At 32.1% G+C, this 72,089-nt stretch overlaps 2 protein-coding genes across 2 annotated transcripts; one reads left to right on the top strand and one right to left on the bottom strand.

Annotated features, from left to right (window-relative positions):
* Positions 1-18,657: 18,657 nt before the first annotated feature.
* Positions 18,658-25,888, bottom strand: LOC127737948 (uncharacterized). Its single transcript, XM_052248918.1, has 3 exons — positions 25,803-25,888; positions 21,296-21,998; positions 18,658-19,744 (listed from the first exon to the last, which is right to left on the bottom strand). The coding sequence occupies exons 2-3, from the start codon at positions 21,960-21,962 to the stop codon at positions 19,416-19,418; spliced, it is 996 nt and encodes a 331-aa protein (XP_052104878.1). The 5' UTR covers positions 21,963-21,998; positions 25,803-25,888; the 3' UTR covers positions 18,658-19,415.
* Positions 25,889-37,659: 11,771 nt separating this feature from the next.
* On the top strand, positions 37,660-68,724 carry LOC127736909 (short stature homeobox protein-like). The gene is made up of 4 exons (XM_052247474.1): positions 37,660-37,876; positions 44,426-44,610; positions 58,409-58,466; positions 68,156-68,724. The coding sequence occupies exons 1-4, from the start codon at positions 37,660-37,662 to the stop codon at positions 68,467-68,469; spliced, it is 774 nt and encodes a 257-aa protein (XP_052103434.1). The 3' UTR covers positions 68,470-68,724.
* Positions 68,725-72,089: the final 3,365 nt, after the last annotated feature.

Raw genomic sequence — 72,089 nt, 5'->3', positions numbered from 1 at the left:
CTTAGATGTGGGATAATTTTTTCGCCAGTTTTCCCCAGTGATGAATAAAACCTTGACTTATATAAGTTGATGAAATAATTGCGTCAATGAAACATCATACATGTACTTCACCTGGATATGGATAGAAATCATCTTATCAAATATCACGACACAAGTTACAGAGTACTGCTGATGTAAAAGAGGGATTGCACAAGCTGTATACAGTCAGACACACGGTACTTATATTTTCCTTTTTTATGAACTTATAACAAAGTTGTTCATAGACCTGTCTGGTTCTTATTAATTTTACTGAGTCTAATTTGTCCCTTTTCCTGGCAGAACATATAAGAGTAAATTTAAGTTGTGCTTACAGCGGTTTTTCTTTATCACAGATCCTCAGTCAAAGCTTGCCATCATAATCATGATCAGAAACCCCATAGTCTGGTACGCATGTACACAATCTATTGCCTTTTCTTTGTCACAGATCCTCAGTCAAAGCTTGCCATCATAATCAGGATCAGAAACCCCATAGTCTGGTACGCATATACACAATCTTTTGCCTTTTCTTTGTCACAGATCCTCAGTCAAAGCTTGCCATCATAATCATGATCAGAAACCCCATATCCTGGTACGCATATACATAATCTATTGCCTTTTCTTTGTCACAGATCCTCAGTCAAAGCTTGCCATCATAATCATGATCAGAAACCCCATAATCTGGTACGCATGTACACAATCTATTGCCTTTTCTTTGTCACAGATCCTCAGTCAAAGCTTGCCATCATAATCATGATCAGAAACCCCATGTCCTGGTACGCATGTACACAATCTATTGCCTTTTCTTTGTCACAGATCCTCAGACAAAGCTTGCCATCATAATCATGATCAGAAACCCCATATCCTGGTACACATGTACACAATCTATTGCCTTTTCTTTGTCACAGATCCTCAGCCAAAGCTAGCCATCATAATCATGATCAGAAACCCCATATTCTGGTACCCATGTACACAATATATTGCCTTTTCTTTGAGATCCTGGTTAACGCTAATGACAGAATGACTGATGACAATGTGATTTACCACCGGACTCCAAAACTCAGTATTCCTACCATTGTGAGGGTAGCTGTAGCGGATCTTTATGTTTCGACACTCCGGCACAGAATGGGTTGTAGCCCCCACAGTATTAAATCTTCTATTTTGATAATTTTTAGCTGTCTCATCATCGTGTACTTCTAAAAATATTTTTTTTTAGTTTAGTTTTGAACGTCTTTTTTTCAGGTAAAAATCTTATACATGTATTTATTCTTTATGGTCAAATAAATTTTCTAGATTTTTAAATTAAGATAAAAAAAAAGATAATATAAACATACATTTTTGGGATGAAACAGTGCACAAAATTAGAAAATACAAAAAGTATAATTAACTTTCAATTATTTATTCCTTTGAATTACATCTGAGCTGGATCATTAAAAAGAATGTACATACGAACATGAATTAAGAATACTCGCGATTTGTCTTATTGCCACACTTGGTCAATCTTACTATGTTCTGTATTTAAAACGTACAATTTATACGTAGTGCTTAAAAGTAGTTAGTAAATCATAATTTAAGATATCTGAACAATATATATATATATTTGATTTATGGACATTTAAACATTATGTTGGTTAAATCAGTATGGAGGTTGGGACTTTTCAAAAGGAAAATAAATAGAAAATATATATTTATAAATAGTTTTGTTCATTTTGCAATCCAATGTTAATATTTCGAAAACATTACGAAATAGACGGCCTATTTAGGCCAATGCTATGTGATTTTTAAATGGTGAACTATAATAGAATCATGTGAACTAATAGAATCATGTGAACAATTTGTATATGTTGGTGTCTTGTTCAGATATAATGTTAGTTTTGTTCACACTATATAGATATGTTAGCAAATCAAGCAAAAGGGCAGTTTTTAGTCATATGTTTTAAATGGGAAACATTACTTTCATTATTTGCCATATATATCTAGTATCATAAACTAAGTTTTGGGACACTATACAAATCAGATGATATTGAGACGGTTCATTTGAGCTTCTTAACGCATATTCTCAAAGTAAAGAATTCAACCGTTAACTTTATGGTTTATTGTGAATATAAAGGAATCCCTATAATTGTCAATAGGTAGTATAGAATGTTGAAATACTTGTTTAGTATGATGTTTGTATTTCAAATGAAAATAACACTTGTCTTCATATATTTCGTGCGTCCGATACTTTTTTTTTCTGGATTTACATTCATCAGGATCACTCAAACCTTAGCATTTGAAACATAGATATATAAATACGTAGAAATGTTAGGAGCTGTATGATCAAAAGGAATAACCAAATTCATATAAGGTCAACTTTGCCTGAGGAAGTTGGAACCTTACTTTCTTAATCATTTCTTTATTCATCAACAGGGAATTTTAGAATAAAGGTATGTTATGAATTATATCAGTATCGAAGTACCGACTTCTCAGCTGATGATACTTGGTGGGACCGACAGTCCATCAGCAGTGGTATTGACCATGGAAGTGCTACTAAATGGAAATACTCTATACATTTCGTGCGTCAGACGGGGTTTTCTGGATTTACCTTCGACAGTAACGATCCAATCTAAACATTTGAAAGCCAGAGCTGTTTAAATACGTACACACGTTTGGAGAAAAATTACCAAAAGAAATGTAAAAAAGAATAACCAAATTCATCTTAGTTCAACTTTGCCTAAGGGAGTTGGAACTTTAGCTTCTTAATCATTTCTTTTCGAATTTATCAACGGGGAATTTTCAAATTAAAGAATGTTATAAAATCATGTTAGGAGCAATGAACTGACCACTGAGCTGATGACCCGGGGACTAACAGTCCGCCAGCAGTTCAATGATAGACCCAGTGCCAGTAAATGAAAATAACTCTTAATAAATTTCGTGTCCGAAAGTGTTGTCATGAAGAAATGTTTGAAAGGTCTATTGTTAAGTATAATGACGAAAGTGTTGTCATGAAGAAATGTTTGAAAGGTCTATTGTTAAGTATAATGACGAAAGTGTTGTCATGAAGAAATGTTTGAAAGGTCTATATTGTTAAGTATAATGACGAAAGTGTTGTCATGAAGAAATGTTTGAAAGGTCTATTGTTAAGTATAATGCCGAAAGTGTTGTCATGAAGAAATGTTTGAAAGGTCTATTGTTAAGTATAATGACAAGTAAAACTGGGCATGTGAAAGTAGAGATATTTTAAACCGATACGGATATTATAATGTATGGTACAACCAAGGTGGTTATTACACTGAATGATTGTTTCTACTTGAGTTCAAAGAAAGAGTGAAGAATGATTTTTTGATCGAAATTAATGCCTTTTTTGAAAAACCATCGAACGTTAGTTTTATAAATATATTTATGATCCATATCGGTTGGAATTTTATTTAGATCGTAGTATGAATATATATTTACAAATTGTTCATTTACCAATACAGTTTTTCTTCTCACCGCTTAACTGTAGAAACCGGTAAATATTACAATATTGAAGATTTCGCTATTTTCTGCTTTATCAAGCGGCATAAACCTAGAATCACAAAAGTGAAATCGACCAATTTGAACTGAATCTTTGTTTAGTATTCTTCAATATCACTTCTAAATTGCGATTGGTTTTGGTGGAGGCTTACTCATGCTATTGTCCGGAAACTATTGGCTAATACCCACTTTATCAAGGAACACAACCTTAGAATCGGTCAAATTCTAACTGGTATGTGATTACTGGTCGTGGAATTTTATCATATTTTGAATATCAATGATTTGATAAAGACTTACTCAAGTTAGCTCAGGAACAGGAAATTAAATAAAATGAAGTAAAGCATGAAAAAGCTTTAACAAGGAAATAAAATGAAGTAAAGCATGAGAAAGCTTTTACAAGGAAAGCCCTTTTATCCAGTAATGTATGTACCAAAAAAAAGAGACAAACGAAAATAGCGAAAAAATAATACATAAAAAACAAAATTGGATGATAATACTTTTCTAAAACTTAATCATCATCAAATCTATTATTTATCATATTCATATTAGAAAAGTTTTATATTTTATGAGGTCGTCATCTCGGTAGAAATAATAACCGCTAATATCAATTTTCGTATTAACCTCCTGAGTATGTCAAGTCATAAACTTGTTACAAATTTGCACATTTTTCTATTTCGTAAGAAGAAAAAGGGTGAGAAAAGAAACAATCAAGAGCTAAATTAATGTTGGAATGATACATTATAGTTTGTTATTAGGTGTAATTGAGCAATTACATATTTTAATCATTTCAGTCTGAAATGTGATTTGACACCTTCAGATGGCGCTTTTTGAATAGCTTCTTCCCGAAGACCCATTATTTAATTTGATAAAAGAACTGACTAATTTAATGAAGACGGCATCACCGTTTATTGTTACGATTTTATGTCTTTCGTTAATGATGGGAAAAAGTTTTAATAGTTTGAAATTTATCTTTTACTTTTTACATTAGATTTGGATTATTCCCAAATTGCTTTTGAGATTGTGGAACTGATGTAATATCTTTTAAATCAAAATTTAAAAAGATGGAACCCTTAAGACCATGAAGACTATTCATGTCTGAGAAATAAAAATGTATAAATTTTTGTTTGATGTATTTCTTGAAAAAAATATATATTAAGCAATTGATTGGAACAAAAGCGATAAAGTCGAGACAGATTAGGGATAAGAAATTCACAATTTGTTCTGTTTACAAACTCGAATGACCATAGAGAAGAACTAATTTTAGTCCCTTAGTGTAAAAAATTAGGATACACAACGTAATAAAAAGATTCAGTTTGTTTTCAATATTTGATAAGAAACAAATACTACTATGGGAGTACTAGTAACTAAGAGAAGAATAATAGCTTCAAGACGTATTAGTTATTTTATACGAGTCTTTTTCATTGAAATATGCTACTCTTCGGTTTTGTGCGTTTAAGAATGATACTCGTCCTATATTATTCTGTCGGGTTTTTTTATAGGAAAGAAAATCGTACTTTGATAATGACCAAAACGATGTATCAATGGATTTTAACGTTAACGTTTCAAATATGGAAAATGTCGCTCTAAGCGTTTTTATGCAAAATAAATTGATTCGGGTCATTATTCATATGGTTTCAGGACCCGAAAATGTAAACATTTCTGTGGCAATTGCATGTGCTCAATATCTTTTATAAACGAATAATGTGTCAAAATATGCATTTTTTTTCATTTTTGTAGAGAAGGAAGTGAAATTTTATTATCTTTCGAATGTAAAATCTACTTGAGTATTCATGATTTTTTGAAGATCTTGCACATCTCATACAATCATATTTCTAAAGCGCCAGTCTTTTTAAGAGTCAGACAAATTATAAGAATTTCAAAATATGGTCGAAAAAACCCACCATCCTTCTTTGAAGTTACTTTCATCCTGAGTTACAAATGGGACGTCTTCTGTTTCTGCATGTCTAGTAATTCCAGAAATCTCTAGATAAATTTTGGTTAGAATAATAGCAAATTACGGAGTTAGCTCCCCTGAATTATTAATTTCTAGTGCATTTCAACCAAATTATATATCAATATACAAGAACAGGAAAAGGAAACGAATATCATATTAGTGCACCATTATACATTTTGAACTTAAATTAATGTAAACTTGAGCGGGTTTTTGTTTGTCATGTTTTCACCACTGCCTGATTTTTAGACAGATTGGCACTTGAGCCAAAATTACCTTATTTTGTTATGCTTCATTTTCTTTGGCTGAATAGGATCCTTTGCTTTGCGCTCCTCCTTCTTTATATAAAATCGACACATATATACAAGACAAAAAGTAACACGAGATCTAATGAGTTCTTACAACCAACTACAAATGTATATAAAACATGTGCAGATATTCACTCAAGCACTACACAAACTGAAACATAAAGCATGCGGTAACATGATAAAAAGCAATAACATAAGAGCACAAATAATACCATAGACACAATGCAAAATAAATAGCACATCATCCAAATCAAACCACTGTAAATAGCAAATAAAAACAAGGCATTAAATTATTAACAAATAGCTTAAAAAATGCAATTAATAGCCAGAAAAAAATAAAAAAGAAAGCCAGAAAGAAAGCAAACCAAACTATAAACCAATAAACTGTTGACACAGAAATACTTCTCTCCTTTTTGTAATTTGAAATATTTCTCTCCTTTTTGTAATTTGAAATATTTCGCTCCTTTTTGTAATTTTGATAGTATAATGCAAATAATAAATCCAGTGGCAATATTTAAACATGTAAACTATACAAAACATTCAAAGTCAATGAATTAAAAGGTGCAGGACCAAATAATCTCCATGGAAATGAGAAATGTCAATGCTTATAAAACTGCACATCAAATACCATTGACTTATCATAAGTGGTTCCCTAAACACTAACCTAAACACAAACTTTAACTTGTAAACCATGTAATAGTTTCAAAGTCAGTGAACCTTGATAGGGGTGGGGTCAAATAATTTCCATGTAAAAGAAGACTTGCAAATGCTAATACTACCCTAGCTTGACATGTTCCTCTTAAACTTATCTAATCGCAAACTTTAACATGTAAAGTATGCAAAACATTCAAAGTCAATAGATCATTACTGAGGGGGCTGAGCCAAAGGATCTCCATGGAAATGAGATATGACAATACCTATGCATCTTCATACTAAATATCATTGACATACCACTAGTCGTTCCCTTTATAAACTGACATAATCACAAACTAATACATGTTAAATAAGCAACGGTTTCAAAGTCAAAAGACCATGACTGAGGGGTGGGGCCAAATAATCTCCATGAAAATGAAATGTGCCAATACTAATACAACTGCATACCAATTATCATTGACCTACCAATAGTGGTTCCCTTTTTTATGTCGTTGGGTTGATGTCTCATTGACATGTACTCCACATCTCGTTGATTTAAGTTTATAAGTTTGACACCGATTCCAGAGCGCAAGCAATATTAATTTAGGCATCTGAATTAAGCAACTGAATATTAAACACTGAGTTAAAAAGAACAATTCATAAATGTATTTATTCATTGTGTGTTTTTCTTATACTATTTGAACAGATAATTGTACATGTTAAAAAATAGAACGCTTTTAAGCCAAGGTAACATTAAATCAACTAGGTTACCGGAGTGAATTAAAAATGAATAAATCGGAATATGGTTTTTCAATCATTCGCAAGACAGTAATATACAATATAAAGTCAGTTATGAAACTTATATTTGAGCTGCGTCGGATAGAAATCGACCTTATGCAAGTGCACGTATACATGTACATGTATAAGACTTTGATTGATTTTGATCGTGACATTCAAATACGAAATAAAAGATGAATTTAGGTTTGTTTTGTAAGGTTTTTATATTAACTCAAATTTCAAACAGTTACAGACTTTGCATAGAGATTTTTTCAACCCAAAATAGGTTAACAGATGTATTGATATTCATTTGCATAAGGTCGATTTCTATCCGACGCAGCTCAATTTTGATATTTGCGACAGTTTCAGAGAAACAGTAATCATCCAGTTTTGGGTTAAATATTAAGCATACGTTTGCTATTGAATTGTATGCATGTTGATCACTTTTTATTATTACTAATTTCAGTTCATCTATAATGAATGTCTACTTTCGACTTTAGCACAGTTGTATTTGTAGGTAATTTAGTGTTAAATCAGATAGACAATGATTTGACAGTTAACATGTATCCCAACAAGTATAGAAAGGTTGTAGTTACTGTTATGATAAATCATGTCGTAGTTGTTACATTCAAATAAATTGTGTCGATAACTTTTATCTTATTAAACCTTTTACAAATATACTCGAGGATAAGTTGAACACTGTCAATAAAAAGTATGCTTTTATGTCTTTTCATGATCGAATTGCAAAAAATATGGCATAAGCGACAAATTCAATGCCAATTTCAGAAACCAAAAATACCAAAGCTACATGATCAATTATAAAAGAGATATCTTTCCCGTATGTTCTCTTTGAACTCTTCTTGTGGTCTTGCGGCAAAGCGACACACGTGTGATCCACGATAACAGGGCCTGTTGTTGTCAAGTCTCGTTGTTTTTTATCATTGCTTTCGTTTGTTTTTTCTTCATGCTGTCTAAAATAAATTGATATGGATATTATAGCAACGATTGTTGTCAAGGTACTCATTATCAAACGCAGTATTAAAACATTGTAAATGCACTGATTCTATCGGTGGCTGGAAAAGAATCTACAATCACTGTCATGACAACTGCAAACGTAAGGAATAAGGTCACTGCAAAAGATGTTCCTTCCCCAGAGTCCACTGGCAAAACAAATGTGAATATATTTAATACAATCACAAGAATAAGAGGTAGGATAAGACTAAAAATGAGGTGGAGAGGTTTTCTCTGAATCTTGATACTGAATACTACCTTAAACTGTCCTTCATGCATTTGAAGTAACAGCCCGTACATCCCATTCGGAATCTCCTTGGAAATATTCCAATGCATCTTTATACAAATCAAAGTCAGGTTTCGCAAATTCCATATCTTCATATTCAGGGTACAATTCTAGTTGGCAAATATGATCATCTGCTGGGAAATACACGATATCAGCATCGCAAGATGTATCGATAATTTCACTAGCTAGTAGATATGCCGATCCATTATGATGGTATAATACTTTAGCTCTTTGATAATCAAATCTATTATCGAATTGATAAAATGTCCTTTTGCTTACACTATTAGCAACGATTGGTTTTGGTACCCAGACTTCAGATAATGGTACATGGATCTGAGTTGTGTTATCATATTCAGAAACATTCCATGTCAAATGGTCATCGGTCCATTTCATTTCGAACGATCCATACCAAGAATAAACACCGCTACTTCCGTCAAAATTGACAATTTGTTCAATGAGAGGTTGTAGTTGTACGACTACTAATTCCTTTTGATCAAGTTTTGGTCGAATATGCTTTGAGTAGTTTGTAAGAAGTCTATCGAGTAATGTTTTCCTTGTGTAATAAGTATAATCACAATTTAAAGTGGTAAATAGAGCACACAGGATGAAAATTCCATACATAGTACGAATCATCATTTTAACTTTTAAAACTCAACTCCGTATATAGAAATAGAAACTCTCTCTCTCTCTACGGAAAAACATGTATAACTGAAGACAATATATATATATAAATTGAGGTAAATCATATGGCCTTCCAAATACCGTTTCGATTCCTAACATCACTGAAGAGACATTAATTGTCGAAATCCGGATATGGTGTACCAATTTTTGCACCTTATGTTTGCGGTATCCCATCTTTTCCGCAAGTTTATTATTTTCTGTTTGGTATTAAATTAATAATTAAGATCCATTTTGTTACATCTGGTGTTCCGTTTATTTGGCAATCGCCATGGCAGTCAGCAGGGTTTAAGAACATCTGTTGTTCGACCTGCTAGTCAAATGCGTTTTGTTAAAATATACTTTTTCACTTTTTTGGTCTTTTGGAAAATGTTGTTTGTGCTGTATTTAGACCCCTCTACCAAGAAATTTGTTTTGCATGCAAACGTATAAAAATTGCGATTTTTATCCAACGCAATCATAGGTTTGAACGTTGTTTTCAATTTAGACTTGTTTATATATATATAATTCGTCTAAATAACAGCCCAACAATGTTAGATCTGTAAATTTGCTGAAGCAAATTTTTGTTCTTCCCTGGCCGGGATTCGAACTCATGCTACTGAGATATCGTGGCACCAAATCGCCTTGCACTATGACCGGCGCGCTAGACCACTCGACCACCTAGGCTCGATAAAAATAAATTTTCGGTGGCCGGGTGTTACCTTTCCTCGTCAGTTTTTATCTAGCGTCGTAACACAGTACATGATATATAAGGCATGAAGATGGAATATTACAGATCAGCTGAATTATCTATCATAGAGGATCTTACAAATTAATGTAGGATGCAGTCACAGAAATAATTATATTATAAGTACGTCTGAACCAGTGACAACTATACGACCGATTTGATCCATCGGATCACCAGTGATGGTGAAACAAGGTTGAAAATACATTCTGTATATATAATTCGTCTAAAAAACAGCCCAACAATATTAGATCTGTAAATTTGCGGAAGCAAATTTTTGTTCTTCCCTGGCCGGGATTCGAACTCATGCTACTGAGATATCGTGGCACCAAATCGCCTTGCACTATGCCCGGCGCGCTAGACCACTCGACCATCTAGGCTCCATAAAAATCAAGCTTTCGGTGGCCGGGTATTACCTTTCCTCGTCAGTTTTTTATCTAGCTTCGTAACACAGTACATGATATTAAGGCATGAAGATGGAATATTACAGATCAGCTGAACTATCTATCATAGAGGATCTTACAAATTAATGTAGGATACAGTCACAGAAATAATTATAATATAAGTACGTCTGAACCAGTGACAACTATACGACAGATTTTATCCATCGGATCACCAGTGATGGTGATTAATTCGTCTAAATAACAGCCCAACAATGTTAGATCTTTTAATTTGCGGAGGCAAATTTTTGTTCTTCCTGGCCGGGATTCGAACTCATGCTACTGAGATATCGTGGCACCAAATCGCCTTGCACTATGCCCGGCGCGCTAGACCACTCGACCATCTAGGCTCGATAAAAATCAAGCTTTCGGTGGCCGGGTGTTATATAAAGTGCCTAGAAAATCAACCTAACAATGTTAGAGCAGATTTGATTCTTTACTTCCTCCCCGGCCGGGGCTGGAACCTGTACTTTTCACTTCATACTTCTACGACAACACCGCCTAGCATTGCGCAGATGCCTTATCCCCTCCTCTAACTATAGCTGATAAAAAATCAGCTTTCGTTTAGGGAGGTGTTACCTTCTCGTAGGAATTAAACAAGGACATCTAGATATATATATATATATATATTGTCTGTAATAGTTATCCCATGAGGACGCGGTGTGTCAGTGTAAGATCACCCCGATGGCCGGAGGCCAGAGGGTGATCTCACACTGACACACCCAGTCCGAATGGGTTAACTATTTTACTTCCCCGATGTTCTAGGTTAGATAAAAAAACATTTATGCTTCATAAAATCTAGTTTAGAACGCCACACAATCATTATGATATACTTTATATATTACTATATATATAGTATATACCCTTTATGAGCCCCGAACACAATGTTTAAATATATTAAATTAACAGAGAGTTTGTATCCAGTCGTCCTGGTGTAGGGGTATATATGCTGAAGGTCTTGAGTTCGATTCCCAGGATAGACACTGGATTTTAGACACAAATTTTGATAGTTAGTCTTTTCCGTATAAATATTTCTAAGTTTTATTGTGGATTTGACATTCCCCCCAAAATGTTACAGAACAAAGGAAAGCATGCAGAACAAAAAAAACTCAAGCTAGGGTGATCTGGTAGGGGTGATCCGGCTCAGATCACCCCTGGTAGAACAAAGGAGCTGGGATGTAATCAGTTATACATGTTTTTATATATATAGCGTAAGTGATTTCAAATCAAATAATTCATTTATCTATTTAATGAGTAACTAAAATGCTTGTGTAAAGTGCTATAGGCCAATGAAATCACCTAGTTTTGGGCGCATTGCATTTGCGCCAATTTTTACAAAATCCAATCTTTCATTTGCGCCACAATGTTATATTTCATTTGCGCCAAAAAATAGAAACTACATTTACGCCATTTTACAGGTAACATATAACGGAAAAGTTTAAATATTCATTGCTATATAAAACTGAGAGTCACTTAGGTTTAAAACTATATAGTGTTCATATGTTTGAGCTAGGTGTCAAGATGGACATTGTCAATTCTGAGACAAATTAGTTTTCTCAATTGGATTGTTTCATATTTTTCATGTCGGGACTGTTTCGAGCCGACTATACGGTATGGGTTTTTCCTCATTTTTGAAGGCCGTACGGTTGCCTATAATTGCTTTCATCCACTTCATTTGAACTTTGGTGGATAGTTGTCTCATTGGCAATCATACCACATATCCTTATTTTTGTATAGAGGAAATAATAAAAATAAAATTGAGAATGGAAGTCTGTATTTGTATCTGTATTTTTTTATGACCACACATATCGGTTATCCAGTGTGCATGAGTACATCCGAGCCGTTGCTTACAAGTCTTGTGTCAGAACCAACTTTTGGTTTTACTCCAGTGTATAATGCTTTCTCTTAGGTTTTATGATCTCATTGATTTATAACAGAACTGTGTTTTAACATTATTATGAAAAGTCTCTTATTAAGAACGTATCAGTGTATAGTGCTTTCATTATGGTTACGATGATTGATTTCGGAGGAATATGTTTTATTATGCAATCAAAATGTGTTTTAAAGTTATTATTAAAAGTCTCTTTTGAATAAAACTATTTTTATACTATTTATAAATAAGAAGATGTGGTATGAGTGCCAATGTGACCACTCTATTTACCTGTATTATTGGCGCAAATGAAATGTTTTATTTTGGCGCAAATGAAATATGATTTGTGGCGCAAATGAAAGATTATTTTGGCGCAAATGAAATGCCAACTGGCGTAAAAGCAAAGCATCGCTAATTTTATACCAAATAAAAGATTGTTTGCAAATTTAAATGTTTGAAAGCAAGTTAATTAAAGTTTGTAGGTGACTTTCACTGATAGTAGTTGTAAAGTAGTAAACAGACAAAAAAGGGAATTAAATTCAAGGACAGGCGAATCAAATGACTGCGTTAAATCTATTTGGCTTTCAACAATATAATCATTGACTGCATCCAGAAGACTGAAAAAAATAATAATTGAGTTTGAAATCATTCACAAAACAAAAACAAAATTTTGGACATCGAACTATTCAAACAAAAGCACACTGTCAATCTTCTAAAACATATACCCTGACCTTATGGGGGATGAAATACCGGTAGATCATCTTCTAAAACATATACCCCGACCGTATGGAGATGAAATACCGGTAGATCATCTTCTAAAACATATACCCCGACCTTATGGAGGATGAAATACCCGTAGATCATCGTCTAAAACATATACCCCGACCATATGGGGGATGAAATACCGGTAGATCACCGTCTAAAACATAACCCCTACCTTTTAGGGGATGAAATACCGGTAGATCACCGTCTAAAACATATACTCCGACCTTATGGAGGATGAAATACCGGTAGATCATCGTCTAAAACATACCCCGACCATATGGGGGATGAAATCCCGGTAGATCATCGTCTAAAACATATATCCCGACCATATGGGGGATGAAATACCGGTAGATCATCTTTTAAAAACTTATACCCCGACCTTATGGAGGATGAAATACCGGTAGATCATCGTCTAAAACATATACCCCGACCATATGGGGGATGAAATACCGGTAGATCATCGTCTAAAACATATACCCCGACCATATGGGGGATGAAATACCGGTAGATCATCGTCTAAAACATATATCCCGACCTTATAGGGGATGAAATACCGGTAGATCACCGTCTAAAACATATACCCCAACCTTATGGGGGATGAAATACAGGTAGATCATCGTCCAAAAAATATCTTTAAAAATCAAAACAAAAGTGCACGAAACCATTAAAATATAAGAGTCTAGTAATACCACAACTTGAACACAACGAAAAAAAGGGCATGCGAAGTAACACAACCTGTAAAATCCAAGTAAAATATACTGAAAAGAAAGCTTTAATCGACCACTTTAGTGCAACCGAATCAAAGCAACATTGTAAGAATAGTATTGTTGAATTTCATGAAATAAACAATGGATAAATTTAATCGGTATTCCCTTTATTTCTTGCAATAGACATGAATTCAGTCAAAATTTTGTGTGGATATAAAAGCCGATAAAGATTTTGGGACGTCAACAAACGTCATACACTTCTGGCCTTGCTGCCGTAAACATTTCGACTGAGTACGAAGATTGTTCTAAGACTCAAATATCAACCAATCAAATTACTGGATTTGGTGTTTCGAGCATACATTTTGTGCTCCGAGAACTGAGTAAAGTTTTATGACCGGAAGCCCTGGTATATGTCGGGGACGTGCTCGACATATACCATAAGTGTATAAAGTTGGTTGATTCACTTCTTAAAATTTTTACAACTTTAACCGAGGGTAAGCAGATCCTGCTCTTCAAGCGGCTGTCTTTTGGTGAGGTAAATTTGTGGTTTTATTGACGTTTGAAAAACTGATATTCACTGAGACCAAACGGCCGAAGTGAATATCAGTATTTCAAAAGTCAATTAAACTTAATATTTACCGAAACAAAAGACAATAATTGTTTTATTCCGTATTCCGAGAGAGAAAATGTATTTAATGACAATTATTTACCAAAACCAATTGTACTTCAAACGGTTTTACCATAATTATAAACGTAAAAGCACGCGACGTTTTGCGCGGTGAATGTACCTTTTCCTCAGGTGAATATGCTGTTTTATTCAAAATCCAATTCATATAGAAAAACCTACTCAAGTTCTATCAATATGGAATAATACAGAATATACTACAAGATGAGCTTAATCTTTTAATGTAAGCTTGCTATGCGGTAAGGTTTTTGCTCAATGTTGAAGGCCATACGGCGACCTTTAGTTGCTAACATCTACGTCATTTGATTTGATCTCTGTGGTTGTCTCATTGGCAATCATACCACATCTCTTTAATTTTATACCAAAGACATATTGAAAGAATGAGACCACTTTGTTTCATAAACAAATAAAGGCTAATGTAGATATAAATATCTTATTTGAGGAAGGAATATGTCATACTTTGTAACAAACCACTCTGATTTAAATTCTCTTAAACTGGCATCATCACGATATTTCATTTTTTTTTATTGCCAACATGTTTGTTACAAAAGCATCTCATAAAAAATGAAAAGAAGCTAGCATTATCCTTTAACTTCATGTGCACGTTCCACTATATAGATATCCTCTCACTAAATCATTCAAAGTTTGGTGACTATGTTGACCGCATCTACCTCAATCGAACTTGAAGTAAAAGTTATCACAGATATAGTAAGGTCTGCCTCATATAATGACCTACATCAAGAAAATGACAACGAGGATCGGTTGAGAACAAAACTTTACGACAAAGATATGATTTCAGCTTTCTTATTTTAAATTTCCATTTCTATGCAGTAACATTCCAACAGCGCCTGCATATGAAGTATATATTTCCCAGTTGATACGATATTCAAGAGTTTCCTATTATGATTTTTCTTGATAGAGGATTGCTGCTTACAAGGAAGCTATTGAACCAATGATTCCTAGCGGTAATGACACTACTGAGGTAGATTATTTTTCCAGAACTTGTACTTGTCACGAGTTTTCGATGGGTGCAACATGTGGAGCGAGATCTGTTCTTTTCCAGAGCATCTGAAATCTTTCCTGTGTTTTGTGGACGGTTGTTAGTCTTTTCGTTTTTTTTTCATGTGGTATTGCCAGTTTTGCACCGACTTATGATCTTTTGTTGTATTTTGTCACTTTTTTCTACTTAGTATTTCGTTTCAATATGTATGAGAAAGTGGGTTTTTTTTTTATATATTCCAACATAATGTCAGAAATTAACTACTAATCAATCAATATTTGCTGTTTTGACCACTTTTGCTTTTTATGATAAAGCAAAGAACTTTTAATGTCGATATATTGAATTTTTACGTGTTTATGGTAATTTTTAGAAGAAGGAAGAAAATACCAGGAGACAACGAAAATCAAGTCCAGGACAAACAACACCATGGTCAAGTAAAGAAGACGAAAAGACAAAACACTTAGTAGACAAAAACACAATACACAGAAAACTCAAGATTAAGCAATCTACGCATTAAATGAAGCTATATGTTTTGAAAGTCTATACAAATGTGTGAAATAGATTAAAATTTGATAATACAACGTGTCTTTATGTTCGAAAATTATGCAGATGCAAGTAAATTCCGAAAACTTTGTGTGCAGCAAATTAAATCTTTCTTCATCACAATCAGCTAATATAATATATCAATTTATACCTTATAATATTTCTGATATGATCTTTTAATGAAAAACTAACTTTCAATTGATCAAAACCTATATCTGTTGAGTTTTTTTCAAATACCACCTGTCGTGCAACCTAGTCATTTTTTGTAGTGAAAAATAAAAAAACATAACTCGAAACAGACAACTTTACTACCAAAAGGGAATAAAGACGACAAGAAGAACATAAGTACACACAATTTAAACAGAAAAAGATTGAGCATGACGAATCCCAGCAAAAACTTGAGAGGAACTCCTTTGCAGAAGGGTACGCAGTTTCTGCTCCTCTGTTGACACCCATCGTGTGATTCAGGTTAAAATCCAGTGGCAAGGTTTTACATGTTAGCAGATCTGATAATTTTTCTCCTCTTACCCCAAGATATCAAATTTGGAAACGATCGGTATACATGCAAATTCTCTTACACAAAGGCATGATCAAATGTTAACCAAAACATGAAGCAAACACAACGCTAACCCCACCAATTACCTAGTGTATTTTCATATCCTTTTGAAGGGTGGTCAGTTCCTGCACCACTAGTAAATTGTCTTGTAATAACAAGTCATTATCGATGTCATGCACGGATTGTGAATATTTCAAACAATGTATACTCTGTATTGGTCAACCAATTCACGATATCACCAATACGAAGAGACGACTTCAATTTTAGAATTTAGAACCATTGGTTGAGTAAATTTCTTGTAAGCATAACACTTTTTCAATGGAATCCTGATCAAAAACTCAAGCTTTGAAATATACTCACTACTACTCTATATACCAGAAGGTCTTACAAACTTGTGAAACAAAAAGTGATACAATTTCAGAGTAAATTAACTTCACCTCTATCAGGACATTAATTTTAAAATAATATCAATTCAATGCAACACATACATATTTAGACAAGTGATGTACAACTATATGTAACTTCAGTTTGCTTACAATTAAATACATGTGTTTGAATAAATACTGAAAATATGAAATTATAATATCGATACGGTTTAATTCATGGCAAATGGTATTGAATGATACTCAATGGGATGGTAGATATTAAGGGTCCCATTTGTTTTCCCAATTCGATGAAAAATAAATCATATTCTCAAACCCTTATTTGTTGTACTTATAAAAATAAGAAGATGTGGTATGATTGCAAATAAGACAGCCTTCCACCAGAGATCAAATGACATAGAGTTACAACTATAGGTCAATGTACGGCTTTCAACAATGAGCAAAACCCATACCGCATAGACAGCTATAAAAGGTCCCGAAATGACAAATGTAAAACAATTCAAACGAGAAAACTAACGGCCCGATTTATGTACAAAAAAATGAACGAAAAACAAATATTAAATACAGCAACAAACTTATTGATACATGTATATATGAATCGTATTTGTTTTCTTGCTAATAGTTTTCCCTCCAATTTGACAGATCAAGCAAAACAAAGGACAAATTTGGTTATACAAATCCAGATTTGGTAAAAAATTGGTAAACGTGCTCAACCTCTGACCTCGTAACTTTGTTATATGTTTAACTTCTTCTAAACTATACGTTCCGATAAAATGTCTTGGTGGTAAGACGTTGTGCTCTTTTTAAAGCAAAGTTTAATATATTTTGATTTCACTGGTTAGCTGCAGTGGCGGATCCAGAACTTTTCATAAGGGGAGGGGGGAGGTGAGGGGCGCTGACTGAGCTAAGGGGGCCCGCTCCAGTCATGCTTCAGTGATTCCCTATATAATCAACCAAATTTTCCCACGAAAGGGGGGCCCGCCCCCCCCCCCCCCCCCCCCCCTTTTGGATCCGCCTATGAGCTGATAGGTTGTGTTATTTATTATTTAAACAAACTTAATCATTGAGTTGTATCCCTTTGCGATATAGAAGTAGCAAAATCTAAAATATTCTACTGCATGAAGTTAGTAATAAGAAAATAAATTTGTCTCTACACTTTGGTTGTTGTAATTGCAGATATTTGGTAGATACATTTTCGTCTCTTTGAACTTATTCACCTCCCAGAATTAAAACTATTTATAGCTTCGTATATAGCATAGGCATTTTGCTCTAAATGAAGACCGTGTGTTAACGATCTTTTAGGTTTGTGATGTAAGCAATAGGCTGGCGTCAGATTGATTTGTACTCAAACTTTCACCTTCTTAAAAAATATATCATGCCGAGAAGAGGATTTAAGATTTAATTATACATTTACGGTTATTTGTAAAATATATTTGTAAATTACCGCAAGGGGAATAGGAAGAGGTCTAATCAGCACTGTCAAAATGTTACTTCATAAAAGACATTGCATTTACTATAATTAATGATTAATTATCGATCACTTAGGAGAATCCTTCGGTAGGCCATCAAATCCTGGAGGATGATAATTAAAATGAGATATGGCCTAAAATTTTCATTTCATTTGCGCAGTGTCGTATTTGTAAATTCATTCGGTATCACGTTAGTCGGAAGTTGTCCAGTTTTTTCAAACAAATCGTATGTCAATGCTCTCAATGGAACTTAAGATGATTGGTATTAGCTCTGTCCGTTCATTACCAAGTGAGCTTACAAAAACGTGAAGTTTATGAAATTGTATTCTTTCATTCAATAACATTTAAGAAACAACAGGTATTTGATAACAATATGCATACATTAATTTAAAAAGAAGTATATTTGAAGCATTGAATCAGATATACACAATAAAAAACACTTATAAATATATAGTATATAGTTAGAGCTATTTTCCTAATGCATTTAGTTTAAAGGTTTGGTTGGCTTGCTTGCTTTGTTTGTATAAATGTTTGCTCAAGCACTGTAATTAATATTGACATCTGCAATCAATAGATAGGCGGGGCTTCAGCTTGTATACATTATAATCTGCATTATACTGAAAATCCAATAACATTTTTAAAAGTATAATGTATACAAGTTGAAGCATCGCCTATCTATTGATTGCAGATGTCAATCTTAATAACAATGCTTGAGCAAACATTTATACAAACAAAGTAGCAAAGCAAGCCAACAAAACCCTTAAACTACAAGCATTAGAAAAATAGCTCTAATGATTTCTGATAAACTGTATTACTGAAACCGTTGATATGTAATTCAGTTGCTGTAATATACGCATGCGCGACAGATATCAATGTTTTATTGAACATCCGAGTTGCCATCTTTCGGCCTACATTGGCAACGGAAACGTCCACATTTTGTCGGCTATCTTTAGAGTATGTTTTGTCACCTCCGTGCCAACCATCATCATTTCGAGATTAAACAATTATTCTGAGTCTTTTATCGATGTGTTTTCGTTTGGTGTCTTTTCTACTTTTGTATTAATATTGTTCTCGTCATGAGACAATGAAGCAAACGCATAGATGTTTGAAAAAACATATTTAAAAAAAGTCGATAATGTCACTATTTTGTAAACTGTCCTTTCGTGATTCAGTCTGTGTTTCTGTGCTCTGCTTACAGCTACTTTGTAATATAATAGTGTATTCAAAGCATAGAAACACATACACTGCAGTTGATACAATACTTGGAATAATGTCCTGGTGTAGAAAATCATACATGGAATAAACGAGGATTACTCCAGGTCGGATAATGTATATACTTAAAATATATGCAGACAAGATTGACCGGCAGACAAAATTCTGATATTGGCACGATCCACATACGTTGTTTTCGTTGCAGGGTACAAAAAAATACATTTCTTGATGCTTTTCTGAAAAAAAAATATAAATAAATAAATATTACACGGCCTCTGCATGCTAAAGAACTCTTGCAAAAACTCTTTGATGGGGTATGGTGCAAAGCCGAACCTTCATCCAAGTCGACCTACCTTGCACAAACAATCTATTGTATTTAACATACCCCAAAATATGTCCGTCTGTCCGTCCGACCCATGAAATATTCATTACATTTAATTAGGAACTTCAAATTAGAGCTTATTGCAAGTTTATGTGAGCATGCCATACCGTTTGGTGCGTTTTCACTTTAATCGCTCATTAACTTCCTGTTTATACTTATAATGGCCATGCATGAAATTTCGTATATTTTCCCAAGAACTACGAATCGGAGCTTCCTAAAAATTGAGGTTTATGTGAGCATTGCTATGCTGTGTGATATGTTTTCACATGAACTTCCTGCTTATTAAATGCTTATAGCGGGGGTTTCAGTAGTGAGCAATAGTTCACAGTTCAATTTGTTGTTAATTTTTTTCTAGTCCTGAATATGCAAGATAGATTTTCTCAAAGTCGTAAATTTCATAAAAGTGTATAAAAAGATGTACTAAAAATAAATCTATAAAAATTGTCTTTCAAGAGCTAATACAACTAATATAATTCCATTTGTCACTCATTGTGAACTATTCAACAAAAATGCATTAAATCCCCCCTCCCCCAAATAAAAAACCTATTACATCATTACATAGGGTGTCTTAATATCAAAATACCACTTAATTGAAAAAACACCCATCCGATAATAAAAATGTATGCTGATGCGGGAGGGGCGCCTACCTGCTCGGGCCTGGGATATATAAATATGCATTCACGTCCGATCAGATTTGGAGCGATATGTAAAGAGCGTGCCATTTTCTCTAAACTTTCTGGAAACCTTGAAACATCTCTTTTAGGGGTCTGTGATGCCTTCTGCAAGGCAAAATTTCTGTCCCTATTCAGCAAAACCTCTTTTCCAATACCTGTCAAAACTACCCTCCATTTATCCCTGGCGACCCACTTTGCAAAGCCTACCTATTGGATTTATTGTCAATTTGATCTCTTCTGAATCTATCAGGAAATATTGGTCGAAGGACGTGAAGAAAAGAATAAATCAAATATTGAAACTATAAAATGTTGACTACTTTAGTATAATGTTAAGATTCTTTTTTGTTTTGTTTTGTTTTCTTATTTATTTTATAGTTTTTCGTGTTTTTTGTTAGTTTTGTGTGTGTGTTGGTGGGGGGGGGGGGGGGGGGGTGCGGGGGGGGGGGGGCTACGCTCTCAAATGATTTGTGCATTTTTGTGCTATCCAGACTTTTAGTCTCCAGTTTACTGGATGAAGTATAACATTAGATGCACATACCAGTAGTATGGCACTGAAATCCGTTTAAAAATTAAAAATTTCAATTTTTTTTTCTATAGTGATTTCAATTATTATCAAATCCAATATGCTGATGTTTACACGTTTTTTGCTTTTTTCGCATCGTTGGGTTTCTCTATCATTGACATATACCCCGCGTCTCCTTTGATTTATATTCTAAAACTATATTGATTACCTGTAATTGTCTTTCGTGATCGAGAGTACACCATCAACAGTACAACTCCCATAGGAATGTATATCAAAACATATTCACATGCAATAATGAGAAGGTGCTCATTTGGGTTAAGACAACAAGAAATTGGCTGTAGCTGAATGTTTGGTGTCAGTTTAATTCCATTGGGTTGGTGAAGATTTGTCAAACTTTGAAGTGCAATAACACTAAGCGTACAAAGAATTGTGTAAGTGAAAAATACATATTTCAGAATGACAATTTTTGAATTTCTAAAATGCACACCAATAGCGGAACCAACAAGCACAGCTATTGATAAAACATCACAGAACATTGGAATTGAATAGAAGTCGCTGCATTGTATTGAGCCCGGTTTCGGTTTTAAATGAACGTGTTTAGCAACAAATACATTCGCTGCACAGTAGCATATTTGTATGAATCCAAACAAAGTCGTCCACCATAGACTCCAAACGGTTGTTCGACGTCGCCTTTCATAAAGTGGATATAGAAGGAACAAGAATCCAAACAGCAGAGATAGAAAAATGACGGTCGTCTGTACCATTTCAAACATCTGCAATAGATCATAGTCAGCCTTTAGTCTCCGTATTATCTTGATAGTAAGGATGTGGATTTTTGGATCTTCAGCAATAGTTGGAAGCTCTGTCTTATTCATAATCGAAGTGTTGTCTGTTAACTCTGTGTAATTCTCCTACCTAAGATAAAGTGAAAACAAAAATCATGCAATACCATCTGTCGAATTTAATTGTTTCAGTGTTCAATGATTCTTGATGCCTGAAAAGGGAGAAAAAACACAATACAATGCAAATGTCATACAATAAAAATGACATGCTGTATCATATTGTCAAAAAAAATGTTGCACGTCTATTTAATTTTAGTTAGTTTATTTTGTAAAGCACATGTATATGTAAGAGAATGATAATCCCTTTCTTCATGAATAGGGGCCTCGGTGGCCGAGTGGTCTAAGTAGTTACTACTGTAATCACTAGCCAGTCAACACTGAGGTTGTGAGTTCGAACCCCGCTCGTGCGGGTGCACTCGACTCCAATCTTCATTGACTAGGATTGTCAGTTTTCCTATCGAAGGTCGGTGGTTTTCTCCGGGCACTCCGGCTTCCTCCACCAATAAAACTGGCCGCCAAGAAATAGCCCAAAAGCGGTGCTTAAAAGTGGCGTTAAAACACCAAAAATCAAATCAAATCTTCATGAATAAGTATGAGCGTTAGCGAGTACTTATCATGAAGTAAGGGATTATCATTCTCTTACAAACTTAGAATATTGTAAAGTGCTCAAGGCTCAAATGATCTATCAATTAGTTTCATTGTCAGTGCAATGTTTATAATTGATGCATGACTTCCTTTTTCGGCATGTCATTTATGGATGAGTTTTAGTGATGTGAGGACTTTCTTATCATTTGGGAAATATTTTTAAAAAAAAATGAGTTATAGATATTAGGTGACACAACAGTAGAAAGAAAAGGTAGGAATTGTATGTTTCCTGATTGTGAGTATGAATGTAAATCATGTAATACTATAGTGAGGAATTATTCTTTTTTTTTACAGTTTAAATCAATCAATACATTTGAGTTACAACTAAATTTTATTTCAGCCAATAATTTGGTCCGGCTTTTTACATCAAATACTGTTTCATTATGTCAGGGAAATGTTCAAAAATAATGCCCTTAAAAGTTTTTAATATGTTCAAAACTAAATTCCTGTTTTTTTTTATCGGAATACATGTATTGGAAATAACTATTCTCCCCAACCGCTGATCAAGTAATCAAAGTTTTGGAAAGCTAAAGATTTAGTTTATTTTTTATCTGAAAGATTTTTTTCCTTTTTTTTTGCATTGCTTTGGTATTGTTTAATTTTATAGTAATTTGAAATTATTAATATTTTCATAATAACATTCACGGTACCAATTTTACTGCACCAGTAAACTTCAACTTATTTTGAGATTTTTGTTTGTTTCACAATTCAACATTTAGTCAGTTTCAATCACTCTGTGATTAATCCTTTCAATCTGATAAATGTGCTTCGGGGCAGTTGTAACTCATTTATAGAAACTCTTTGTTTTGAACTGTAAATACACCAAAATTATAGGATAATCCATTACTAAGAACATGATTTACATTCATTCTTCCCAATTAAGAGGCATCCAATCCTACAATTTCATTGGTCGAAAGTACTTTGCAATATTCTAAGCAAATAAAAGGGTACATTTATCATACCGGGTGTAAAGCGGAATGGAATATGTAGTTAGTGTGAATATGTAAAGTTAGTGTGAATATGTTAAGTTAGTGTGAATATGTAAAGTTAGTGTGAATGAAAAAAAGTTATTGAAGTTTACGTAAATAAGGCAGCAAAAACAAAAAAACAAACAAAATGACAGAATTGACAACTATCACGCAACATAACGGCCCTCAACAATGTCAACATTAGACAAATATCAACCGCCGGCCAAAATCGTCCGAGGGTACTAGTAGATGATTTGTTTTAGGTGATGATGTAACAACTTAAAATAAAAAATAAAAATACATTATACTTATTGTCCATACAAGCTTTAAGTGATGTCGACATTTTACTAAAATGTATTTTTCGGTATTTTAGATCTTAAATTTAATCAAATATTCAAGATTAATAATCTTTACTTACATAGTAATAACAACTATCAGCATACAACATATAAACTACACATAGTATACATAAATTAGCAGGAGGCAGTGCGAAACATATTACAACATGTCAGATCTTAACTTTTGGACACGAAATATGAAAATGCCCAAATTACTTAGCTCTCTAAGATTATTCGAACTCATTTATTGTATATATTTGTATATAGAAAGTTTTCTCCGATAATAAGGTTAAATAAAATAAGATCTAAGACCTTGATAAGGGGGACATTTAAAATGAAATGTATCTCATCTTCAATGTCATCTTTACAAAAACTACAGAGTCTATTTCTTCTTTAAATTGCAAAGTAAACGTCCACATTCTATAGCTAAATTATGACTACTAAGTCTTATGTTGGTAATACATGACTTATAATTAACTGGTATTGGTTTACATAAGTAATATTGTAAACAAAAAATTTGAACCTTATATCTATAACTTGAATATCTACTAAATTACTAATTGGCTGTCAAAATCTTGCTTCAGACAATCAAACAGGTGCTGTTCAATTCTGAAGTAAAAAGCACTGGAGAGCTTACTATCTATAATATAACCTTGATTATACCAAATATAACCTAAACCTATACTAACAGGCTCATTTTTAATAAAATAATTGGATATTTTTGTAAACCATCATATAAAATACAAAAACAGTTTTTCAAAATACAATAGCCCAGGTATATCCTCTCTACAGCTGGTGCCTTATGAGAACTCCATATTTCGCAGCCATAACATTTATATATATATAGTACACTGTTAATATAAGTGTCAAAAGGTGAAAGTAAAGTTACATAATATCTTTTATATTTGTCCTTAAGGCAAACAAAGCTTTTCTACCGTATTCTGAGAGTTTCTGTTATGTGACAAATTATCTTTGCCATTAAAATTTAACAATATTCCAAGATAACTAAACTTATCTACCACTAGTATCTCCTGGTTATTATAATACCATTTCTCATTGTCATATATGTTTTCACCTTTTCTAAAAGCAATAATTTTGCTATATCAACACTAAGTGACCATTTGGAGGTATACACATACAAAGTATCAAGTTACGTTTGTAAACCAGATACAGTTTCTGAAGAAAAAAAAAACCATATCGTCAGCGTAAATTAGTCATTAAAAATTAAAAGTTCCTTTATCTTTGAATTATCGATTTTTGGTTTGGAAATAATTTTTTTTTCGCATTTTTTTTATAATTCACCTTTTATTCATATAATAATCGTTACTTTCGCCCATAAGGTTTTTAATCTATTGCATATACACGCAATGACAGGTTTCAATCTAACGATCTGTACTTTCTTTTTCTGTGATTGAACTGTGGATACGATGGTTCATTCTTGACTGGAGATTTACAAAAAAATATACTTTCAAATTGACTGATCGAAAACTTCACATAATCGAACAATTTACAAATCGCTTATCGGAATGAACGCATCTCTTAGATTGTCTTCTATTGGATATTGAATATTTAACTTCTTATTCAAGAAACATACTGAAAATTTAAATGTTGCTTCATTGTATTTGTCAATGCATCAAATGGCATTAGAATCAGCATTGTCCGATATAACATAACATTGATGTCTGAAAAAAGGCTAAATATAAGACAAAAAACGATTAAAAAAATCTGTTAAAAATGGTAAATAATTGCTGTGTTAATGAATATGATAAGTACATCTAAAATACATTTGAACGATTGTATTTCATGCAACTAAAAAAAAATAGAAAATAAATAAAAACAAACAAAAATAGATAGAAAACGTTGATTTATGCTTAGTTTACAATCACTATAAAATAAAAAAAATAAATAAATAAACAACATACTTTGTAACGTCTTTTCTTTTACTAAGCCTGTATTTCCTACCTTAATGACAAGTAAAAATCATAAAAGGCAACAAGGTGTATATTTCATCGTACCCGGAAGCAGCTAGAGGCAAACATGATATTACTAATATTAAACATAGAACTTGTTGGCATGGTACTTATTCCCGATTTATATTGATTATCAAAATAAAAGACATGTTTTCAATCAATCTTGTTGATTTTGTTTACTTTTCGGTCTGACTGCAAATAGATTCGATATGGTTAATACTCATCAAATTAATGTAATCCTCTGTTTTTTTTTTTAAATGTTTTCACTGATAAAAAAATATAATGTATCAAAAGAAGTAGTCTCGAATGTCATAATATGAAAATTTTCATTTTTGTTAAACGTCCGACAAAAAGAAAAAAATGATGTTATACAAAGCGGCTTAACCCAAATCTAACTAAATACAGATCCTGTGTTCCTGCTTTACTTAATTTTGATTAAACACAACCATTTTCATTTTTCAGTTCCAACTTTGAAATTTCTCACTTCCAAGATGACATTTCTCAGTTCAAACTTGACATTTCTCCGTTCCAATTTGACAAGCTTCTGGTGGTAATTTCCGGGTTTACTTCTCAGTCATATATGATTTCGACAAATACAACCATGGACTTTAAACAGACGGATAGATACCACTTTCAAGTATCATACTTAGAAAGATGATAAGGTACGCATGAAGGTACTTTTTCTAAAACAGAATAAATAAAAATGGGAGAGAAAATACATGTACAGTAGGGTATTAAAAAACATAAGTTGAAGAAAAACAACAGACAACACCATGGCCAAAACAAAAAAGACGAACAGACAAACCTACAAACAACAGTCCGAGAACATTTACAATGGGAAACTTAAATATCTCACCTGATCTCAACTATCGTTCTCTGCTTTTTACCTGTTGTCAACTCTTGACATCAACTATCGTCCTCTGCTATTTACATGTTGTTAACTCTTGACATCACCTATCGTCCTCTGCTATTTCCCAGCTGTTGTTAACTCTCGACATCAACTATCGTCCTCTGCTATTTACCTGTTGTTAACTCTCGACATCACCTATCGTCCTCTGCTATTTACCTGTTGTTAACTCTCGACATCAACTATCGGCCTCTGCTATTTAACTGTTGTTAACTCTCCACATCACCTATCGTCGTCTGCTATTTACCAACTGTTGCTAACTCTCGACATCCACTATCGACCTCTGCTATTTACCAGCTGTTGTTAACACTCGACATCAACTATCGTCCTCTGCTATTTACCAGCTGTTAACTCTCGACATCAACTATCGTCATCATCTATTTACCAGATGTTGTTAGCTCTCGACATCAACTGTCGTACTCTGCTATTTACCAGCTATTGTTACCTCTCGACATCAACTATCGTCCTCTGCTATTTACCAGCTGTTGTTAACTCTCCACATCACCTATCGTCCTCTGTTATTTACCTGTTGTTAACTCTCCACATCACCTATCGTCCTCTGCTATTTACCAGCTGTTGTTAACTCTCCACATCACCTATCGTCCTCTGTTATTTACCAGATGTTGTTAACTCTCGAAATCAACTATCGTCCTCTGCTATTTACCAGATGTTGTTAACTCTCCACATCACCTATCGTCCTCTGTTATTTACCAGCTGTTGTTAACTCTTCACATCACCTATCGTCCTCTGCTATTTACCAGCTGTTGTTAACTCTCCACACCACCTATCGTCCTCCGTTATTTACCATATGTTGTTAACTCTTCACATCACCTATCGTCCTCTGCTATTTACCAGCTGTTGTTAACTCTCCACATCACCTATCGTCCTCTGTTATTTACCAGATGTTGTTAACTCTCCTCATCACCTATCGTCCTCTGCTATTTAGCAGCTGTTGATTACTCTCGACATCAACTATCGTCCTCTGCTATTTACCAGCTGTTGTTAAGTAAACTCTCGACATCAATAATCTACATAAACTATCGTCCTCTGCTATTATCTGTTGTTATCTCTCGACATCAACTATCGTCCTCTGCTATTTACCAGGTGAAAGTTCACGTAAGAACATTATTGGGGCAACCATAAAAGATACTTTTTTCAAGATACAACCTAGAAAGTTGAACATTGAATTATATTTGGAAATTATGTTTGTCATCTGTAAGAATTTTTTTGTTTATGAGGTCATATAGATAACAATATATCTGCAACCTCTCGTTTATAATTAGATGTGCCTATACCATACTAGTTATCTTCTGATTTATTCGTATATAGTAGTCTTATTAATATTTATATTTGATTAAAATGAGACTTTTGTAAAAAAAAATAATTCAACGACATTATTATAACAGCTGTTAACAATTACATCATTTGTCTGGCTATGTCAGTGACGATTTCTGTTATGTTAGTACCAGAAGTCTTTTTTTTAAAAAGAAAATCAAATGTGCGGTCAATTTTTAATGAAGTCCCTTCTGTGACCTGAGTAAATGGGTAAATATTTTTATATCATTGGTGCGGGAATATTCATTTCTTATTGGCAACTCTACCATATAAACCTATTCAAAAAGCACAAAGACCATCTTAAGAATTTACAAGTGATCAGTTTAAAGGTGTTCAAGTAGTTGATGCTTAACATTTTCCAATACACTAGATATAGTTTAAGTATTTAGAGCGTTACTTCTTCACAGAGCGTAACTAAAATGTATTATAGATGTCCCCAAAGGAAATTGTTAAAATTTCTTTTTTGTAATTCGCCCCGATGCTCTTTCAAGTACTTAACTTATCGTTAAAACTTTGTAAAAAAATTCATATCGTTGTTAAAGATTTGTTTGCTTCTATATTTTCAACGGTTCACTATTTCCCAAAGAGATCACTGTAAAAAAAATACATTATTTCATTACTTGTCCTGTTTTGCATATTTACCTGATCCAGGTTAAACTTTTTTTGGAAAATAAATGTTCAAAAGATGGATTTACGATTAAAATTCGCATTCATATCTGCTATCACTCTGACATTGATTCCAAGAATTACAGCAAACAAGCTCCAAAGGTTTGAATGGACAAGTTTAAAACTTCGATTTAATATGTTTACATCCTTTCCAATAACAGAATTTGATGCTCTCCAAACTGGATATACAAAAGTATCGGAATGTGAAAGCAACCCTAATTTTAGAGGAAAGCAGTTTATGAAGAATGGGGATCCTCAAGTTATTCTTCTTTTTGACATTAGCGGAAATATTGCAGGACTGCAATCTGGAATTCCTTTTGATTTAGATAACGAATATCCACCAGATAATATGCAACCGCCATTTGTCCGTGACGGTGATCTTTATAAACTGACAGCTTATTTTACAGACCCAAGCACTATTTGTAAAAGAGGGAGATCTCGACAGCGAATTCAATTGCACGGAATAGCCGAATACCTACTGATTCAGAATGGTACGGAGCCGGAAGAAGATGTGATAGAAATAGCTTTGGAAGAGTCCAGGACAAAATGGGTAAAAGGTTTATGCTTTCCCGGTATGGGATTTCATTACTTTTACAACACATACCTTGATATGAATTGTTCTGACTTTTTCCCGGTTGCTCTTCTGTATTACCACGGACAACTGAAAGGATTTGTTTGGTCCTATGGAGCCGTGCTGAATTCAACAATTATTCCATATGAATACCCTGAACCATCCTTTTTCACTAAATTGATGGAAGAGGTACCTCTTTGTTTAAGAAACCTAAGAAGATCCACACTTCATATTTATTTTGAAGAAAACCCGAGAGAATATGACTGTGTTAATTTCGAAAAGCGATCGGAATGCAATACGTCCACTGCTGCTATGGTAAAAGTTTCAACGCTCTTATGTATTTTCTGGATAATACGTCCACTGCTGCTATGGTAAAAGTTTCAACGCTCTTATGTATTTTCTGGACAATACGTCCACTGCTGCTATGGTAAAAGTTTCAACGCTCTTATGTATTTTCTGTACAATATGTCCACTGCTGCTATGGTAAAAGTTTCAACGCTCTTATGTATTTTCTGGACATTTGCGTTTACTTTGTTTCTTAAATTTTGAACAAAGCCATAATACCCTTTTAGAACTGCAGATTTCAAAACTGGAAATGAACTAATCATTCTGTCAGGCCAAACAAAAGGTTATTATTGCATACAAAACTGTGACAATAACTAATTTTTACAAAGTGTGATTCCAACCAGGTGATGTTCAGTACTCTTGTCATTCACTCTCATTGCAGCATAGAAAAGAAGGAGACAAACATGTTTTCAATGTTTAACATTTTTTTGGATAAGAAGGAAGGAAGCAAAAGTGTGTTTTTAACTTATAGTACAGTGTTTTGTTTTTAATTACCAACCAAAAGCAATTAAATCAGGTAGTGGGTTTTATTTTCAAATATATATAAATATATACATATGGCGAACATTATGCTTTTCAAAAATCTAAAATACAAGATGATGCAAAAAGCCTTCATGCTGTGCCAGTATGAATGTTATGTTTCTCGTTTATAAATTATTACTATGTAGAAACGAATATTCTAACTCCCACAGGCAGCAATGCTGGCCTTAGATTATTTTAACTGTTCTTTTAAGGTCTAATTTGGTCCTATAGCTCCTAGCGTACCTTTGTATTTTTACAACTGTTTAGGGTGACTGAGCGTTCCTGATAAAGATCAATCCAGAAAAAGTGCTACGTACGCACGATTTTTATACAGTGATATTTTCAATAAAATTCAATTAAATAGTGAATATTGTAAACTTTGGAAACTGTACTTAATAAGGAGAGAATATATAGCATTTTTGTGAGACCCTTGTATGATTTGTTTGATAAGATAGCGAAGTCTCTTATTTTTATCTATTTTATTTATGGGTGTGAAATTTGGGGGTTCATTAGACATTATTGAAATCATGTAAGCTACTACTGTACTTAAAGAAGTCAATTCGAAACTTTATGGTATATGGTGAACTTGGTGTGTATCCCATGTCAATGTACATTTAATTGCGTAAGGTAAAGTATTGATCTAGAATTGTTCACGGCAAAGAAAATAAGTTGACACAAATATTGTCTTAAAATATTCACAGAATAATTATATTTATGACTGGGTCAATTCCATTAAAAAATATTCTTGATACTTCTGGTTATAGAAATATCTGGTTGTACAAACTGTTCCTATGGGCATCAATTGCGACCCTTTAAAAGCAGGCTTGTTCTTGTACTGTTATGAATCACAGTTTATGGTCAAACTCTATAAAGACCTGTCTAAATTCCATTTAATTGATAAATTCAACAACACTCACCGTTATCTTGATGATATATTTTCGTTAAATAATCAAGAATTCTCTAAATAAATTGCCTAAATTAACCCCAAGGGACTTACTTTAAATAGATCAAATATAAACAGCAATAAATATCCTTTCATAGATTAGTTATTTCAGTTTAACACGGGAAAAGGTTAAGACAAAAGAGACGATTTTACGTTCCCTATTGTTAATTTTCCTCTTTAGCTCATCTGGGCCAAAGAACCAGTGTGAGCTTTTTCTATCACTTGGCGTCCGTCGTTGGTAGATTGTTAGTCCCCGAGGGTAAAATAAAATATTCTAAAATTCACCGTTGATAAATCAAGAAACTTGTGTTTCAACACTCTCAGGCAAAGTTGACCTGAGATAAATTTGCCTTTTCAATATAGGTCCTTTTTGGTCATATAGCTCTTAACGCTTCTACGTGTTTATACACCCTTGGTTTTCAAATGTTTAGGTTTAAGCGCTCCTCATGAAGATGAATCCAGAAATGCGCTTCTGACGCGTGAAATTTATTAAGTGTTATTTTATCTAGTGTGTCATCACGCTCTATTGAGATAGAGAGGGGTAGATATCAGGTTATTCCTCGACAAGATAACCATAAGGGCTTGTCTAAGATGTTCCAGTAGTGAAGTTGAAGAGGAGCTGCATTTTTGTATGAATTGTACTTTATTAGATAAAGAGAATAGTCAATTATATATGTAAGTTTATAACAGAGGTTTAAACAAAAAATAGTTAGAAATTAAGGTTCTTACTCCCTGATTTTGCTTATTCTGAATCCTATTTATTTCATATATCAGAATTGTATACTCTGTATTGATTTATTTGAATAAAATATTGTTTATTAAAACTAACTTTCATGATCACAGTATCCATATTGTATCAAAATGCTGCAGCTTATATCTTGAGCTATCCATCAATAAATTTCAAAATTATAACTCCTTAGTGGAATTCTACCTTCAAAGTGAGTTTTAACCTTTTATGGTAAAAATAATTTCTAAAAAATTTAATGAATGTCATGAAAGATACCAAGATTTGATAATTTTCTTCGCCAGATACAGACATTCAATTTTGTAAAATACTTAAAATTATTTTGGATTTTGCAAAATCACTAGCAATTGTAGTAATTTTGTCAAATCCATGAAAATGATAGAATTTTAATAAAATCACTGAAAATATTGCTAGGGATTTTGTATAATCTCTAACTAGGCTGTTTAAGCCATATACATGTCCTGAATATATTATTAAAGGCACATAGTTTCCCGAACAACAGTTTTAAAACATGTTTTGATAAACCTTGTACAACACAAATGGCAGATTGTTATCTGCTTGACAGAAGGATATGAATCATAAAACAACCTAACCCAAGGAATTCATATATTTTTTCACATCCCCACGTTGCACATCTTCATACATGCATTTTTGTACATGTACATTAAACATAAAAAATATATTTTAAGTTACATTGACTTTTGATCTTAGATGCAATTAATTATATAAAATAAAGAAAATTTGTTTTGAAATTTGTACAGTATACATGTATAATATACTCAACATAAAAAAAGAATCGCACCACCTCCATTAATTTCTTTGGAGTAAAATTTCATGTTGCCTTTAAAATGAAAATTTCTCAGTAAACTCTAGCTCTGCATTAATTATAAGGTAATATCTTAATTATACTAAATTTTTACAAATTTGTAGCAAAAACAAGAAATTGTGAAACTACTAAGTATAGTAAGATGTGGTGCCTAATTTGTGTTCTTAAGTATATATCTAATGATCTCCGTGCTTCCATGCAATTTAAAAAAAATTCTGGTAAAACAGTATCAAGGGTATGACTTTAACCAAAGTAAGAGACCACAGGGAGAAAAGGAGTCAAATTGATCTATTTTTGTCTGGGCCTGTCTATTAGAATCCAGGTCACAATATCAAGTATTTGGTCCAGGTCCTTCATCTGTATATTATCATTATACTTTTGTTGAGAGAAAAAGACCACATCTTAGTACTGATATTCAAATTTCTTTATTTTTGAGAGTTCGTGTTAACTTAAATCTTTGGATAGCATTAGCATCCAGTCGCTCGCCTGGATCTATGTGCATCGCCAACTTTGTAGACGACTAGAATATCATTCCTGGCTAAAATCTCTTTTTAGTTGATCATGTCTTGCTGATATTTTTTTACTGATTATAGTTTCTATCTCTACGTTGTTGGCCAAAATACAAAAAGTCGGTGAAAAAATTGTCATTTTAGGACAATAACTCATATAAGGGAACGTCTGTCAATTTGTTCTGTTCACATATTTGTCGATATGAAGAAAATAAATAGGTAAAAGAGAGGCAAAAGATACCAATTGGATATTCAAACTCATAAGTCGAAAATAAACTGACAACGCCATGGCTAAAAAAGAAAAAGACCAACAGACAAGTTAAACAATAGTACACAAAACACAAAATAGAAAACTAAAGACTGAGCAACACGAACCCCACAAAAAACTGGGGTGATCGTCATTTCAGAGCAATTATAATTGCCATCAACAGTTGACTAACAGTTCCAGTTAAAAGTTGTGACATATAATACATTTTTATATAATACGTGTATATTCACTCGTGTTGTTTGACCATGCACTTCGTTTTTGAACATATCTTAGGACTAAGACGTGTTCTTCAATGGTATAAGGACATGTCTTAGTCCTATGTTATGTTTTTGTAAAAGCGTCCTAAGTTAGGATAAATCCGAAAATGTATCGTAAATTTAGAACATCAAAATGCATGTGTTAAGGTGAATCGTTGGTATATATTCCCTCAGATAGAATTTCCTTATACTTTGCCAAAATGTAGATTTTACAATTCTCTTTTCAAAAATATAAGAAAAAGTATGAATCACCGTGCTATTTTTCAAGCTACAAGTCGTGCAAAATTGCTCAATTTTGTATAGATTATTTATGAAAAACACTTTTCTGTGAATAAATAGAAATCTCTGAGATAGAACTTTAAAATAAAATATGAAAAGATATGCTTTTATAAGAAGATAAAAAGAAAAAAATGGTGTCATCGAACTTGTTTTCTTGCTACAAGTAAATAATGAAAATTTCTTTAACATTCCTGTATATTTGTTTTCTATTAAAGTTTTTTCCCCTTAAATGGCTAAGTTGAAAAAAACAAAAACAAATATTTGGAATTTAATTAAACAATCTAAATAATGCAATAAACCACTTTTTTCTATATTCAATTAAACAGTTTTACACATTAATTGCCAATCGGTCTCAAAATTTGCAGATTTAAGCAAAGAACTAGACCAATTCTGTATTGCTATTTTACAATCCAAGATGGCGGTATGCAGATAATCTACCTTAAGATGGTCACACGATAATAAAAAAAATATTACCTTAAGTTTAAATCGGCAAATCATTTGTTTTTCTACACTCAGCCTTTTCATGATAAGACTAGATATTGCAATGAAAATAAGTCCTGTCAGTGGAAACTTATGAAATATGTATTGTCCAATAGATGTATCGTGTTATTTAAAACCTACCTAATTGCCTCCATGTAAGATAAAATGTTAAATACACGTAATTATGTGTTGTTATATATTGCGGACTTTAAAAACGCAACACTAGATTATTCTTTTTAATTCTCATTTTCAAATATGCATTTTTTCGTAAAATAAATATATAAACATAAAGTTAAAAATTCAATTCATTACTTCATTGTCCAAAAAAAATTTGCAGTTCAAAAGTTGAATTGATTACGTCATGTTTAATGTTCAAATCATGTGGGTATGCACTAAAACCCTGGTTTTCCCCTTATCAATGCAATGACTGCCTGTAACCAACGCTTAAATGATTGACAGAAACTCAACCCGTTCTGTTGGGATTGTTTTGAGTTCTGTTTTGTACCTTAATTGTGATTTGGCCTCTTTCCCACCCATTACATTGTTTTTGGCAATTATGCGGTTAAAACTTTAGGGCTTTAAAAGTTTTTTTGGCATTCGATTCTTTGACATTTTAGTATATGGGAAACATTTATTGCGTGTATCTGTCTGCCAAGGCATTTGACGACTTGATTATTAGTTGACGTTGAAACCATAAACATTATTTCGCAAATGAAGTTGCGTAATGGGTGGTCATCAACAAATCCCTTCTGTCTCGGCAATATGGAAATGCAACATTTTTTTACTGATTTAAGTATGGGTATAGATTGAAAGAATTGTTTCACGAAGAAAAAAAAAACCCTAACTGAAAAATCATTCATCGGTTTCAAATTTCGCTTTGATAAATTCGTGCGACTTTAATAATCTAATGTGTCCATAACTTCTGTGTCCATAACTTCAAGTAAGTCAGGTATTGAATTTTTCTAAACAGAAAGAAGTATGGTAAGAACGAACAGTAGTTATATGAGGACCAATCATGATTTGGCAAAAAAAAAAAATCACCAAAATGTGTGTTGCGTTTTTAAAGTCCGTCAGTATACTATTGATTGTCACGAGAAGAGCGCACGGAAGAATTTATTACGCTGAAAATATGGACATGTGCGACATACAAAATTGGTTTGTCCTCTAATTTGCATAAATCCTCAGAACCACAATGCCTTTTAAACATACGTTGTTGCATGCAAGTGTAACACAGAACTTCAAACATCATATAACTATTATTTTATGAATATCTTATATGCTGCAAAAATTTCATTTAATGACATATTCATCATTTATGACCTTTATTTTTCCTCATTTTCTTTGTTATTTATTTCCGTTGTTATCATTATATAAATAGATAATATTCTGTAATCATAGTTTTAAAATAAAAGTAAATCAAATGTATTATTTTAATCTAGATGAAGAAAGAATGCTTTCACACAGAGCGTAAATATAACTTAGGATTATAGTCCCGTAAATATAACTTAGGATAGTCCCGTAAATATAACTTAGGATAGTCCTAAGACGATTAGAACAGCTTTGATTTATAGTCTGAGACTACTCCTAAGATGATCATAGGTCTTGTGATACTTTCAAAAACCAGGCCCTAAATTTTTAATCATTTTTAACTAATATTCTGCAAATTGTATGTCTTTAATCTTTGTTTTGATTTTGTATATCGTGGATACTCTATATATCTATATATTGAATAGAAGGATGAATGTATAGATGAATGGTTGGTTGGACGGATGGATGGACATGTATAGACAGATAGTTGGATAGATACATTTGATAATCTATCGGTCCAACCATCCATCCATTTCTTCATCCATCCAAAACCTAGGATTCTGAAATGGTCAATATAATCAGTTCCCCAAATTTGTTTCACTCACTGGGAGACAAATCTTAGCGGTGATAAGATTCATCGGAATTTGAATAGTTAAAATAATGTATGTAAACAATATTCCAACACATTTACATATAATCCATTCAGTCAAAATGTATTCCGCGCTATGTACATTACTGCTGAAGATAATTTTGATAAATATTGTATCTTAAATTTTGCATTAAAAAATTGCTTAGCCAAAATGCATTAACTTGTAACTGAAAGAAAAACCGTTGCTTTACTTCCGTTAAAACTTATTCTTATTGTTCTCATAATTTGCTAAAAAGTTTCAAAATTGCAGTTTTAAGCAACATTTAAGCATTATAGAATTTCAATACAAGTTCAGAAAATTGTAGTGTTGTTACTAAAACAGATGATGTTATACTGTAAGTTTCATAACAGATTGTCAAACTTTTTGAACTGATCTTGGTGAGAAATTAATTCCTGGAAAATTGGTCATAACTCTTTAATATAATATACTATTAAAGTAAATAGTAAATGACATTTATCGTCTTGCTGTTTAAAAGTTTAGATAATGTATAAGTCAGAACACTTTTGTACGATATATGTTGCCATGAATTACTAACAACACTTTATTCCTTCATTGAAAACAAAAGATAGACGTGAAAAATAGATCATTTATTTGTTTGTGATAGCAAGTATCACATTTTAACACATATTCAATTCATGTTATTACCGACAATAAAGAACTGAGTAAATAAATTCTAAATTGATAATAATAATCATAAAATCCTTTCTCTGTTTTACTTTTTTAGGAATTAATTTGTATTGATGAAACTGACATACTATTACACATTAATGTGTCATAAAGTTCCGCCCATGTCTTGTAATTTCATTGCTATATCGTCCAATTGTCTTTGATTTCCAGGAAAGCCTAGTAATATCGAGTAATCTGAGCATTCATTAGCCAATAAATCTTCAATATCATCGCTCAATTAAGATGTGTCGTCGCGATTAACCGTTTTATCCAATGATGGTATTCAAGATGCAATAAAATAGAAAATCATAGCATTAGACAGAAATGACAATCTTACGATTCATTTGATAAAAATATTTTTGTAAAACTCTCCAATTCAACATTTCGGAAAAAACACCTGAATTTCAGACAACAGTTAGATCTTTGTCAGTGTTAGACAAAAAGTATATTAAATATAAATTTAAAAAAATAATAATTTAGTCGATCTTTTTTTAACTAAAAACTAGATAAATGGATATATAAGAAAATTAAAATGGAAGGATTAGCGGCATTTGTGACAAAATCATTCAATTCGGACTCTAAGGGCAGTTCAGAAAAAGAACTACAAACAGAAATGAAGGAAGAATTACCGATCCCTGATGAACCAACAGATTTAAGTTTGAAATCGAAAGAAGAGCCAGACATTATAACAACACCAGAAGATGTGACGAAAACAGAATACATAGAGACCAATGAATTATCCGATACTGGTATGTATCAGTTTATATGTCTATAGATTGTTGTTTTAGTATAAAAGTATAAGCATATAGCTTAATTACGTATTTTTTAAAAAAGAAATACAATGGTGGATTGTTTCTGTTTCTTGTACACACAAGTTCAAATTATTTGATGATTATAGTGAGAGAAAAAAATCATACTAGTTTCAAATTATTCTAGATAACCTAATTTGCCTAGACTTTAAAAAAAAACTGTTTACACTATATGTAATGTTTTTATTTCTTGCGAAAAATACATTTTTAAATACTTCAATTTGAATACAATTACTATCAACGAAGTAAGTCCGATTTCCCTTAAATTTATCTCGCACTGGATCCATATTAGAAAAGTTTTCAAACTTTACGGAAGTTCTCAGTACATCTTCATGTGTGTACTTTTAGTCTCCTACTAATATTATAACGTATTTCTCTAAAATTGACCAAATAATATATATAAATGTCTCTAAACTTCAATTTTGAGTGTTTATCTACGTATGTAGTTAATTCATTATAAATGAAATGTCCTTGGATGCAAAAATTTTCAAAAACATTTAACATTTGCAAGATTGTACTAAATTTGTCTACAACAGCGCTGAATAATATTGGTATTCTATGCATAGAAATATGTAAAATTCTTGTAAAATGTTTGAAATAAATTGTGCAGAATATTAAAGTTCCTTTAAGTTTAAGCTACATTCTGATGTTGGCCCAGTGAATGATGTAAATACAAAATTGACCTACTCCTTTGTTCAAAATATTTATATACTCTGCATTAAGTTATAAACAAAACTTTTTAAAAAAAGTTATAAATTTCCCAATTTAAAACTTTTTGTAATGTTTAGATTGATCCATTTTTATAATATTTGTTGTTATTGACATTATTGGGTGTAATAATTAATCCCAAAAAAATCTACAATTGAAAAACATCAGGGGGCCATGTTTTTTTCCAAATTATTCAGAAACCAACTACTTTTTCAACAACATACATTAACAAGATTTTCGTATAATCACTGTTTTTTTTTCAATTTTATTTTTTTTTGATAGAAACAAACTATATATTTTCACTTCCCTTCTGATACAATTGGTTATTCAAAAACTTTAAAATCAATGAGAACAATTTCTTTCCAAAAACATGCCCACCACAAAAAGATAAATTGTCGGTACCTAAAGCAACATTGTTCTTATTATCTAGCAAAGTCCAGTAAAGGTATTTTACCAAATTAACAATATCGAAACTTCACGTTGAGCCAAGGCAACAATGATAGAATTATGTTGGACAAATATTAATCTTGAAAATATTTTCAAAAAAACATGAATTGAAGTTTACATTTTTATCGACTACGATTTATAGTTTATATTCTAAAATATCTAATAAAAATGAAGTAAAGATATAGTTGTTGTTGACCTAGATGAAAAGGAATACCAACTTTCGATTTCATCAGTTTCATGATTAAATTTCTTTAAATTTGAAAACAAAACCCCTACCGTCCATAACCAGTATATATATATATAACTAACAGCTGAATATATATATGCATATTCAGCTGTCAGGCTTAAAGTTCTATGGAATGATATATAAGTTATTTTGAAAAGATAAAAAAATGTATAAAAAGAAAAGATGTTTATGTTATGGGTAAACAACCTTCATTGATCCCTGAAACCCCTATAAGACAAAACATGTCAATCGCTTTCATGTCAAACCATTTATATATTATAGTTATCGGCGTTGTTAGTTGTTTTGGTCAATATAATGTATATCCTTTTGCTACAAGATATTCTTGTTGCAGTTTAATGTTTCAGTTGCTGGTCTGGTATAAATTGCTTAGTATAAATATTTGGTATAAGTACCCACAGGAATAGACGACCTTAGTTGGAATTTTTATTTTCAGTGCTTTTCAACTTCGTTATAAATCAGGCCTTCAAACTGTTTTGATACGAGTAACACTGATGAGTATTGTTGTAGATGAAACGCGCGTCATGGGTATTATATTAGAAGCCTTGTATCTTTGATGTGTTCTTTTTTATAGCTAAAGTTGACAATGGCTATTTTTGTTTTGCCCTTTTGGTGCATATGATAGTTGTAATTTGATGATAATAATAATACGTGAAATCTTTGGATGGATAGATTGTTATGTTTGTATCAATATTTCAAGCATCAGGTGTTTATATTCATTAATTTTTTATGTTGCAATTTATAATCATGACGATTGTATTATCCCATAATTCAAATTTTTAAAATACAATTTCCTGTGTCTTTTTTTAAAATAGAGTTTTATACAAATTAAAATCAGCGATAAAACTTTCATAGTCGAATTGGTTATATTATTTTATAGTTTTTCAAAATTTTACTGAATTCGAAATACATGTCATACTTTTTTTTATGTAATAGTTAGGGGACGACCATTTGATATTCTGGGAAGGGTCGGGAAAGGAGGATTTTTCATGATTGGCTAATCATTTTCATCTGTTGCTATGCATGCTTACTTTTTCTACGGCGAAGCCGCGCGAACATTTGTTTTTACTTTTGTTCACAATTAATTTCAGTATTTTGTGTTGCAGATTATTCAATTTTATCATGTCTTTGGCTAAATCATTTGTTTCAGCTCTTACCAAAACAGGATATTTATTTTCAGAATCCTGCCCCCTCCAAGAAAATCAAATGGAGTGAATGGTCAGAATTTGCGTGTAAACCAGATAACGGATAAAATTGCTAATAGGCTAAAACATAAAAATATCCAAACTGTAAAAATTATCCTATTTCGTTCAAATGTAAGATTATGTATCAATTATAACTGTGACATGATAGTTGACTTTTCGCACTAAGAATGGCCAGATTATAATATATTTGACAGTAAAACTAAATGACCAAACACTGCTTCTTGGTTACCAACTCCTTTTTAGCTGACCTCAAGTTGCCATTGGGACAGATGAGCTATCCAGTGGCGTCAGCCATCATACGTCTGTAACATTTACATACCTATCTTCTCTGAAAACATGCATCCAATGTTAACCAAATGAATGATACATATGGAATATCTCCTAATAATTTGGATGATTATTGGGTCCGAATTGGATGGAAAAACACGGCTGCAAGAGGCACAAATCTTAAATCGAAAAAATGTTGATAAGGAGGCAAACGTGTCGGCATTGGTGTCACAAGGTTTCAATTTAATCCTTTTTTCTTCTTCTAATCTGCAATCATTTAAACATAACTAACCATGAATGATGTATAGAATGTCTTCTACCAATGATTTTAAAATATGGACAAAAAAAGATGACCGCTAGATGTGATATTTGATTCTGATAGGATTTTAAAAATATTTTCCACTTATACTTTATGGCAAAATGTTTTGAAACTCAGTGGTTGATGATAAAAAAACCCTTTAAAACAATAATCATTAAATGTGAATCGCATGGAAACAAATGTGGAATCGGTAGTATATAGTTCCTATTGAAATCCGATAGAAAATCACATATTTCTTCCTTTGCTCGGAAGCTACCTGGTAGATTTTAACTTATCTTGGCAATAATGGAAGGTCATATGCAGACAATTTTTATTCGGTTCCTATCGGAGGATACATTGCCGCTAGAGACAATCTTTGAGTCTTAGGGATGCAGCTTTCATGTTCAAAATACGACGAGACAAAAAGATCTCGCACAAAAAAAAAAAACGAGAACTGTTGTATTGATGAAACCAGAATGCACGTAATGATTTTTTCTTAAAAGTCAAAACCAATATATCAGTATATTTTTCGGAATTTAATTACAAACTTCTATAAATGCATATTTGCAAATCAACTCAAATCAATATTTGTTATTGGTTTCATCGTGATGACAAAATTATAAAACCTATACGGTCATTATTCTTCTCTTTTAGAGTTGAGCTTACTAATGTTAAGGATCTCTACTTTTGCTTCATACCCTGGTTATGCTGGAACTAAGTTGAATTATTTATTAATAGTTGGTATTTTACAATCCAGTATCACATCGAGATGATGAACATGAAATGTAAAGTGATGTGATGGTACACAAAAGGGGAACATAGTTTGACTGTCATTTGAAATACATTTTGTGTTTATAACTGAAAGTTGGTAGGATCCGAAAATGTATTCTGAACACTCTTAACGAATGATGTTGGGGTAGTTGTTCATGCTATGAGCGTAGCACTCTCACAATAAAACAGACATTCTCAAACAAAAAAAAGGGTCCAATTCCTATACACCTGGGTTCCTCTTGATGGTTGAGGGGGGAGGCTAGTAAATATAATGTAACATATCAATTCTATGAATATATATATATATTTTACAGTGCAACAACTTTATTTAGGAACCGACTATTCGTCTTCTTCAGTGAATGGATTTTTTATTGGGACAATTTTCCAACTTTAATAAAAAACAAATAGTTTTTTCAATAACATACGGGAACGAGAAATTTCGTTTAAAAAGCAATGTTGTTAGTTTTTACCAATTTTCAGTTGACATATCATTTTTTAACTTCCCTTCTGAAACATTTTTTTCTCAAGAATTTAAGAATCAGTTGATTTATTAAGTAATGAATTATCTCTCTCCCAAGCTACACACACACAAACAAACACACAAAATAGGAATGCGCATTGACTTATTAGTTACAGTTTCCGAAGTTAGTCGAAGTTTAACGAAGGCAAGATGTTGTTACAAGTTTGTATCGAGCCAGGATAACGGAAATGTCTTATGACTATAACGTGTCTGGGGATTATCCTATGACTTATACAAGTCATTTGTTGGCTTGTTGATGATGTCCTTATTTGCCACATATCCTACAATTTGACCCAAATGATCATATCAAAATGATAGTTTTTAATTTCCACAGTCTTCATTGTTTGAATAATGAAAATTTTAACTAGCCTATTATTACAGCTGAAAAATATTTATTCTTGCACAGCTCAATAACGCTCTCTTTCACCTAATTGTACCATTCCCAGTGCGCCGACATACATGCACTTCATAATGCCACTGGTTTTTACATCGTTTAACATGCAAGAATTTCTAGGGTTTTGAATTTGAAGCAATTGTCTGAAATGATCACAAATTATACGACTTTGATACAGGTATATTCCATAATAATAGACTGTGTTTAGGAGAAGCAGATTAAATTAATTTCAACATCTTTTTCACAGAGAGAATTGCAATTCACTTGAAATGTTTAATGAAGAAACGTATAATTTGTCACTCTCTGATTTTGTCTGGCGAGTGAATCTTATGACAGTAATGACACATGACGTTTTCTCTTCGGTGGTCAATTATCGAAATAGATAGCATTGCTCTCTAATTTGTCTTAATAAGATAAGATTAGAGTAATCAGCGCTGATTTTCCTCCAATCGCATTTAAATCTACAATTAACTTCGGAAATACAATGTGAAAGATTTTCGTCGTTGTAATTATAATCAAGCTTGTTCTTTATTTTACTTCCAAATCTTCAAAAAGTAAGAGAAAGATCAATTTTGGTTTTATCTATTTCTGAATAATTGTTATCAATTGAAACATATTCAAAATTATTGCTTCGATTTGTCAATTGCTAATTGCAATGTTGAAAACCATGAGAGGAGGCAGATGTTAAAAAAAAGGATAAAGATGAGGAAGTCAGCATTGATATAATGACAGTTGCATTTTAGTAATTGATGAAATAATTACTGTAATGTCCACCAATTTTTCCATTTTGTTCTAAAAGTCAATACGATACAGTAAGCAATGATTGTTTTTTTCTTTACATTGAGCGAACATATTCTATTTTTTTTTAAGTAACTTTAAGAAATTAACAAAACGCAAAAACCATCATATATGCTCATCTCACAAGAAATTGAAATCGTATATATTTTTTAGCATTATTTCATGCTATTTTTCTATTAAATTTAAGGAGAATCTTAGGTCCATTCAAACTTTGCAACATTAGACAATTATAAGTATGATAAGACGTGCCATTTTCGTAATTAACAACAGTTCCCTGCATAGCACAAATACTTTTAAGAGACTCGCACAACTTATTGTGTATGTGAATTTACATTTTAATCTTTTGAAATACATTATTTAGTTAATTGAACAAATCTTCATGAAACATTCTTCAAATTATTTATCTGGTGGGCTTTTAAAAACAGTTTAAACCAACATTTCTCTCCGTTCAATATGTATTCACAAAAGGGGAGAACAAGCGACAACAAAACACATCTTAAGTTATCAAAGAAAATATCTACTCCTTCATGTCATTTCCTATGCTCATTTTAACATGGAATGGAATATATTTGACCTAGTTTATCGAGAATATATTGACAAACAAAATGCATTCCCATAAAGTGACAATAGAAAGAATAGTATATTATTCGTAAGTGATTGAAAATTCTATTGATATGAGATACGTGAATGGATTACACTGCTGCCTGATTCTTGTTCATATCCAGTCTAAAACGCTGAAATTGTTTATGTGTTACATTTCAAATATTATTATGTCATTTTTATAATTTATTTTTCGTACATTCTTCATATGAAATACGTTTTCCTGTTGATTTTCAGAATGTGATAGAGTACCATTGTACGAAGATGATCAACCAAAGCTGAAGCAGAGACGAAGTAGAACGAACTTCACTCTGGAGCAGTTAAACGAACTAGAAAGATTATTTGATGAGACCCATTACCCTGATGCCTTTATGAGAGAAGAACTGAGTCAAAGACTAGGATTATCAGAAGCAAGAGTCCAAGTTAGTACAAACAACTATTCTACATTGTATTTTCTATAATCATAAAACTAAAGGTACGTTTGTTACACTTTTAGGTTTATAAAAGAAATCACCGAATTCCGACTTAAAATAGTTCTACTATATTATGACTTTCAAAGTTCACCTGTTCTATGTAATGATTAGATCTTTTACTCAGTAAATGTCTTTATCAAGAGCTCTACAGTATTGTATTGTGTTCATTTTCTTTTTACTGTTAAATCCATGTAGTCACATGTATTATAGACAATCTCATATTGATGATCTATTGTGTAAACTTCCTATCCCCCGAGATGTTTACGGCAGTACTATCTTCAGAGGTTTCTATGAGGAAACAAACAGTATATTACAGTACTACATGATAACCTAACCAACAAGTGGATACATGGTCTTTGGTAATTTTGGTTTTATGTACTAGCTAAATCCTCTTCGTGCATTGACGCACGTACAATCAACAACTGGTTTTAAGACGTGGTAATTAACCTCTTAATCATACTTACAATATTTAAAAAAAGAAGTACCTGTATCGAATAAAGCCATCCTCCTTAATCTTGCAACTGCTGTGATGACTTTTAATATGATGTCACATCATTCTTCAACATCTGGCAAAATGTCGAACTGTAGTGTTCCACGACTAACAGGAAAGTTCACGGACCTAAAATTATAGATTGTAAATGAAGTTTGAAGGTTCGTACTTGATTACTTAAAACGAATTTTGTCACAGAAAAACTTAAAAAAAAGGTATTAAATAAAATAATTGCAAAATGTATAACCAAGTATTGTTGAAATTTTCTTAAACAACCATCTCTTTTGATTTTGGTAATATTAAACACATCTGAAAAATGGCTGCTAGCAAATGACTGTTATCGTAAGGGCTGCTCGCTTAGTGGCTGCTTACTAATGGTTGCTCGTGTATTTGAATGCTCCCTTAGTTGCTGCTAATGAGTAACTGCTATCTTGAATCTGGCACATATGAACTGTACAGAACAATAGGTATTTAAACTTGTTTGATTTATGAAATACAGCTATTTTTTTTAAATCGTTTTCAAAATTTCAAAGGAAGGTTGGGAACGCGAAAAAAGGATATTTTAAATGAGAAATATTTATTTAGAGTGGACCTCAAACGAAAAACTAAGATTTATCTTTGATTGAAAGAGCATTATTCTTTTGGTATTGACCAATTTGTAGTATATCTGTAACTAACTGTCAACCATGTAGAGGTGGTATTGATCAAGTGATTGTATATCTATACTTTACAGTCCCTCATGCAGCAGTGGTATTAAAACGATGTTAACATATGGGTATCTGACAGTTTACCATACAACAGTGATATTGACCAAGTGTTAGTATATCTGTATCTAACAGTCCACAATACAGCACTGTTATTGACCAAGTGCTAATATATCTGAATCAGCAGTGGCATTGACTAAGTATTAGTATATCTGTAGCTAATAGTTAACCATGCAAATGTGATATTGAGCCACTGATAGTATATCTGTAGCTAAAAGTTCACCATCCAACAGTGGTATTGACCAAGTGTTGGTATAAATATACCTTTCCGTCAACCATGCAGCAGTGGTATTGACCCAGTGCTTGTATATCTGTATTCAACAGTCAACCATACATCAATGTAATTGACCCAGTGCTAGTATATCTGTATCTAACAGTCAACAATACAGCAGTGATATTGACCGAGTATTAGTATATCTGTATCTACAGTCCACATTACAGCAGTGGTATTTACCCAGTGCTAGTATATCTGTATCTTACAGTCAACCATATAGCAGTGGTAATGACCATTTGGTAGTATATCTGTAACTCATAGTCCACAATACAGCAGTGTTATTGATCCAGTGCTAGTATATCTGTATCTAACAGTCCATAAAACAGCAGTGGTATTGACACATTGCTAGTATATCTGTATCTTAGTCAACAAAACAGGAGTGGTATTGACCAAGTGTTAGTATATCTGCATCAGCAGTGGTATTGACCAAGTGTAAGTATATCTGCATCAGCAGTGGTATTGACCAAGTGTTAGTATATCTGTAGCTAATAGTTCAGCATGCAGCGGTAGTATTGACCCATTGGTAGTATATCTGTAACTAACAGTTAACCATGTATTGTAGTATTGACCTAGTTTTAGTATATCTCTAACTAACAGTCCACTATGCGGCAGGGGTATTGACCCAGTGTTAGTTTATCTATACCTTACATTCCACCATACATCAGTGGTATAAACCAGTGGTAGTATATCGAGGTCAAACATACTGGTTTCACTTCCGTTTCAATTAACCTTTTCTTGGGGTGTTAATCTTCCTGAAGCACCCAAAGAAGGAAAGTTATTTATGTAACATTAAAAATTGGCACCCAGTAGAATCGAGTGTTTTCTTTGTTCATATCGGAATTTTAATGTCTACTAATAGAAATTTGAATACTGATTTATCATTATTAAAATCCAAAACAAATCAGAATTCCAATATCTACTAGTTAGAATTGGATATCCAAGATGGTACTGATCCTGATTTGTTCTAAAAAATTATGAAAACAACACATTGTTAATTTCATGCGTCCGAAGCGCATTTCTGGATTTACCTTAACCAGGAAAGCTCAAAGCCAAATATTTGAAAGTCAAGAATGTATAAGAACCGAAACAGTTGAAGATCTAAAAAAGGACCTTAAAAAATAGCCATTGATGGAATTAGAAATTATTAAGAAACTAAGGTTCCAACTCCCTCAAAGTTGATCTTAAACGATTTTTTTTTGGACTACGATTATTTTTATGTCTCTTTTGGTCATATTCCTTCTCACAAAATAAAGTTATTAAACACCATTTCATTCGACTTTTAAATTTTTGGATTGGTAAAGTTAAATCCGGAAAAAGCGCCTCGGAAGCACCAAATTCATAAAGGGTTATTTTAATTTTCTTGAAATTACTTTATAACAGTGGAGTACAAAGTTATAAGTTGGTATCAATGATGAGTTTTTGCTAATATTTTGTTGATGGCGTTTGTAAGCAAAGAATTTGGCTTTACAAAATTTACAACAAATTGTATTACATTTCTTGCACAGTTGTAGACAGATACAAACTGACAATCATCGTCAAAGTTTCATTTTTTTCAATTGATTTAGGCAATTTTTATTTTAAATTATTTCATTATGAAGTAAATCAAAATATTGACATTATGTATCGTGTCTTTGTATTCGTCTAGAAAAATCCATGAACTTTTTAGTACTAATCTAGATATCACAATTTCTACTAGCAGTATTCTAATTTGTACTGGACTTGAATAAGTATAAATCCGTATTCAAATTTCTACTGGTAGTGTTCACATTTGTACTAGAAGTATATTGTAGATCATACTGAATTCCAATGTGAACTGTAACGTATAGATATAACTGGAAAGTTACATCAAATAATGGCTACTCCTTATGTCAACCCTGCCTATGAAGGAGTTGAATCCTCGGTATTAGTTTAATTTATAAAAATTACAAACTGGAAATTTATATAAAAAAGGTGGAAGCAATAAATCAATTTGAAGCGGTAATAACAGTCTAATGTATCTGTAGGAAAAACTATTCATTCAAAGATATACGTGGATATACACAACTATGTTATAGAAGATCATAGAATGATACTTTTTTTATAATTCGGTTTCCAACTAAATGCCTCTTCTGTTGTTCAGTTAATCTAATATTGTCACTCAGACTAAATGAAAAAATAAGATAACTTACATGAAATGTTGTTATGTTATGTGAAAGTATAAATGTTGATGTTCATTTTTTACATATATACAAAATTATTAGTTAACATATTCTGAAAGGTTTCATGCTATGAATACAATACATGGCGACAAACAGAATAATGAAGATTTAGACAAATGTTTTTATCGGTCATTACTTTAATGGGTCTTGTTACTATGTTTGTATTTTAATTTTCTTGGAGACATGGACACATTTAAAAATCTCTTTGTTCATTAAGTGATCAGGAAATTTGATGATGCTACCGCCAATACCTCTTAATGTGAAGATTCTTTGCCGTTTTTTTTCTCTAAATTGTTAGACGTTTACCCATTAAGTAAAAAAATCTTATTAGCATGCATTTAGATTAGTTCAGTAGTGGACATAAGTATAAGAAACTGATAATTAGTATTCTAATACCATACCGACGAGGAGAAATGAATTCTTTATACAAATGGTAAAATTCAATTTAAGTTTATAACTAAATGAAATTTGTTGTCTAATGATATTATGGATTAGTACAAAAGGCAGAAAATTAAATTTCTGTTAAATTTAAGTGAATCGTATTCATAGATGAATTTAATTAATTTTTCCAATAACGTCTTATTTCATATAAAACAGATCGCTTCATTGAGATATGAGTGTTTCAAGGAAAAGACTAGCTTGGAAAGAATAATGTAAGGGGGTTATACAATGTATTATTCTCTTCAAGTACTACAAAAACAATATATTGATAGATAAACGTCTGTTGTACGTTTCATTGCATCTTGAATATAATAACCGAATAAGTCTTTTTTTTCAAGTATTGTCATTAGTTTTCCCCAAAAAAAGTCCCTTTTATCAAAATATGGACTAATTCAGAACAAAATTTATTGAGGTACATACTTGAGTGAAAATCTAAAGTTTATACTGTTCATACATTTGCATCACGTGGTCTCTTTTAATTCATCTGAAAAAGTTTGTTTGTACTTGTTTATTCAACTTGGATCAAATGCAATTCAAATCATTTTAAATTACACGATCAAATAACATGGAATATATATAATAAATTCCTTTTATACCTTCGATTACCAGTTGCAAACAAAAAAAATTTAGAAAATCATATTAAGTCAGTTGTTGATTTTACCCATGAATAGAACTAGATGTGGTGTATATGTCATTAAGACAGCAACCAAACACAAATAACCAACAACATATAGATATCAAGATGCAGTATTCAACAACAAACAAATGTCTGTACAATATGACAAGCTCTGAAATTTCCAGAGTATAAAAATGTTGTGAATGAATAAAACAGAAACTACCAAAAACATGTCATCAACACCAGATTCTACAAATAAGACAAAATCTATATACATTTATAGATATAGCATTCATTCATCGCTTATATACGAGGTTCCTGACTTGTGACATGCACGTGGAGACGTGGCTTATTTTTATCTTAACACTCGTCCTTTCAATCTCGATCAGTGGACTTCTTAAATATTTAAAAAAGAACATTCAATAAATCAGAATGAGAGGCAGTTGACATTTGAAATGTTTGCCAAAATTTGTTTCATTGTTATTATAAAGAAATCATAAATTGCCTTTAAATGATCTTTAATGAGCTGAAAATTTAAAAAAAATGTCCAAACATTACAAAAAAGTAAACTTGTTTTAAAAATATTTTTTGTCCAAACATTACAAAAAAGTAAACTTGTTTTAAAAAGGGGTCGTTGGCATTCTGTATAGGGACTTATCTTGTTGGAGATTTCTTTCCATACTAACCACTTAATTTCATTTGTTTATTCTGTGTCTTTTGATTGGTGTCTCATTGACGTTAAGTCAAAATCTTCTTTTTAATATTTAATTGTCAATATTTTCGACACATTTCTTTGGTTGATAGCAACATTATTTGACCTCATAATTTAATTTTATAGAGCAAAATATTCCATTCTTTGTTTTTATTTCAAACAATTAATTTTTGTGAGCGGCCTGTGCAATCGTTTAAAATAGTAACAATTGGATAATTACGATCTGTACAACATCATTAAGTTTTCATCAACATGTTATAACATTATTTGACGTGTTGGATTTTGGAGACAGAATATGTGTTATGTACATTGCAGGTTTCGTTTTAAATTGTTTATCGAGGTTTTAAAATAAAATAGATTAGCCATAACTTGTAAATAATCATATGAATAAAAAACAAATGTGTTTAATAAACCTTAATTGCGGAAATAAAACATAAGTATATCATACTTAAAAAGTGATCATTATCGTTTCTTTGCAATTCAAATAAAGTTTAATTAACAAAAAGGAATAGTGTAACTGAGATTTATCCAGTAACGTTTTTATAATAAAAGTGGATTTTTGTTTCATAAAAATTGGGGAAATGTTTAATAAAGAGAACAGAAATCATTTTGAGGCAAGCTAGCTTGCTCTAAAAGTATAACAGCTTATCCGAGACATCCAGGGAATTTTTAAACACAATTCGACATATTGTTTAGAAATAGAATACAAAAATTGCACGATTCCTGAAAGTTGCATAAACGGCCAAACAATTTGAAAAAAAAAAAATGTAATTATGATAGCCAGGAACTTTGAAAATGGTTTTCATTCGTTTTACTTTGTATATATTTAGAGTGTATATGTTGTTGGCAGAGCCTTGGTAGTCTCTATTATATTCATTTACAACTTTCTAGACTCCGGCGATTTAGAACCATATCAAATCAAGTTTATTGTACAAAAACAAGCCTGCAACCCACGGAACATTTATAAGTTCACAATCTATAGTGTCAACTATAGTGTATACAAGCAGTTCTTTCATCAGCTCCTTTACAAAACAAAGTTATACCATCTACTCAAATTCCAGCTGTAAAACGGAGAACTCAATTTATGTACTAACATGTAACACTTGTGGCATTCAGTATGTGGGAGAAGCAATGGATAAATTTAATATTCGGCTTAATAACCATCGTTCATGCATGGTATAAAACCATAAAAAAACTGTCCTCTCACAAGACATCTTCGCTCAAAGAAACATCCTTTTGATAAAGTTACTTTCCAAATCATAGAAGTCAACACCGAGTGGGACACCACGACGAGAAGGAGAAGAAAAAACTTTTGGATCCACCAGCTCCACACTTTAGAACCTGATGGTCTTAATGAAAAAGACGAGAAAAGATAAAGAATAAGTTAGTACACAGCATCGTCCTTTTTATCCTGTGATATTGGCCAATGGACGTTGCAAACTTCAACCACCAATTTTGTTAATAATCTTGAACTTCATCCAAATTTTGAATTCTTTACAAGACAGCTAAATTTATGTACAATGAGCTGCAAAAGTTTCTTGTCTACATCCGATTTCACCTGGATAGATGCACGCTTGATGAAGCTAGTTTGTCTAGCGAAATATTGCGTTTATTTATTTCATTTTTTATCGCGTTGAAAATATTTTAAACATTCTAATATTTACATACTCAATAGTGTGTTAAAATTACATTGTTAGGCAATTTATATATATATATATACAAGTCTAAATTGAAAACAACGTTCAAACCTATGATAACGTTGGATAAAAAACCGCAATTTTTATACTGTGCATGCAAAACAAATTTTTTGATAGAGGGGTCTAAATACAGCACAAACAACATTTTCCAAAAGACCAAAAAGGTGAAAAAGTATATTTTAACAAAACGCATTTGACTAGCAGGTCGAACAACGGATGTTCTTAAACCCTGCTGACTGCCATTGGCGATTGCAAAATAAACGGAACACAAGATGTTACAAAATGGACCTTTTAAAATTTTTAATTATATATGTATATATATCTAATTAATTTGTAAAATGTTTGTAATAGACCAGTATTTGTGATAAACTAATCTATTTACAATGTATATTATTTCCATAAAGTCGATTTAGAACTTAACAACTAATCTATCATTGAAGTTCGTATCTTGACCCCTATATCACTTTTTATGTTTTATTGTTGTGATTGACTATCTCATTGACGTTTACCCCACATTTTCTTTTATTGATAGGATAGACAGTTATGTTCATATTCTTGAATTTAAATCTACAAATATTTTACGTCTTTTTTTTCACAAAACCAGTCGTAAAATATTATGTCATTTATCGAAATAAAAGTGTATATAATCAAATAAAAAAAGCAATTACTACAATAACCTGTAAAGATGAACAAGGTCTTCTTTACTAGTACCCTGTGGATTGATGGAAGACAGAAAATCAAGGAAGATCTAAAACCGCTTGTCAGTCATTGTGAAGACTTGAATTAGAATGCATGTGACCCCCGTTCGCAGGTTGATACTCAATAATTTCCTTGGCAGTCTTAAGAAAGGAATGCTCGATCTTTATCCTCAACGGAATCTGCCATAATTGGTTAACAGTGTCTCAAACGTTTCTTAAATTACTATGAGACTTCAATGCTTATATAATGGGTATTCTTAGGGCATATTCAAAGCGCAAGATAATCGAATTAATTAAGAAGTGAATTGATGAGACTTAGACAATTGAAGTCTATAATAGGCTGAAATTGATGGTGTGCATTCCCTTGTTAATACAGTCAACACGGTTAAGGTTATTTCTTGTCCGTCAAGTAAAATTTCTCGGTTGATTACCACAAATTGTGTATCTAACGTGATAAAAGCAAATGCCCTTGTAAAATAATGGAAGAATTAGGTAGAATTTATCCTGTTGTTAGCACTTAATTTACATCTCAAAGTTTTATTTTTGTCTGTAATTTGTAACGTCTGCTTGTGTCTGACTAATATATGACATAAAAGGATTTTTAAGTAGTATGCACTTATCAAACGTGGTATGGATAACTCTCATAAAATATTTAAAAAAAAGAAATAAACAGGGATAGAATGCATTTAATTCATGCTTCTCGAATTTGTGGTTTTGAGAGTTCCTGATGAAGGTAAAACCAGATAAGCGCTTCGGTCTCATGAAATTTATTAAGTGTTTATTTCATTTTACTAAATTCAGTTCAGCTCTTAAGGAGAAGGTACAGTAAATGGGTCATGCCACAGATTTTTATAAGATATTGTATTCAACTGCGGTATGATAAACCTGAACTAAAAATTGAAAATAATAATGCATTTGAATCTTTTAATTCTGACATAGTGTTGCACGAATTCTTTAAAAATAGATGTATTTGAGTATTGAAAGCAAGAAAAAAGCGCAAAACACGTTTTTTAAAAGTGATAAAATCATATAATATCCAAATCAAAAACATAGATTTTCCTTAAAATTGATTTTTTGGGTATAAATTAGATTTAGTATTTGATGTGTTAATCAATCTATTAACATTTTGGTGGTGAAAAACGTCATAAACGACGTTTTATGGCTTTACGACGCGACGACGCTATACTTATTATGACGCTCTAATTAAGTATACCCCAAAAAAGAAATAGGCGACCTTATAATTATTTTACATAATGGAAATTCATCTGGCAACTACACATTGATTTTGATTTTTTTAAAAATCATGTGCCCGGTGTAGAGAAAGAAGTTTTTAAAGATAATTTTGACAAAAGTTTTCGATTGAATATATACATTCAACGATTTTCGTTGAAAAAATGTAAGCAAATATATAAGTTAAATAATTATTTAATTAATTATTTTTATGAGTATTAATTATAGTTAAAAATTTACCTCAATCCCTTGACTGGAATGTAGACTGTTAAACGTTTCTACATATTTGTACATCCCTTAATGTCTAATGTTTGAATTTGATACATAAAGATTTCACCAGGTGTCAATACGAATTCACTGTCCCTAAATTATTAAACTCATTTTGTAAATATTTTTGACTAATCTTTTGATATATATTTAGATTTGTCGCTAAATATAAATTTTCAATACGAATGTCGGGCTCACATGGACAGGCTGGGGGCATGTCATAGCTTTCCAATTGTGAACTGTCCATTTCTATGTAGCAACATTCCAGCAGCGCCTGTATATGGAGTATTTGTCTCCCAGTTGATACGATATCCCAGGGCTTGTGTTTTCTATCATGATTTTCTTAATAAAGGGGTGTTGTTCTCAAGGAAACGGAATATCTGTTTCACAAATGAAGGCTGATATATTCCAATCGTCGTAACCACAATCCCGCCCTCCTTTCCCCCGAATTTGACCTACCGAATAAGACTTATCACCGTGTTGGTACTAAAATGAGCAACACGACGGGTGCCACATGTGGACCAGGATCTGCGTAGACTTCTGGAGCACCTGAGATCACCCGGTTTTTGGTTGGGTTCGTGTGGCTAAGTCTTTACTATTCTATGTTGTGTTTTGTATACTGTGGTTTGTCTTTTGGTCTTTTTCTTTCTTTTTTGCCATGGCGTTGTCAGTTTTATTTTTGATATGCTCTTTCATAGATAAACATAATGAGTATCTTATGATTTCATTTTTAAGAAATAGTCTTGGACCTATATTTGTTACCATCTACGTCATTCTGTCTCTGGTGAACAGTTGTATCATTGGCATTCATACCGCATCTTCAAGTTTATATTGGAACCGTACATATCAAGCAATATTATAAACAAACAAATGACTAAAATCAAACTCAAATCATATTGTTTTCTTATTGTAATTTAGAAATATATATATATATATATATTGCGAATAAAGTAATAGAAAAATAAGTTGATTTCGCTTTAATCTGATTATATATAACCAATTAACTTTTCTTGCATGGTTGAAACCTATGAAGAAATTCCACAAAAGATCCCTTTGAAAATGCCCAAATGCGAGGGCAAAAATGACAACTTGAACTTTCGTTTTTAGCCATTTCGTTGTTATTTTCACTTTGACTGATGAGTTTATTTACAACGGCTTGGTCGATGCCACTATAAGGGGAACTATTCTCTCCATATCGCCAGCCCAGTAGTCAGCACTTCTGTGTTGACATGAATTATCATTGATATCGTCATAATTACAAATTTTAAAACTATTTACAAAACTTCGAAATACTAAGGATTTTCTATCCCAGGAAATGACTACCTTAGCTGTATTTGGTAAACCTTTCGTAATGCTCTTCAACTTCTTACTTTATTTGGCCTTAACTTTTTTATTCGAGCGTTACTAATGAGTCTTTTGTAGACGAAACGCGCGTCTGGCGTACACAATTTTAATCTTGGTATAAATGATGAGTTTATTATGAGCTTTGAATGTCTCCTTGGTATCTTCCGTGTTTTAAATTCTTTATTATATGAGTTTTCTTTTTATCTAAACCGGCTATCACTCAAACACTTTGTTTGTATGATATTTTGACATGCGGAATGTTTTCTTTTATTTTCATTTTGAAGAAAAAGATTTTACTTTATGTTCCCGTTAAGTTAGGACAAATATAGATATAGGACTCTAACTTTTGGTCAGTCATCTCGATTTGTCGAATACGTTATCTACTTAATGCTATTCCGGAAACTCCATACTATCACAGCTATAAGTTATCCACTTATTAAGGCTTTTTCGATAAAGCTATTTAAAAATGGATACATATTCGCTCCACTTTATGGTCTCTCCGAGTACCTGGCAATTTTCACCATATAAATGTAGTACTCTTAGGTTCAGTTCAAACGAACAATTGATATAAAGGTCGTGGAAACATTTTTACATACCGGTAGATCGAGTATACGTTTGAAATGCTTAGAGCATAACAATAATCCCATATTTGAAATGGTCTTTATGGAATATGTGAATCTAGTATCTAGACTTTACCCAAATATTTGAAAAGCTACCGACACCATTTACAGATTTCAAGTTTGCAAAGCGGGGTCATACAGGTGGATATTTACTACCGTCAAAGCACCAAAAATAATGCATCAATGTTTTTGTTCTTTAGGGAAATAGGTTTTAATGACGTATCGTTGGTAGTCATTGTTAAATTTTTTCACCACTTTTCTGAACCCGAGGCGATTTAGATTCGTAGTTTAGAATTTCTTTGTTTTGAATGCTCTTTCACCGGTGAGCTTCATACTTAATTTTTAGGGTAGTTGCTATTGACTCGTTGATATTCACTGTTAAATCATTTCAAAAATTTTCTTTATCAGGGGCGACTGACAGCTTGGCATTCTTTTTAGACAATTATCTATTGTTTTAGACCGTGTGTTTACCTATAGATGGTTTATAATTTCTTTTGCAGTCTTATTGACATAAACCCAAAATCTTTTTGTATTCATATTCAACAATAAATAAATTTCCAACCGTGATGTCAATCTCTAAATCGCCCTGAATCCAGAAGTTTTGAATTAATTTAAGAGACTATCAAAGTTCAGCTAAGAACAAGTAGTTCTTAAAGTACAAACTAAAGCAAATAATTTACGAGGTTTCCTACTTAGGATAAATGTTTTTTAACATGGAAGGTTTCCAACTTAAGATACTGACAAATGCCAGGTAAATATAAAAGTAGTATACCGATGTTCAATTTTAATCTCAAACGTCCATGTATAAAGAGAGAGAAAATGGAAGGAAAACAATAATAAACGAACACCAAATAGAATAGGTGCGTGAACAAGGAAAGCAGATCCTGCAATGTTTGACAAGATTCACAGCCACATCCAATAATTAATTTCAAAACGGTCATAATGCCCATGTGACAAAGAAATTATCATATAGAATTTTTGTGCATACTGCCTTTCTTTACAATTGATTATAAATGTTAAACTAAAGGGTTTGATTTATATCGTCGTCATATTGGGGTTGACGTGAAAGTTACTATTCAATCAATCAATCACACTAAAATTTGTCTATACTTTTTTTTATTGTACATATATTACTATAGTACACATGAAATTTATGATGTTACCTATTGTTATTTATAAATATTGTTTGTAATATGCCATATGCACTACTATAATATATACTGCATTTTTAATAAACAGGTGAGTCAAGATTCAAAGTTAATAAAGAATTATTATTTAAATGTTTTATTCTATCAGGTTTATTTCAGTAATAAAACAGCAAGAAACCGTTTCTTGTCCATAGAGAATATTATGATTTGGATTAGTGTCATCAGCAATTGATATCCTTTGCTCACTGATTGAATCAATGTCTCTAATTTGGACATATTCCCTTGTTAAGGATAATCTCTTTTCAGATAATTCTCATGTTATTTCAACATATTGTGCTCTATCCTAAAATTATCTTAATTTCGATGGAAAGACATTAATAATCTGTAGTAAAAATTGATAATTATTTTCTATTTGTCTTATTTTGCTTTCTCTACAAGCTACATCACTTGACAATTACACGACAACAAAAATTCAGAAGATTAATGGAATAATTAGGAAAACAATTATTAGATTAGTTTCTATATTGTAAATGTTCTATACTCACAGATGAAATGTCGACAAGGTCAATACACATTTACTAGTGATTTTTGAAATATTGCATAACTTGTGATATGCTGAATAATTTATTAAAAGTAATTTGAATCGCCGAAAATAAGACAAAGTTACAGAATGCAATTTTTATTAAAAGCAATTTCAAAATATTTAGACATTGACATGAAAGATCTGAATTAAATATGAATGGAAGATACTAAGTAACGAAATTTATTAAATTCTTTATAATTTTATGTTTGGTCTCGAAAAATATAACTTTTTAACAAATTAGGTAACAGTATCTATGAATAAAAAAACTTATTTTGTAACGATTTTCATTTTGAATACTTCTAAGCAATACTTTCATTCATATGTTACAAAAACAAATCATCGAAAATTAAAGAAAATATTTCTTCTTCGTCTTGTTTCTTTTGTCAATCGTTAATTCATTTACGATCATTTCGACAGCCACTTGAAACACAATCAATTATATTTTCCCAGCAGTGTCCATACAAAAATCCTTTATACTATTAAGCATATGAGAACTCACTTCTTTAACGTTGTATACGCGGAGTAATTAATTTAATCCCGAAAATGAAAATCTAATTTGAAGGTTAAGGTGATGAAATAAACAAACAAATCTAATTAATTTTATTGGGAGTACAGATTATAGTTGATGAAAGTAATGTAAATTGATTTAATTTATTTTTTGTCAGGTCTGGTTCCAGAATAGGCGAGCAAAATGCAGAAAACAAGAGAGTCAGATGCAGAAAGGTATGGTTTCCAAGGGGGCATATTTTATTTCATATATATATATATTCATTTTAAGTACCATCTTTCTTTCCTTTTTGTTCTTGTGTGCTTTTTTGTTTTGTTTATGTTAATATGTTGTTGCTATTTTCTACATATGCGGAACATAGCTCTAGTGTGTTATTCTCAGCCGGTTTACCTTTGTTTGTTAGCGAATCATAGCATGAGTACAGTATGCTAACAGAAAACCTTAATTCTACTTTTATTCATATCAAAGATAATCAAAAGCTGATACATTTTTAATCATTCAATTCTACCCAAGGTGCTTAAAGATGCTTTCATAAATAAATTATCTAAATGCGATGAAAAGACATTAGATATATGTGGCAAAGGTTAATCATAATTTGTTATTTGTCTTATATACCTTTTTCTACTATCTACGTAACTTTCAATTTAAGGCGCTTTGGAGGAATGGAAATTTCAAATGTATAAAGTGTGAATTTCACTTTCTTAAAAAATATATGCGTCATTGATATATTCTTAAATTTGTAGGCGCTATATATGAACTATATGAACAGTTTCTCTCCTTAATTTTTTTTAATGATGAGATGAATTAGATAAGAAAATAAACATCACAATAATAATTTATCAATCCTCAGACACACGGGTATACAAGAGAACATAATATATTCACATAAACATGCATGGTCAATCAATTCACATAGCATAAAATACAACAAAATGTGACTCGACATATTATCACATCACTTTACTTAAGAAAAAAAATTGACATTTTATATATATCGAGTATGTACTAGTTGTTAACTTCTATGTCATTTGGTCTCGGGTGGAGAGTTGTCGCATTTGGCAATCATACCACATCTTATTCTTACATTTTGTAAATTTCAACATTGCAAAACCTTAAAAACTTTCTTGAGAAAGACTTTTCGTGTATACATGTATATTCATCGAAGCTAAAAATCAAAGCGTATCGTAAATGAAGGCAACAGTAGTATACCGCTGTTCAATAGTCATAAACCGATAAAGCGAAAACAAATCCGGGTTACAGACTAAAACCGAGAGAAACACATCAACTGTAAGAGGAAACAACGGAACAACAGAAACACTGAACTGCAACAAAAACAAACGCATACATACATAGAAATGGACTATTTGATAACAACTGCCATATTCCTGACTTGGTACAGGACATTTAAAGAAAAAATGGTAGGTTGAACCTGGTTTTATGGCACGCCAAACTTCCTGCTTATATGGCAATGTTAAAAATACCGCTAAAATGACAACATTACGTGACAGGAATACAGTACAAATACACGCAAGAACACCCAGAATAGAAAAATACATAAATAAATAATAAAATAGTACATTACAACATGTAAACCACAGAATAACAACGGACACCTCCCATGAATTTACGACAGTACATCAGAACACCACAAACGAAGTATAAACTGCGCGTCACACGAATGTATCAACGCCACAAAAAGTGACGTATTTTTGTGACGTTTGTATTATCACAGGTAAATTTCTAAAAATAGAATAGATTTGTTTTATGTAGACACGTACAAGACTATAAAATTGGGATTGAGTTTGTATTTTATGTGTTTTCTAACCATGACAAGAATATCAAAATGAAATTGTGTTTGTAATGGTGTTATTATTTGTATTTTCCAACCATGTCGATTTTTCTTATAAATCAAAACTGTGCATAAACATGAAAATCCTGTGCATATAGTACCTTTACACTTAAAATCATATATTAAAGTAGCTGATTTTTTATCTTAACTTTTACATACATATAGAGAATGAAAATAAAATAACTGAAATATAAGGCAAGATGTCTCTTTGATTGTTTACAATATTCCTCTCCAGTGGTTACAACCAAGTCGAGTGTTGAAGGTTGGAAGCGGAAAATGCTGACAATACTTCCGTACAATTAGAGGCGATTTTGTTATTAGCCTTAGGTTTCCATATATGGGTAGTGTTTGTTGAGTCCTTAGTAGGTCATGTCGACATAAATATTCCTTTTCATAAAATGTGTCACGTGGTTGCCCTAATCAGTTTCCCTGAGTTTAATCGTAGCAACTAGTGGTGACGGACTGTTTCGGAAAACGTACACTCTCATTGGGTATTCGACAAGGTCGTTGTCCCCATGCCATAAAAATCTCAGATAATTCTGGTCTTCTCTAACCACAAAACAGTATAACACGTGATGGACATCAGCAGTTACAGTGTCCATTTCATTGCGGAACGCAAGAGAACTCCAAAAAGATCATTCGACAAGTCTTGGCTTGTAAACAGTGAGACTCCGTAACAGTTTAAAGCTTTGATTTGTCAGGTTTTTTTGTATGAAAGACACCACAGAAGAATGTTCTTCGTGATTGTTGTCCAGAATATTATTCACAAATGTAAGTAAGTGTTCACGTTCCATCCATTTCAAAGACTGGTATCTAACAGCTAGGCACGATCAGGAACTGATTGTCTGTTGTTGGTAACAACTTACGTTGCACTAGAAACGTTATCGGTGCTACCCAACACCCGTAAGTCTCCCATAAATTGGTCGTCGCACTCACGGATATGGGTCGCAGCTTGTTTCTGTGTTTCGAGAAGGTCCAAGTGTCCTTTAGCTCAGCTTTTCCACAAACGACAACTGCGGCCTCTTGTTCCATTTGAGCCTCTCTGCGTATATTTGCGTGTTCCATCTCAAACGTCAACGCATGTCAATTGTTTTCTGTTCCATTTCAGCCTTTTCACGGATGGTAAAATGCTCCATTTTTGGCCTTTATATCGGTTTTCCTATACAGGGTCTGTTCTTCTAATATCGCTTCTGTTGTTGAATGAGGGCTTGGGTTTTTTGTTATCGTCGATTTATTGTATGCCACGAAATGAAATATTCTTTCATGACACATCAGTCAGGTTGTAGTTTTTCCTGTAATGGTGCAATCCAAATATTGGTTAAGACAGTACAAAACTATCATGAGTTGACTTTTATTCTGTAGACCATTCTAACAATAAGATGAAAACATGAACATTTAAGGCAATGCAATTTTACAATGTGATAAAAATAAATCTTAATGTAAACGGAGAGTTTGATATAAATAAATATACAGTCTGCTTTTAAAATGACATACACTGTTGAACTGGCAAATAGAGGCAACAGTAGTATACCGCTGTTCGAACAGTGAAAAAAATCCATGAAATCATGGAAAAAACTAAAATAATTTGAAAACATTAAATAAAATGTGAATGTGGTTAGTCACAACTTTTCACAATACCTCCCTAAGCCTTGGGTATTTATTGGGATTTTTTGGTACGTTTTTTTTAAATTGTATTAGTTTCATTTCATGTCAACAAGTTTACAACTTATATTACATAGGCAACACTAGTTTACCAATGTTCAAATCTCATAAATCCACTAAGAAGACAATTCAATGCAATTACTATTCAACATGGAGTTAAGCTACCGGGCTGGTTAAATTCTAATGGACAATAGTGTCCACCAGCAGAGATTCTGACCCGGTGGTGATGAATAGGCAACAGTATTTTACCGATGTTCAAATCTCATAAATCGATTGATAAGACAAAGCAAGGTAATATCCTGATCTTTAGATGTTTGTGTCTGGTTATGCATTCTGGGGTAGATATTTCATTGAATTGTATTGCTTCGCGTCACGGTGTGAAGCTATTAGTTTTATACGATATCCACGCCATCTTGATATAATTACTTAATAAATATATGTTCTCATTGGTTCCTTTGTGATGTGGAAAAGATTCTGTTGGCTAGAAAGACTTTTACAATTCAGAACATGTCCACGACAGGAAAAGATAGTAAATGCGTAAAAATTACAGTATGGGTATTCGAAGCCCGATCCGATACCCGATGAATGAATTATTTCGCCTTTACTGGTTTACCTTACTATATAATGTCGCGTGAAATTCATATTAATAAATAGGCTCAAGCAGTTAATTTTTGATTAATTGATATTTTGACGTGGTAAATGTATGAAGTAATGCTAAATGTGTATTTTTCACGTAATTTCAAATACATAATAACGTCACATGAATATCACGTGAGGACTGTTTCACGCGGAATATATTTTAGTCAAATGTAACGCTTTAAAATATACGCCGTTCAATGTACTACTCCATAACAAGTTAGTAAAACGGCGGTGTAGGAAAAATATATGAGGATAGTCATATGCAAATAATTATTGCGTCAAAACTAAATAATGTATTAGGAAAATGGCGTTCAATGTTCTTTCTGTGTATTTTTAAATTGTATTTTGCAAGAATTTTAACATGTTATTGAAAATATCAATATTCTTTAAACAACTCCATAGCTTGTTGCGTTAGCTTTATGTATTCTTAGCGTCTGCGTTTAACATAAAAATTCTTGTGATAAACTTGCAAATTTTCTTTTCATCTGCTGCGGCGCTTCCTTAATGGTTGTTGTGTGTGACGTCATGACGTCATTAATCTAAATTTAGCAAGATTTTTCATATTGACCGTAATAGAAACATAGCGTCAATATACTAGTACTTAAAAATAGAAACAAGGCTCCGGATACATAAAATAACCTTTCAAATACGTGATCGTAATATCCAATGAAAACAGGAGAATGCTACACCATATGTAATATTACCTTTTATTTATTTTGACCGGCAAGGTCCCATTACTGTGGACTGACAAATCATAAACTTTCAAAATCGAACGGTATCTATGAAATGACGCCACCAATAAATGTTAAAATCAAAAAGAAGCTTTCTTCTGTCAATCCTATTGCGTTAAAAATTTTGTGGGAATTATTTAAGGAAAAACTTTGTTTTTGTAGGAAGTGTTCATGGACAATTAAAATTACGGTATACCATAATACGTCCCATCTAAAACAGGCATATAATACCATACTTAGGAGGAGATGCACAAAGAAACAACCACATAAACCACATCTTACTAAAAAGTATGATACAGCGAAGCACTCGAAAGCTTATTAGAAAGCTAAAACTTGTCTAGTCTAAGAATCAAAACCAGTAGGTGTCAGGTGTTAAGATTGTAACTTGGAGTAAAGGTAATAATGGAAAACACCTCATGTAATATAATATACTGGGAAACATCTGTGTAATAAAACTAATCTGAAAAACATTGTTGTGATTAAACAGAGGACAGGATCATTACCGAGATTTATAACAATATTTGAATAAAAACTGAAATCACTCGACGGCTTGTACTGCCATTCGATCGTGTACATATATACAGTACAATACGACTTCAAACGTTCATTTCTTTAGTTTTTTTTTCTTTTTAGTTATTATTCATCATCTGATACTTTTAGGTTTTTGCTTCTGCTTACTAGTATTTTCGATCTGTCTCTACTTTTATTATAATGTTTCTTTATCATCTCCCGATTCCCGCTTTAATAAACACTGTTTCTCCAAACTATCAAAACTGTGACTTTACACCTTGAGTGGAAAAGATGACACCATTCGATTTCTATCATTTGTACAAGTCCAATAAGAAACAAGATTAAATTAGCGTCGCTGAAATTGATTTTATTAGTATTGATTGTATTACTGAAGAATAGAACTTTATTGGAAATAATTACTGTTATTAATCTGATTTACACAATTTGATAACGGTTGTTTAATGTCTTTGACGAACGACTCGCATTAACAGTTCAATGGTATTTCATTTTTATGAAATAGTGAAAAAGAAATTTGATTATCTTTATAAAAATGAATACTTGCTTTCCTTTACTTGATTTCCATGAATTTATAGCGGTGGATTAGAATTGACAATTAAGTATTTCGAGCATCCGAATTCATGTCTGTTCATGGATTTCGTGTGGAAGTTAATCTTTATTAGGGAGGAATATTATATCTACCTAACGAAAACTCAATATGAACTCGAATGTGACCTACCGGATTAGACTGTTTGCCGGCTTTGTACTTAAATCAGTAACATGACGGTGCAACATGTGTTGCAGGATCTGCTTACCCTTCCGATGCACCTAAACCACCCCGGTTTTTGGTGGGGTTTATGTTGCTCAGTCTTTAGTTTTCTATGTTGTGTTTTGTATACTGTTGTTTGTCGTTTTGTGGTTTTTAGTTTTGCAATGGCAATGTCTAGTTAAATTTCGACTTATGAGTTTATACCTTTGATATCTTTAACCTCTCTTTTACACATATGTATTATTTTCTTTTTTGATATATGACAGTGCCAATGTTTTGAACTTAATTCTCCAAAACCTCTCCCGACAAAGTCTTTCTTCCATAACGCCATGCTCTGGGAATTGATAGTGGTAGTCAGTCGGTAGTGATCTGCCTTAAATTGATCAGAAGATCTTTAAATTGTTTTACATTTGTCTTTTCGAGGCCTATTTATAGCTTTCTGTGCTATATGGGTTTTGCTCTTTGTCGAAGATTTATAGATATCCCTGTTTTAAGTCTTTATTGGTTTTGAAACAATTGATCTAATGTTCCGCTGCCTAAGACGTTCCTGGCAATAAACATCTACATGAAAACAATTGACGGTCATATGAAAGTAAACCTCGCAAACTTTAATTTCAATGGATCTAGTTTCAAACGGATGCTGATCAATGGACCATTTTTTTTAAAATTTATGTTCAGTCATGAAACTACACATGTATAAATAAAAAAAATTAAATGTAAATATTACTTTCGGTAATGGTTTAAATGAGCTATTTATTTCAATCAACGTAATATTTCCTTGGAAAACAGATACGGAGTATCTATGTTTACATTTTGTTATTACAAAATCTTCGATCTTCTTTTATTCCAGAATTTTTACATATTGTATTGTGAGTGACATACACAAACTTTTTTGATCTTGCCACCTTTATATTTCATAATGAACTATATTGTACAAATTTAAATACTATAAGAATTGGAACTGATTTTCAAACTTTCCGTCGAGAAATCAAGATCAAAAGACCCGTATTACTCAGATCGCCTATGTAACTATACACAAACGTAGAATTTAATCAACCGAATGATGCCCTTAGAGGAGAAGCGATATGTACATCCAAGTCTCTAAACTGAGTAATAGAAAAAAATCTACTTTCGAAAGACTGAATAATGATTTTAATATGATGACTATTTTTTTAATACTAGTACTACTAAATGATGACCTTTAAAAAATAATAAGATGCATATTTTATTTTCATATCCAAGGCTCCTTGCCAATGACGAGAATATACCCAGGAAAACAGACTATCACTATTGTTATTTATCCAATATACTTTTTTGTTGACAATAACTTCAGATTTTTAATCTGTTAGTTCTCTTAGTTTGCATTCAATATTTGCGTAGAATAAAAGTTTCAATTGATTGCATATCTATTCTACATGCAGTTTAATCATGATTAATCTCTATCTTATTGCTGGTGATATAATATACACGTTACCATATATGGTTCATTTGAAAATAAGAATTTCTGCAATGTTTGATTAACTATGAATGGTTAACCTTAAATCGACAGTTTTGGGCAACCCTTGTGTCGCGGGGACTGACAAGCTTGGTTCCTTGATTAAACCTCATCGTGTAGAATTACAAAATAGCAATGTATAATCAACGCTAAATTGGCTTCATCAACTATTTTATTAGAAAAATTGTGAACAAATATTGCTTGCTGTAGCCTCTTCTGTTGACAAAAGAACAACTACGGAAAATTTGAATAGCTTACGCGATGATAAATTACCAAGCACAAATATTTGTCTATAACAACGAATTTGTATGACTCGGCCCCTCAATTTTTTCTCTTTCAAAATACACGACCTTATGCGAACTATGATGCTTCCTGCCATGAATCTATGGGATAACGTATTTGACGTATTCAATTTTCAAAAGAGCAAGGGACAGATTAATTAAAGAGAAAAACGGTTGCAGGGTGATGTTCTCTTATTAGAGATCATTAACAAAACACTTCATCAAGTCTTGGATTTGGTTATTTAATATTTTCTGTCAGAAGATTGTATATTTAAAGTAAACACTTCTCCCTATATTCAATTATTGGCTAGAAAATTTGTCAGATTATGATAAATTGCGGAACAGATCCACTGTTTGATATCCATAATTGGTATCTGAAATAATCTTAAGATCTTCACAAAGTCTCTTGTCCTAAATGAAAATGACTACGAATTATGTAATCATAACAAAAACAGTCAGGTCTGCTTAAAACCTCTTTTCTATGGAAAATAGGAGGTTCTTCGTAAAAAAAATATCCATCTTTCTTTTAAACTTTTTTTTAAATTTTGATGCATCCACCATATCTAAAACGTTTTAAATTTGGTGGATGCATCAAAATTTAAAAAAAAAGTTTTAAAGAAAGATGGATTTTTAAATTCTTAGAAAAAACATAAAGAAAGACCGTTACTTCGAGTACCGATCAAATAGATAGACAAACGACTATGGCCGGAGAATATAGCGTTTCGACTAATTAATTGAGCAAATAACAATGAGAAATTATCATGTCGCGAAGTAAAAAAGAGACGAAAAAACGATACCAAAGGCATATTTAAACTCATAAATGAAAAACCAAACTGGCAATGCCATAGGAACATCTCGATTTGTTTTTCTTTAACAAACAACACTATGCAAAACACACCTGTCAACACTGAAAATAAAATGAACAAAACACACATTGTAACTAAATAGAAACTCTCAAGAATTGTGTTGACACCGAAAGATTATAGCTTTAAATGTAAAGATGACATTAAAAGAAGTAAATTGGGAATTAAGTCAGGTCATACAACCTTGGACTACCCTTGAAATGTTCGACTACAAATATACAAAAAGATTTTGTTATTGTTGATGATAAGCAAGCACTGAATGAAATGTCAAAGACCATTAATCTTAACAACTTTACAATACATACGGTACTCTGTTTTTTTTGTAAGCACACGATTGATGGATGCCTACAGGTATCGGGTATTTAGTTTTCTTTATGTTCCACTCAAAATTTACCTTTATGTTTGCAAGTACAACTGTTCATATCAATAGCAATATAAAAAATCTTTTTTAATTAAGCTTAAATTTTTAGCTTGATATTTTTATTTATTTTAATTCATTTCATTTATCTATTTTATTATTTAGTTATTATTATTATTATTTTGAAAGATTGGAAGATATAAATATAATTTCAAACTAACTTTGGGCTTAACTCGGATAAATCTATATGACGGGTTGACTTAGTTAATCTAGTGGAGTACTGCAAACAACTAATTAGGTATGTTCCTCTTATATTTACCACCCTTTGGGCGAAGCCACTGACGGTTAACTGTTACTCACCCAACAGTCGGTGACAATAACTTGTGGATTTTAGTCAAATTCCCTACTGTTCTTTCAAAAGTTTCAGCTTTTCTGGACATTTTATATATTCTAAGAAAAGAAGGTTTAGCAACAAATATGTTTAATTTTATGTTTCAAAATTTAACTGTATACTTCTACTCGACAATATCTTGATTATGAAATTCATTTTTTTGAATTTTAAGCTTTTTAATTAAAATATATGTAATTCTATTTAACTGAGTATATAAAAAAATCCTCATTAAACATTATATTGACAATGTGATACTCCAATGGTTAACAGACCCCTAAGTAAATCTACATATCTTGTATATGCAAAAATATAAAATTGGTCAGTTGCTTGTTCTTAAAGTAGACATTTTTATTTATCAGCAGGAATTATGATGCCAGGACATGGAACACCATTGGACGCTGTACGAATAGGGACATACGTGACGTCTCCACCAATCAGAGATGCAGTTGACAGACTTCATTTTCAACCCTTTCTACCGTACTATCCTCTACACACGGCTCCACCGACGCCACATCCACCGGCTATTCATCCACTTCTCCTTTACCATCATCACTATGCTACAGCATTAAACCTTGCAACATTACATGACAATAATTTAAAGACATCTAAAAATTCCAGCATTGCTGATTTACGACTAAAAGCGAGACAACACCTTGCAACCCTTGGAATTTGAGAAGTGTTATAAATCTAAATTGAATAATTATTTACCAATGACTCGGAAATGTGTAACTATTCAATTAATATGAAAATTGCAGGAATACATGAAACATATATTACAGAATCACCGAATGCTATATTCATACAATATATATGAACCATTGATATATATTAGAAATTGAATAATTGAATAACATATGTATATCGCCTATATGGTCCTATGTGCCAAAACTAATACCATGAAAGATGAATACAGATAACACATTGACAGTATGACACAATAATTAAGTGTTTTAGTATTTATAGAATACTGTTATTCTACGCTTTGCTTTTGAAGTCAAGAAAAGCAGTAAAGATTGTATACTGGCTAGGAAACATTAAACAGTTTAAAGCGGCTTTGGACGTTCCTGATGACGGTCAATCCAGAAAAGCGCTTCGGACTCGTGCAATATAAAAATCTCATTTTCTAAAGTAATTTGTTTGAATAAGAAATTAAATTTTGTCTTATACAAACCTTACTTACAATTACTGAATGAACTGTATCAAAACCAACTGAGAACACTAACATGGTAAATATGGGACGACCAACTCAGTGTGAAACTTTTAAGTATTGACATTATTACTACTACTTGTACTTGGTTTATATTGTTATTGTGTCTATGAAAATGATGTAATGTATCTTTATTTCGCCCTATTAATGCATATTCTATATACAAATCAAATATAAGGTTAATCATAATTAAATTGTCTTGGTGATCGTGATCAGTATTTATTTACTTATCTATCATATCCTTATTCTAGAGTTAAAAATATATTACCATTGATTTTTTATTGTATTACCTTTTATGTACCCTTTGTTAGGCCACTTGTGGGAATAAAATAAGGAGGGTTAAGATCTATAAAAAAAAACAATATTAACCCCGCTACATGTTGACGTGGCTGTTCAAAGTTAGAAATTTCGTTATTGGTTGTATATTGTTATATCTTAATTGAATGTGATTTTTGTCAATTTGGCGAATTTGGCGTAGCTGCAGATATTGTATAGTTTCTGTTGAAATCATTCGCTACTTTTCAAGTCTCGGAGAGATTCCGATCTCGACATATGACATAGACACCTCAAGATGTCTTTTGATTTTTTTTTTATTTTTTGTAATTTTTGGGGTTGCTGCCTGATTGATGTATAACTCACATCTTCGTTATGCATATCGTAATCATAAACTTATTTCAATTATGAGTTATTCAATCATATTTACTAACAGTTGTCCAATTTCTGGTTTAGAAATAGTTGAGTTCATAATTGATGGCGGTTGTCGTCTATAGTTATTCAATCCTAAAGGTAAAAGGGAATCACAAATTCGCATATTATTAAAGAATAGTAACAGACGACTCTCCAAAAGATTATATCGATTGTTAGTATTCGTGTTTTTCTTCTTCTTCTTTCTTTTAGTAAAAACTCCATCCAAGTGAAAATATGATAATGGTTTGGATCATCAACAAATACGCCTCCAAGCGGTTTAATTGTGTATTAGTTCCCAAAACATTTTTTTAATTGATTTTACACATAATTTTTTCGGATAATTTAATCCGAATATTTTGTCAAACTTGCTAATTTCAGTAACGTTGGTGATTATTGTTGATGTTTGATCATCACCTATATAATTCTTTTGAAGGGTACCATAAGTTTCCAACAGAGTTGAGTGTTTTTTCCTTTGCATGATTTTCCGATGTTTCATTGATTTTATACCAAATTTTCTACTATTAATAGTTTTTAGTGAACCAACTGTGCTCCTCTTCTTGTCGACTTGTTCCTTTATTGATACGAGGCTGACTTCATACAAGAACTCCTTAGGGAGAAAGAAAAGAAGCTAGCAGTATCCTTTAACTTCCCTTTCCGCTATATAGATGATGTTCTCTCAATATATAATTAAAAATTTGGTTTCTATGTTGAACGCATCTATCCCATCGAACTTGAGATGAAGGATACAACTGAAACAGTTAAGTCTGCCTCATATTTTGACTTAAGGGCATACGATACAGTTACAGGGGAGGTAATGACGTTGCTAACGTAAATTGTTATTTTCGCGACGTCAAACTGTGACTTATCGGGAAAAGATGCAGTTTTCGACTGATTTTTATCATTCAAACTGATTTAACTTGAAAACGAGTTCATGGACCCCTCTTTTTTAAAGTGACATTTGGTTTGATTACGTATGAAGATTATGTATACCAATTTTCATGAATAAGTCAATAGTGCAATTTTTTTAAATTTGATAAATATACAGCAAAAAATGACGTTATTTTTCTACATTCATGAACATTTGATAACTATGAGTTGATTGTAAAAATAAAATGTACAAATTTTTAGAACATTTATATAAAAAAGAAACTAAAAATAATTTAACAAAAAACAGCTTGTGTTTATCTTTTAAAACAAAAAAGTTATGTATTTCTGTCGAAAGGAAAAATACGTCCACAAATCCGAATTTTGAGGAAATATCTGAAATTTCAACCTCAATTTACTCAAAAAGTAGCACATGATGGTATATTTTTTATTACATATTTGATTTAATCAGGTAAAAAATAGCCTATATGCAAATTTTCATCAAAATTTCAATATGGGATCAAAACTGTATCGTATGCCCTTAATTTAGAAATTGACAATGAGGGTCGGTTGAAAACAAAACTTTACGACGAAAGAGATGATTTCAGCTTCCCAATTGTGAATTTTCCATTTCTATGTAACAACATTCCAGCAGCGCCTGCATACGGAGTATATATCTCCCATTTGATACGATATTCCAGGGCTTACATTTCCTAACATGATATTTCCTTGATAGAGGGTTGCTGCTCACAAGGAAGCTATTAACCCAAGAGTTCCAAGTGGTGAAGTTGAAATCGTCCCTTCGTAAATTTTACGGACGCCATCACGAGTCGGTTGACCGTTATGGAATATCCGTTTCACAGATGACAACGGATATGTTCCAATTGTCGTAACTACAATCCCGTCCCATTTACCCCGAATGTGACCTTCCGAATTAGACTTGTCATCGTGTGTGTACTAACATGAGGTAGCAATAAACATTTAGGAAAAAATATTAAAATTTACCCTCATAAATTTTACCACCCCCTTTTCATTGCTTTCTTGCGAATTAAGCTTACTGTTTGTGTCATATATTTTCATATGTATGTAATCAGAATCTTCCATAGATTTTATATCCAGTAGTTAAAATGGTAAAATATCATTTCTTTTTGGTGTATCCATGGCAACAATCTGCATTTATTTGTTAGAAAATATTGCGAAAAGGGGGAAAAGATGTCACATATTTTTCCAAAATTTGGCTAGAAGTAGATTTCAATCGCTTGAAATAATACCTTTTCTGAAACTGTTTACATATATCTATGAAGAAATCCAATGAAAATCATATGTCTTTCATCTCATTTTTTTTTGTAAAATTGCGTCAAAAACTGCGTGTAGAAAAAAAGTGTTTGTAAACATTACATGTATTTCTGGACCTATGGCCGGCCTAGCTATGAAAATACGGAGATTCGAACAGAACATAGCCCATAAAACATTTAAAAAATAATCTTGATGTTCTTATAAACCATCTTTGAAGGCTAAATTAGTACTCAGTTGTC

This window comes from Mytilus californianus, unplaced genomic scaffold (genome assembly GCF_021869535.1).
Source record: "Mytilus californianus isolate M0D057914Y unplaced genomic scaffold, xbMytCali1.0.p SCAF_4, whole genome shotgun sequence".
NCBI lineage: Eukaryota > Metazoa > Mollusca > Bivalvia > Mytilida > Mytilidae > Mytilus > Mytilus californianus.
This window is presented reverse-complemented; position numbering and strand designations above follow the sequence as displayed.

Coding starts and splice junctions, on each gene's coding strand:
- LOC127737948 (XM_052248918.1), bottom strand. CDS start 21,962: ATGAATAAGACAGAGCTTCCAACTATTGCTGAAGATCCAAAAATCCAC. Junction 19,745..21,295: donor ATCACGAAAGACAATTACAG/GTAATCAATATA, acceptor TTTTTTTTTCAG/AAAAGCATCAAGAAATGTAT.
- LOC127736909 (XM_052247474.1), top strand. CDS start 37,660: ATGGAAGGATTAGCGGCATTTGTGACAAAATCATTCAATTCGGACTCT. Junction 37,877..44,425: donor CAATGAATTATCCGATACTG/GTATGTATCAGT, acceptor GTTGATTTTCAG/AATGTGATAGAGTACCATTG. Junction 44,611..58,408: donor TATCAGAAGCAAGAGTCCAA/GTTAGTACAAAC, acceptor ATTTTTTGTCAG/GTCTGGTTCCAGAATAGGCG.